The 54,073-nt window shown below is 51.1% G+C and overlaps 2 protein-coding genes across 2 annotated transcripts; both read left to right on the forward strand.

The window, feature by feature from the left end:
• Positions 1 to 5,694: 5,694 nt before the first annotated feature.
• On the forward strand, positions 5,695 to 21,303 carry BPIFB6 (BPI fold containing family B member 6). The gene is made up of 15 exons (XM_055543216.1): positions 5,695 to 5,791; positions 8,090 to 8,189; positions 9,261 to 9,365; positions 9,818 to 9,967; positions 10,115 to 10,178; positions 10,572 to 10,632; positions 11,439 to 11,530; positions 12,448 to 12,624; positions 13,750 to 13,803; positions 14,160 to 14,333; positions 15,080 to 15,147; positions 18,673 to 18,718; positions 19,310 to 19,373; positions 19,768 to 19,844; positions 21,112 to 21,303. The coding sequence occupies exons 1-15, from the start codon at positions 5,695 to 5,697 to the stop codon at positions 21,142 to 21,144; spliced, it is 1,362 nt and encodes a 453-aa protein (XP_055399191.1). The 3' UTR covers positions 21,145 to 21,303.
• An 8,826-nt stretch (positions 21,304 to 30,129) lies between these two features.
• BPIFB3 (BPI fold containing family B member 3) lies at positions 30,130 to 45,314 on the forward strand. Its single transcript, XM_055543217.1, has 15 exons — positions 30,130 to 30,241; positions 30,992 to 31,148; positions 31,588 to 31,692; positions 32,129 to 32,269; positions 33,704 to 33,767; positions 35,794 to 35,854; positions 36,633 to 36,724; positions 36,860 to 37,039; positions 38,393 to 38,446; positions 40,041 to 40,211; positions 41,057 to 41,124; positions 42,770 to 42,812; positions 43,598 to 43,661; positions 44,266 to 44,342; positions 45,150 to 45,314. Exons 1-15 carry the CDS (start codon positions 30,130 to 30,132, stop codon positions 45,177 to 45,179), a joined length of 1,419 nt encoding a protein of 472 aa, XP_055399192.1. The 3' UTR covers positions 45,180 to 45,314.
• Positions 45,315 to 54,073: the final 8,759 nt, after the last annotated feature.

The following is a 54,073-nucleotide window of genomic DNA, read 5'->3' on the forward strand; positions in this document are numbered from 1 at the left end:
CCACACACAGAGCAGCTGCCTGAGGGACTGCGGGCACTGTCATGGGCCAGTGGCTTTCAGAGTGAGTGGACAGCGGGAGGGTCCGGGTTTGGGGAGGGCCTTGGCTTATTTGGAAAGGGCTGCAGAAAAGCTGCCCCCAGGCTGAGCCAGAGGGGTCGAGTCTGGGCGGGTGGCTGAGACAAGCTTTGCTGGATGGTCTCCTCCCCACACGGCTCACCTCGACCCAACCGGAAATCACAGGAAGCCCCTTCCTCTCTCATGCCTCCCCGCCATGCGTCCTCTGGTTAGCTTCATGCTAAAGGAGACGTGCTGAAAAGAATTCAGAATTGAGTCCTGTATACAGACCCATACTGAAGGGTGCGTTCTCAGGTCTGGCTCCTTCACGAACCTTCTCGAGGCCCACCTTTCACCTCGACCCTGCACCTTGCGCACTTTCCCTCTAGGCCTCGGGCTCTGTGCTCTGCCTGGGCCACCTTAACCTGCCCTGGTTCACCCTGCCCATCAGCTCACAGGCGGTCTCCCTGGCCATGTGCAAACCCCTGTGCCCTGGTGACTCTGATGCCCTTCAGTTTCTGACGACTGTGGCTAGTGTCTGCGGCTTCTCTCCTCACCACCCCTCTCTGACCTTTCCAGAGCCCTGCATACAGCAAGTGCGTAATAAGCATGTGGTGAGTGAGATGCTTGTACTCTGTATATGCCGGAGCTCTGGCCCAGGCTTACCCAGCTCTGAGCTTGGGAAGCCGTGTGGAGTCCAGTCTCTGTAGGCTGGGTGTCTGAACTGGGAGTCACCCTTGCTAATCTTCAGGATTGGCCTGGTCTCCAGTATCTGAGGGGTGTGGGTGGGGGGGAGGTGGCAGAGGAAGTTTCCCTGGAGGAAGAAGCTGCAGCTGGTCCTGGAAGGATGGCAGGATTTGGAGCTTTGGTAGGGACCAGGCAGGGTGATGCTGGGGCATGGGGCAGGGAAAGGAGATCGGCAGGTAGGCAGTGCGCCCTTGGGTATGCCTTAGCATGTCTGGCCTGGGCTCTGGAGCTCCTGGCTCTGCCATCACTTGCTGTAACTTGGGCAAGTGGCTTGATCTCTCTGAGCTTCTGTTTCTGTCTGTAAAATGGAAAAAATTGTCAGAGTGCCCACCTCATAGGGTGGTCCTCAGGATTAAATGGACTGCTGCTGCTGCTAAGTCGCTTCAGTCATGTCCGACTCTGTGCAACCCCATAGACGGCAGCCCACCGGGCTCCCCGATCCCTGGGGTTCTCCAGGCAAGAACACTGGAGTGGGTTGCCATTTCCTTCTCCAATGCATGAAAGTGGAAAGTGAAAGTGAAGTCGCTCAGTCGTGTCTGACTCTCAGCGACCCCATGGACTGCAGCCTACCGGGCTCCTCCACCCCTGGGATTTTCCAGGCTAGAGTACTGGAGTGGGGGGCCACTGCCTTAAGTGGACTGGTGCAATCAAACACTGGGCACACTGCCTGGCACAGGTCAGGGGCACAGTGAAGGGGCCCTCTTGTTGCTATTACTACCACCGTCGTCAGAGCTGAGTCGGAGGTGCTTCCAGAGGCTCTAGCCACAGGCTGGCTGAACCAGGCTTCCCCGGGGACCCTGAAGCCATGGGATGACCCAGGGCCCCAGGAAAGATTCAGTGTGTCCCTAAAGGAACTTATTTTTAGGGATATTGCCTCCTCTCTGGCCACTTTGAACTTAGAGAAAGAGAGGATGGCATGACTGTCCTTTTCCCTCTGAGCAATGCTTTCGTTATTTATGCCCCCACATTATAAAGAGGATAAACCTGTGGCCTATGGAGGCTGAGGGTGCTACCCAAGGACACACAACTTGTGAGCGCAGAGGCTGGGACTGAGGCCCAGATCCCCAAACCCATGCAAAGGGGTTTCTTCAGCCTCCCCCACCCCAACCATCCCATGTCTTTCCTGCCTCTGCCTTCCCCCCAGTACCCAGGACCACCCTGGGGGAGGCAGGGAGGGCGGGGTGATCAGAGGCACACCCCGGTGGATTTACATGCAAGGAGGAGGCGGAGCCTGCTGGCGCCTCTGTCTGTAGAGGGTGGATCTGCAGGGATAAAGTGATGCTATCTGTAGTTTGGCTCCTCCAGCGCAGGGCCCACATCAGGATGGAGACTGGCTATGCGGACCTGGGTCCTTCTCTCCCTCACTCCAATCTGGTTTGGCCCGCGGACTTCAGGCAGGCCTTCACCCCTCTCTGGCCTCAGCAGCCCCCTGTGCACAATGGGCACAGAAGCTTCCTTGATCTTCCACACCTGTGAGCTCCCTTTAGGTTGGAGGACGAAAACCCCATTTCTCCAGCAGCCCCCTGGGACTCTTCATCACCTTCAAGATGCCCCCAGTCATGCCCCTCAAGGGTCTCGCCAGGAGCAGAGCAGAGGCTGGGCACCCTGAGGCCCCAGGTCTAACTCCAGCTCTGTGGCCAGCTAGTCTTGTGGCCCTGGGGTCAACTTGCCTTCATTGCCTTCCAGATTTGGAGAAAGCCTTCATGCCAGCATTCACCACCTCCTGGCATCCCCTCCAAGAGGGTCTCCCTTGAAGACACACCACTGGGCCATAGCTCTTTGCCCCCTGTGAGTGTCAGGGGGCCCAGTCGTGATGATCTAGCCCACATGTCCCAGGCCTTTGCACCCACTGATTCCTTGCCTGAAACACCTTCCCCTGCCTTGCAGCCCTGGCTCTGCTTGCCCCTCAGGTATCAGCTCCGACACCCTCTGCTTCAGGGCTCTTCTGTTGTGGAATAACCCCCTCTTTTCTCCCTGCCCCACCCACCAGTTCACTGGCTTCCACCACCCTCAGCTCCCCAGGACTGACCTGGCTCTGTGCTGTCCACTTGCAGATGGCCTGTCCCCCTGGGCTCCAGGAGCCCCCTTAGGATAGGAAACGCAGCTCCTTTGCTTGGTGTGGCATCTCTTGCCCCCGCACAGGCCTGGCACACAGTGGGTCCTAGGTAAACATGAATGGAATGAGTGCCAACAGTGTGTCCAGCCTTGTGGGAGGCACTGAGTCTCGGGGAGGGGAAGTGTGAGCCCCGATGGCCTCTTTGGCGACCGCATCTCCTCCCCAGTGCCCGCCCTGGGGCAGCCATCCATGTCCTCTGTGCTATTTATGTTGGAACAGGCTGAATCGTCACGTGAGCATTGGGGCTCCTGTTCTCTGGGCCTCTAGATAATTATCTGGGCCTTATTAAACCCTTAATTATCCAAGCAGCTAATCAGGCTCCCAAATATAAGGGCTTCCTCATCCCAGGGTGGGGAGCCAGGGGCCAGTCATCAGCAGGACATCCCCAGGCTCGGCAAGGTAAGGACAGGCTCTACCTGTGGGCCTCTCCCCAGACAGTATCTTTTTCAGCCCTGTCATTTTACAGATGAAAACACTGAGGCTCAGGGAGGGCAAGAGACTTGCCTGAGGTCACACAGTAACTGGGTGGCAGGACCAGGGCTTGGATCTGTGTCCTGACTCCTACCCAGTGCTCTGAACCTGACAGGAAGCCACCAGACATTCACAAACCTCAGTTGCTGTAGGACCTGGGCAAGATCAAGGAGACAGCAGATCTGGGGTGCCTCTTTGGGCTCCATCTGAGGCCAGTGGGAGACAAGGGAGGCTCTGCTTTGCAGGAGCTCAGAGCTGAGCTGAGGCAGCAGGGGGTGGGGGGACGGTGATGGCAGGGGGCACCTGGGAGCATTTGGCAAGTAGAAAGCGAGGAAGGACTCCAGACGGAGGAAATAGTGTGAGTAGAAGATGGGGCTGGGCAGCAGGAAACACTCATCTTGGGGGGATAGATCGGATACATACATGCTCAGGTTCCAACTACAGTCTTCAAGACCGGAGGGAGTTGGATGTTGGGGGAGGCTTCCTGGTGGAGGAGGCAGGGGCTGAAATTAGGACTTGAGGGATAAGCAAGGAGGAGGCAGGTGTTGTTTGAGGGAGGGACGGCTTAGGCAAAAGCACAACACAGCCAGAAACAAAACCCTGGCATTGACCCTTTGTCCCAGAAACACACTGTGTTCCTCAGTGAGTGATAGTCGCTCAGTCGTGTCCAACTCTGTGTGACCCCATGGACTGTAGCCCACCAGGCTCCTCTGTCATGGAATTCTCCAGGCAAGAATACTGGAGGGGGTGCTCCTCAAGCCACTTACTATTCTCAGAGGGCAAAAATCCCTGTTCTGAGCGGCCTTGACACCTGACATCAGTTCTGGTCTGGGAATGGGGGGACTGGGGTGGGGCTCAGTCTTGGGGCTCAGTCTCCCCACCTTGGGGGTAGGGCAGGGCTAGAGAAGACCTTCACCCAGCCCCTTCAAGCTCGGCTGCTGGGTGCTGAACTCGTCACCCACAGGATGAACTGCAGTGATCTGGCACGAGGCTTGTTCACAGGGGTAGAAGAAACACCATGATTGATCATTTTCAAGCTCAGATACATATCTAAAAATTGAATGTGACGAGAGACAAATAGAACACGGTTTCACTTAGCAAATGTTGATTGTAGGCTCGATGGTCTCCTTGTTTTTTTTTTTTATGTACTGGCATCCTTTAGGCCTTAGCCTAAACATCTCCTCCTTAGAGAGTCCTTTCCTGATGCCCACCCCCACTCCCTAATCCCTCATACACATTGTATCCCATTCGATTGCTTCTCTCTAAGATTCAGGACAAGCAGGACTGTCTCTGCTGTGTGTACCCTGTAGCCCGGCCTGCTTGACACATAGTGGGGACTCAGTAAATGTGAGTTGAACGAATGAATACACACAGGCAGGCATGGGCTCGACTAGAAAGAGGGCTCCCAGTAGGTGCCCGATTCTGTTTATGGGTCAGTGGCTGAGCCGGCTGTCCCATAAAGGCTCATAAAGGCTGGAACTCTTCCTCTTTGGTGACACAGGCCAGCCTCGGTAGCTGCCCCACCTTGATTCTTTTCAGCCACAGCTCAAACCTGAAATAAATACTCTGCCTCTGGTTGGAAGAATTTCAGGTCTTGGTAAGTAGTCTACAGGAAGAAAGGTTGTCTGGGAGCCCAGAGATGGAAAGGGGGTTTCCTGGGAGTTTTGAAGGATCTGAGGTCAGAGGTCATCATTTGATTCTCTACTCACTGACTGTGAGACCTTGGCGCTGGTTCAAACTATGCCTTGATTTCCCTATTGGTGAGGCATTGTCTCCAGGGGCCTTAAGCAGCTGTGAACTGAGATTCCTGGAAGGGAGGCTGAGCTGGGGGAGGTGGGGGATGCCCCGGGCTGTCGGAGGGCTAGAGAAGCAGAGGGTTCCCCCATTCCCCTGCTGCACTGCATGGGGAGTTCCTGGATCAGGACCAGGAGGGAATTCCTTCTGTGGCCCCAGCACTGCTCTCTGAGCCACACCTGAACATTGAAAAATTGCAGCTAAACCTCCCACCAACCCCATGAGGTGGGCTGATCAGAATGCATCAGGCCCACAGATGAGGAAGCTGAGGCTTAGAGAGGGAAGTGACCTGCTCGGGGTGACTCCAGAAGGCCTGGTGTTTCATCCGGACACCCTTGGGCCCTTTGGGAGGAGGCAGGCATGAGGTTCTCTGAACTGGCTGGAGTCCAAAGGCTCCTAGACTTCCGAGATCACCCAGGGGGCTCCAACTGCTCTGGAGCATGAGAGGCTCCCGGGAGAACCAGGGCTTGTTGAGCTGCACCCAATTCAGGCCCTACGGCACAGGCGGGGCCATGCTGTGGATCCTGTGTCTGGCGCTCTGCAGCCTGCTGACTCCCACGCGAGCGGACCCTGGGGCACTGCTGCAGCTGGGCATGGACATCCTGAATCGCGGTGAGCTGGCGCTGGGTGTTGGCAGGGGGTGTGGGAGGTGTGTGACTGGGGTTAGGTAGCGACTGCCCGTGTTTACATAGACTTGAGTGCTCTGTGATCCTCAAAGTAAACTTATAAGCAATGTGTTATTCTTCCATTTTACAGAGAGGAGAGGAAACTGAGACCCAGAGAAAATAGGGTGACCTTCCCAAGGTCCCCCAACAAGTTGAAGGCAGAGCTTTAAATTCTACCTCCTGTAGCCTCTCCTTGGCCCTGATGGCAGGGGTTGGTGTCCACAAGTGGGTCATCGGGGTGACAGACATGAGCCAATCCCAGCTCTGCCAACAATTTACTCTGTGACCTCAAGCAAGTCAATCACCTTCTCTGTGTTGCCCGTGTGCTCATCAGTGAATGTAAAATGTAAAGAAATGTAAATTAGTGGGACTTCCCTGGTGGTCCAGAGGCCACTCCGAACTCCCAGTGCAGGCAGCCTGGGTTCCATCCCTGGTCAGGGACCTAGATCCCACATGCTACAACTTAGGGTTTGCCTGCTGTAACTAAATATCCTGCACACTAAGAGTCAGTGCAGCCAAATAAATAAAAAATATATTTAAAAAAATGTAAAATGGTAAACTGTCCTTTTGGGGCAGGATCAAATGAAATTGTGATACAAACTCCCCGTGGCTCAGATGGTAAAGAATCTGCCTACAGTCCATGGGGTCGCAGAGAGTTGGACACGACTCAGAAACTAACACACGTCAGATGAAATTGAGATGAAAAGGCTCTGAGGGTTCTTTACTCAGAGGTATTTTCCACCCCTAGCTCTGTGACCTTCAGGGAAGTCACATCCAGGCCCAAAGAGCTAACGATTTCGTCAGCTCAGGATTTGTCCCCTCTCTGGGAACTAGCCTGTGACTATTATAGGGTGTTTCTAGCACAGTATCATTTGGGGTGGGGGCCCCCAGGCCTGGGGAATCAGAACGTCTTGGCTTCAGGCACAGTATCTCGACTTTAACAAGCTCCAAGTTGAATTCCCTAACCACCCCGGTTTGAGAGTGTCTGGGCTACAGCATAAAGTCGGCCCTCTCACTCGAGGTTCAAGGCCTCCATGATGTGCCCTGGAAACTGCTCCAGAGTCCAGTCCTGCCCTCCCCACTCCAGCCACCCCGTGTTCCTCTCTCCTCCCTCGTCACGCCACCTCCTTCCCCTCTCCGCACCTCTGCCCTTGGTGCATCTCTGCCCTGAGCCGCCTCCTTTTACCCCTTTGTTTCCTGGTGAAAATCCTATTCTTCCTTTAAGGACCAATTGATAGCTCACCTCCTCCTGGAAACCTTCCCCGGCTCTTTCTTTCCCGGCCCAAACCTGTCATGTGGTTCCTCTAGCTGCATGTACTTTTTATGGCTCTCATCACTATTATTTACAATATATTTCTTTCTTGCTTTTTTAAAAAACATTTTGACTGCACTCCACGGCATGTGGGGCTTTAGTTCCCTGACCAAGGATTGAATCTGCGCTCCCTGCAATGTGGAGTCGTAACCACAGTACTGGAAGTGCTGACTCTCATCACCTTTTCTTCTTTTAATGATGAATTTTTATGTGGCACTCAAAAATACAGCTATTTTACAATGTCTAATTCCAAAATACACATTTTGTTGAACACAAGCATGTTTCTGTTGGGTATGTAATTAGTAGAGGAATTTCACAGTTAGAGAATATGTATGTCTTCAGCTTTCATAGATTCTGCCAAAATATTTTCCAGTAGAATTCACTGTATTGTTTATTGTATTTTTAATTGGAGTATGCAATGTTATGCTAGTTTCTACTGTACAACAATGTGAATCAGCTATGAGTATACCTATATGCCCCCCCACCCTTGGACCTCTCTCCTACGCCCTCTCCCCATCCCACCCGCCTAAGTCATCTCAGAGCATGCAGCTGAGCTCCCAGTGTTATACAGCAGCTTCCCACTGAAAAAAGTGAAAGTTAGTCGCACAGACATGTCCAGCTCTTTGCGACCCCATGGACTGTGGCCTGCCAGGCTCCTCTGTCCATGGCATTCTCCGGGGGAGAGTTCCCACTAGCTCTCTGTTTTACCATAGTAGCATCTGTATGTCAATGCTGCTCTCCCAATTTGTCCCACCCTCTCCTTCCTCTCATCACTCTTTACTGTTATTGTTGGTGACTCTGTCTCCCCCGTGAGGCTGGAAGAGGGCAGGGTCTGCACACGACTTGTTTCTGGGATGCCTGAGAGAATGGTCAGGGAAGGAAGCAGTGAAGAGCCCAGGCGAGGATCTATCTGACTCTTCTCCTTTCCAGAGGTCCAGAATGCCATGGATGAGAGTCATATCCTGGAGAAGATGGCAGCTGAGGCGGGTCAAAATCGCCCAGGGATGAAGCCTATCAAGGGCATCACTGAGTGAGCAGGGGAGGAGCTTCATGGACTGGGGGAAGGGGCTGGTGGTTAGGGCAGAGGGTGGTGGGTAATGCTATGCCCAGTACCTGAGTGAAAGAGCTAATACAGGACATGGGGCCTCTTTCTGGCTTTGCTGCTGGCTTGCTGTGTGACCTTGGGCAGGTCACTGCTCTTGCCTGGACCTCAGTCCCCTCAGTCACCCACTAGGGACAATTCTAGTCCTGTTGTGAGCAGGGCCATTGGGAGGAGGAAGTGAAGTTGAAAAGTCAAACTCCAGCAGTAGCTTGCTGAATGTAGGTGAAATTGACTGAAAAATCCTCCAGTGGCTGAATGGAAACGATCATCTAAGGACAGGCGCAAACTAATTTCGTTGCTTGCATCATATGGGATTGATTAGTAGGGGCTGTCTGGAATGATGTACTGGGGAGGGTTCTGAGACACTTTCTGGACTTAGCAAGAAATAGCAGTGTGATTGATTAGCAATGTCTGCCAAGGGCTCTGGGTGGGCAGGGGAAGTAAATGTGCCACAACTTTGTTATCCCGGATCTTACCTGGTGGTTCTCAGCCAGGAGTGATTTTGCCTCCAGGGGACATCTGGCTATGTCTGGAGACATTTTTGATTGTCCCAACTTGTAGAGTGGGGGAGGGGGGTGCATCTAGTCCCTTTAGTGAGCAGAAGCCAAGATTTCTATGAAACATCCTACAATGCACAGGACAGCCCACAGCACAGGATGGTCTTGCCCCAAATGTCCATAGCATCAGTGATGAGAAACTCAGATCTAAGCAAACCTCCTCTTTTTGTCAGTGGGGAAACCGAGGCCTACATCAGGGAAGGGAGCAGTCCAGGGTCACAAATTAAGCCACATGTCATCTCACCCACAAGGAGAGCTTTCTGTGTACAGACTGGTTCATGTTCAGCCTTTTGTTTGCGTTTCATGACAGCCCCAGAGATAGGTTTATCCCTATGACATGGGACGGGGGATTTACCCAAGGCCTTCCAGCAAAGTGGTGGAGGAGTGCATTGAGGGGTCTCACCTGTCCAGTTCTCACTGCTCAAATGTGTGCCCCTCCCAGTCTAAAAGTGAAGGATGTGCTGGTGCCTGTCATCACAATGAACTTCATGCCCGGGGTGGGCGTCTTCCAGTGTGTGTCCACGGGCATGACCATCACTGGCAAGAGGTGAGTATGGCAGGGAGGTGAGAGGGAAAGGACAATGGCCTCTTTGTCTCACTCTTATATGCCCATTGATTGAGTACCTACTGTGTACAATGCTGTGGTCTGAGATAATGCAAAGTTGGTTCCTACCTTTGATGGGAACCAGACCTGAGCACAGATGATCACAGATTGATAGATTGGCCTGGGACAGAAGAAATATTGACAGGGTGTAGGGGCTGGGGATTAGAAAAGGCTTTGGGGTGATGATGACAGCTGAGCAGAGCAGAGTTTTGAAGGATGTGTAGGAGTTCACCAAAGCAAGAGAGGAGAGGAAAGCCTGGTTGTGTGAACTTGGGCAGGTCCCATCCCTCTTTCTGTCCCATGGCATGGTCTCCCACCCTTTCCCCCTCTCAGAGAGGCTGAGATTCTGGCCACAGTGGCAGCGGTGCCCTGATGCCTGCCTGCCCCCCCTCCAGCTTCATGGGTGGGTACATGGAGATCATCGTGGTCCTGAACATCACAGCCACCAACCGGCTTCTGCAGGACGAGGAGACGGGCCTCCCCATGTTCAAGAGCGAGGGCTGCGAGGTCATCCTGGTCAGCGTGAAGACAAACCTGCCTAGCAAGTGAGGTTCTCTGTGGCTGGGGAGGAAGGCTCGGTCCACCTTGCCAGCCCGACCCAGCATCCCACTTCCTGAGCCACTGAACTCCTTAGCCATGTCCTGTGTCTAACTTCCTGACATCTATGCCTCTGCCCCATCCTCTGTGTCCAGCATGCTGCCCAAAATGGTCAACAAGTTCCTGGACAGCACCCTACACAAAGTTCTTCCTGGTCTGGTGAGTGCCCAGAGTGAGCCTCCACCCCTCATCCCCGGCACTGCTTAGACCAGGGCTGGCAAGCGCGTTTCATCTCGGCTGCTGTTGGCGGCTGAGGAGGCTCCTGAGGCTGAGACTGGCTCAGTGGGAGGAAGTACCGTGATCAGCTAGTGATGTCTGCCATAAGCAGAGGAGGAGGAAACTGCAGCTGGTACCACACAGCTTGCCAACCCTGCTGAGTGTACCAGTCCCTGGGGCTCTGCCATTGACTTTCTGTATGACTTGTGGCTTTGGTTCCCCTCCAGTCTCTATCCCACCAGGGCCCTTGAGACTCCCCATGGAGTAACATTCAGCTGTGAGAATGGGGCCCTCCACTCAGGGCCCCCTTCAGCCCAGCGCTTTCTCTTCTTCCAGATGTGCCCTGCCATTGATGCAGTCCTGGTGTATGTGAACAAGAAGTGGGCCAGCCTGAATGGTATGTAGCCCTAGCCATGCCTTGCTCCCACATGGGGTCAGCAGGATGGCTAGAATTTTTGGATGTCCCACTCCCCATTCAAGTGCCTGCTCCTGGCCCGGCCTTGGGACTACAGGAGGTCTGAGGTCATGGAGTCCACTCCTCCCCGCAATGCCCAGATGGGGAGCCTTAGGCCCTGAGGGGCTCTGGGGTCCTTACCTCTCAGCCCTCCACCCAGTGTTCCATCTATTACCCTCCCAGACTCCAAGGACAGCAGCCTTTGTTCACAGCAGCTCATCCACAAACCTTGTACCAAAAAGAGCAATTCCAGTAGTAACCCCACCCTTCCCTTTGCTAAGGGAAAACAGCCACCTTTATCACTGTGGGGTCCACAGGGCTCCCCAAGACCAGGAGGAGAAACCCCAATGGCTGAGACTGAGGAAAACTGGTTCATGTGCCCAGCAGAGTGCCCTGGGACATTATTTCACTCCTCCAATTCTCAGTCTGTGCATCTGTAAAATAGAACCAATAATCCTGACCCCACCAATCTGTTGTGAGAACTGAGCTGGACAACACTTGGTAAATGCTCAAGCTCTGTATCTGCAGGGTGATGTGAGGTGGCATGATTTTCTAGATCAGGCACCATTGCCTCCATTCTGCAGATGAAACTACTGAGGCCCAGAGATGCTAAGCAGTTTGCCTTGTGTCACAGAGAGGGCTGGGGTCCTGGCATCCAGGCCAGGTTCAGGTGGCAGCTGGCTGGTGCTGGCTTCTCCAGGCTGTTCCTGGGCTGGGGTCTCTCTGAGTGAACCTTCATCTTTGCACAGCCCCCATGCCTGTGGGCCAGATGGGCACTGTCCAATATGTCCTGACGTCCGTACCGACCACTACACCCAGCTACATTCAAGTGGACTTCAGTGTAAGCACCAAAGGGCATCAGTCGGCAGAGGTCTCACTGGCTTCAGTGGCGGGGGCTGCTTCTGCCAGGGCTGTTGGATGGGCTGGGGTTGCGGAGGGTGGGAAGGGCCTCTTTCTCTTTCTGCTCTCAGTACGAACCCCAAATCCTGAGCTAATTTCTGGATGGCCAACTCCACACCCACACCCCTGAGGCTCCCTGCTTCTCCCACTGAGTGGCTTGCCCACTGTCGTTGTATAGAAGAGAGCACCCAGCTTAGCAGGCAGGCAGGATTTGGCTAGGGCCTCACCCAGGACTCCAGAACCCTGGTGACCAGGTGACTGCATCTCCCAGGAATGGAAAGAAGAATCCCAAGTGGTCATCTCCCTGTGAAGTCTTCCTCCAGTGGGACTCTTACAGGCTGCATGTTGCCTTCCGTTTACCTCTTTCTCTTGAGGTTAAAATAGTGAACGAGGGCTCTAATCAGTTAGAATCCGATTAACTGAGGTTACTTACACAATCCTATGTGGAGCTGCCAGTGGTTCAGTGATTGACTCCATTATCCTTGTGGGCCTCAGTCTACCCTTCTGTACGCTGGGAGAGTTGAGCCACTGCACACTGCTCTGGCTCAACCATCTTATGACTTGCTGACTTGGGCACCACAGAATTCCCTGGTGGCTCAGATGGTAAAGAGTCTGCCTGCAGTGCAGGAGACCTGGGTTCGATCCCTGGGTCAGGAAGATCCCCTGGAGAAGGAAACCCACTCCAGTATTCTTGCCTGGAAAATCCCATGGATAGAGGAGCTTGTTGGGCTACAGTCCATGGGGTCACAAAGAGTCAAATGACTAATTAACACTAGGCTGGTTTGAGCACCATTCGTTTGGAGGACTGAGACTGGCCCATGGTCAAGGCTGATTGTCTCTCCCGTGGCTGTCCCGCAGCCTGTGGTGCAGAAGCAAAAGGGCAACACCATCCAGCTTGTGGATAATGCCGGAGGGGCTGAGTTCCCTGAGGACTATGCTGAAGGCTCCTCACAGCTGCTGCTCTCAGCCGCCTTCCTCACAGCAGAGCTTGCTCTTCTGCAGAAGTCCTTTGATGTAAAAGTCAAGGATACGATGGTGAGCTGCCCAGTGGCCACACCCCCCGATATCTGCATCTGCCCCCTGTAATGACAGTCCCTGCCCAGACTGAGAATTATCCTGGGGTTGTGAGTAATGCTAGGACCGGGAGGGGCCAGGACAGATTTCTATCATCATTTCACCCCACCATCCGCCATCTCTCTGTCCATGTAGCCACTATGTATTCATCTATCCATTCAACTGTCCATACACCAGGTATTTATCCACCAACCTACAACTCTTCTGCATTGTCCATCCATCCACCTTCTTTTTTTCCAGTCTGTCTTGTTACTACGTAGTCATGTCCTAGACTCTATCCTTTTAGCTAGAATCCACCCAACCCTCCATGCCATCCATACCTAGAACAGGGGCTGATATTACTGAATGAATGAATCTATGTATCTGCTGTTTACCGCCTAAACACCCAGATACCCACCCATCTACTCATCCAGTTCTCCATTATCCATTTTCCTACTCATTTACTGATCCAGCCAGCCAGCCATCAATCCATCCATTCATTCATTCATCCCCACTGATCCCTTTATTCATCCTTGCATCCATGCACCCTGCATCCATTTGTGGATCTTTCTATTCATCCCTCCACCCGTCAATCCATTCATCATCCATTCTCCCATCCATTTATCAGATGATTCCACCATTTTCCCACCCACCCATCCTCCCTTCTCCATTATTCCTTTCATGCCTCCATGCAGCCATCCACCTGCTATCTATTATTCATTCTCCTACACAAACACCTATCCATCAATCCACCCATCCATTCCCCCACTTATCTGTTTATACTTTTTCTCCATCTACCTATCCATCTATGAATCCCTTCACCCACATCCTCTGATCCATTGCATCTACCCATTCTCCCATCTCTCTGTCTACTTTTTCATCAAACAAAATTTTCTTAGTGCATGATCTTGTACTCAGAGCTATGGGCGTTGGAATGCATGAGCCACAGTCTGGGCTCTCCAGGCGCTCATTATCGACTTAATCAAAGAGTGATAACTATTTTGATGAAGGACCTCAGAGGGCATGCCTTTTTAAGTCAGAGGAGAGGTTTGTTAGGACGACTCAGGGAAGCCTTCAGTAATCCTAACCTTGACTATTATTTTGTAGATCGGTGAGCTGCCCCCCCAAACCACTGTGACACTGGCTGGCTTCATCCCTAAAGTAAGTGCCCCAGCTATCCATAATCACCACAATCATCTGCCCTGTTCTCCATCCAGGCAAATGGATTTTCAATACCGTGTCTCCCTTGTCCAGTGTGGAATCATCCCAACTTCTCCGTAAAGTAGTCTTTGGGCCCCCACAGGAATGCCCAGGTTTTGTGCATTGTACTTTCTATGTCCAATATAGAAATAGCCAGATTTTCTGTTTTGTTTCCTTTATTTCCTGTTAGACATATTCCAGCCTTTGCATATAGTACTTCCAAGGCAGAAATCACCTATTTCATGTCAGACTCCTAGTTTCAACGGAAACCACCAGTCTGAGGATTGGCCCTGAGGGGAGTTTCCTGGTTTCTGTAGGTGGCTGAAGCCTATCCCAAGCCGAAACCCCTGGTGACCCAGATCAGGATAAACAAGCCCCCCAAGGTCACCATGAAGACAGGCAAGAGCCTGCTGCAACTTCACGGCACCCTGGAGATGTTTGCTGCTCGGCGGCGGGGCAAGCCGCCTGTATCCCTCTTTGTCCTGGAAACTGTGAGTGGACTTTTACCCAGCTAAGCCCAACTCATGGATATTTGAAGCTGGAGGGTGGGCTTTTAGCTCATAGTCAAGTAATGGACTGAAGGGTTCTTAGTTACTCTTGATTATTTGGTCATAACCTGGGCACTGTCACCTACTGTCTGATTTTGGGCTCTGCAATGGAACCTCCAAATGACTAGAAAAATAATTTCTTTCTCTTCCCTCGTTCTTGCCCTCTTTCCTGTTCAACTTCCCACCCTCCGACATTCATTAGCATATATAAGGGCAGTGAAAGTCTCACTCAGGGAATTATAGGAACCTAGAGAGATTGCAAATCTATTTTGAGGAAATCACAGAGGACTTCCTAGAGGAGGTGATGCCTGAGCTATGTTTTGAAAGTTGAGCAGGATCTAGCCAGGGAAAGGGTTGAGGTTGGGGAGGTTGGTGATGGAGGGTACTCCAGACAGAGTAACAGGATGTGGCCTGGAGCAATAACATGGTGTGTTCAGGCACCCACAAACATGCCGGGATTTCTGATAATGCTGTCATGGGCTGGGTACAGGGAGGATGAGGATCCTGGGCTAGGGGAATGGGGAGACTGCTGGGTTCAGTTCCTGAGGGTGGGGTCGGCAGAGAGGAAGACTCTTGCTCTGTCTTGGCAGTGGTGGTGGTTCTGGGAAGGTCGTAGAGCCCCTAGTTTTACCAGCCCTGATGGGAAACCCACTGCCTTCTTCCTGCTTCCCCCCCCCACTCTGTGTCAGCACTTCAACCTGAAAATCCAGTACTCAGCTCATGAGGACCGGCTGCAGATGACCACCTCTCTGGACAGGTAGGAGTCTGCTGCCCAGGTTGGCATCCCTGTACCCTTACCTAGGCACCACCAAGACCACTTGGTTTCCTGCTCCAGGGCCTTCCTCTGACCCAGCCAGCACAGCCCACACTGCCAGGCTTCTCTGGTCTCTATGCCTGCTAGAACCCTCAATGGCTCCCCATTGTGTGCATGATCTTTTGTCAAGTCTTAGCCTGGCACTCAAGGTCCTTCTCAAATTCTCCAGCCACCGCTCCCAGTATTCCACTAGGCTCTTGCACAGTGAGTCTGATCATGTGATCATGTTCCCTTTTTCATGAACAGGCTTTTACCCATGCCATCCAAATGCCACCTGCTAGTCAGTGCCCACCTCAAATATGACCTTCTCTAGGAACACTTTCTTTATACTGATAACAGTCAACAATTATAGAGCTCTGTCTATGTGTTAGGTCTAGTTTTGTATTCAATTGCTGAATAATTTTTGTATTTGTCATAATTTCTTGTCTGATGTGTTGGGTGCCAAGATTCTATTGGTTGTAAGAGACAATTCTGACTTTAACTCGCTTAAGCCCAAAAGGGACTTTTGAGTCATATAATTAAAATCTCTAGCAGTAGTTCTCCCCTTTCAGGCATGGCTGGATCTAGGTGCACAAAAATTCTCAAAGTTTATCCCTCTCTTCCCTTGGTTTTTGCTGTCTACTTTGTTGGACATTCTCAGGCAGCCGCTCCCCAAAATTGGAGGCAAAGTGACCCCAATAAGAAGAGAGACCTCTTATTTAACAGTTCTAACAAAATCTCAAAGGCTGTTTTCATTGGTCTAGTGTGGATCACATGACCAACTCTAAGCTAATCACTATGACTCTTTATTGCAAAATTCAGACTGAAATTGAAGAAAGTAGGGAAAACCACTAGACCATTTAGGTATGACCTAAATCAAATCTATTATGATTATACAGTGGAAGTGAGAAATAGATTCAAGGGACTAGATCTGATAGACAAAGTGCCTGAAAAACTACGGACTGAGGTTCATGACATTGTACAGCAGACAGTGATCAAGATCATCCCCAAGAAAAGGAAATGCAAAAAGGCAAAATGGTTGTCTGAGGAGGCCTTACAAATTGCTGAGAAAAGAAGAGAAGTGAAAGGCAAAGGAGAAAAGGAAAGATATGCCCACCTGAATGCAGAGTTCCAAAGAATAGCAAGGAGAGATAAGAAAGCCTTTCTCAGTGATCAATGAAAAGAAATAGAGGAAAACAATAGAATGGGAAAGACTAGAGATCTCATCAAGAAAATAAGAGATACCAAGGGAATATTTCATGCAAAGATGGGCTCAGTAAAGGAACAGAAATGGTATGGACCTAACAGAAGCAGAAGATATTAAGAAGAGGTGGCAAGAATACACAGAAGAACTGTACAAAAAAGATCTTCATGACCCAGATAACCATGATGGTGTGATCACTCACCTAGAGCAAGACATCCTGAAATGTGAAGTCAAGTGGGCCTCAGGAAGCATCACTATGAACAAAGCTAGTGGAGGTGATGGAATTCCAGCTGAGGTATTTCAAATCCTAAAAGATGATGCTGTGAAAGTGCTCCACTTAATATGCCAGCAAATTTGGAAAACTCAGCAGTGGCCATAAGACTGGAAAAGGTCAGTTTTCATTCCAATCCCAAAGAAAGGCAATGCCAAAGAATGTTCAAACTACTGCACAATTGCACTCATCTCACATGCTAGCAAAATAATGGTCAAAATTCTCCAAGCCAGGCTTCAACAGTACATGAACTGTGAACTTCCAGATGTTCAAGCTGGTTTTAGAAAAGGCAGAGGAACCAGAGATCAAATTGCCAACATCCATTGGATCATTCAAAAGGCAAGAGAGTTCCAGAAAAACATCTACTTCTGCTATATTGACTAAGCCTTTGACTGTGTGATCACAACAAACTATGGAAAATTCTTAAAGAGACAGTAATACCAGACCACCTGACCTGCTTCTTGAGAAATCTGCATGCAGGTCAAGAAGCAACAATTAGAACTGGACATGGAACAACAGACTGCTTCCAAATTGGGAGCAGAGTACATCAAGGCTGTATATTGTCACCCTACTTATTTAACTTATATGCAGAGTACATCATGTGAAATGCTGGGCTGGATGAAGCACAAGCTGGAATCAAGATTTCCAGGAGAAATTTCAATAACCTCCTGGCAGATGACACCACCCTTATGGCAGAAAGTGAAGAACTAAAGAGCCTCTTGATGAAAGTGAAAGAAAGGAGAGTTAAAAGTTGGCTTAAAACTCAACATTCAAAAAACTAAGATCATGGCACCTGGTCCCATCCCTTCATGGCAAATAGATGGGGAAACAATGGAAACAGTGTGAGAATTAATTTTCTTGGGCTCCAAAATCACTGCAAATGGTGACTGTAGCCATGAAATTAAAAGAAGCTTGCTCCTTGGAAGAAAAGCTATGACCAACCTACACAGCATATTAAAAAGCAGAGACATTACTTTGTCAATAAAGGTCCATCTGGTCAAAGCTATGGTTTTTCCAGTAGTCATGTATGAATGTGAGTGTTGGACTATAAAGAAAGCTGAGCACTGAAGAATTGATGCCTTTGAACTGTGGTGTTGGAGAAGACTCTTGAGAGTCCTGTGGACTGCAAGGAGATCCAACCAATCAATCCTAAAGGAAATTAGTCCTGAATATTCATTGGAAGGACTGATGCTGAAGCTGAAGCTCCAATACTTTGGCCACCTGATGCGAAGAACTGACTCATTGGAAAAGACCTGATGCTGGGAAAGATTGAAGGTGGGAGGAGAAGGGGATGGCAGAGGATGAGATGGTTGGATGGCATCACTGACTCAATGGACATGAGTTTAAGCAAGCTCCGGGAGTTGGTGAAGGACAGGGAAGCCTTGTGTGCTTCAGTCCATGGGGTCGCAAAGAGTCAGACATGACTGAGCAACTGAACTGAACTGAACTGATGACTCTAGAGAGGGAATGCTCTGATTGACCAGGTCTGGGTGATGTGCTCACCCCACTGTAATGCCTTGGATAGAGAGGCTCAGGAAATGGAAACTCTGTTACTGGAGTAAAGAATAGATGCTGGGAAGATAGAACCAGCAGATGATGGTCATATGGCCTGTTCTGGTGCCAAGGTGCATTAGTACCACCAGAGACTGTGCAGAGGAGGGACACTGTGAAGGACCCCAGATCTGTGTGCTGCAGAAGTCTGGAACGGGTTAACTGAGCTGCAAACCTCTGCATATCTGGCCTTGGGCAGGTGCAATAGACAGAGCTTGGGTCCCAAAGAGAGGAGTCAGGACCAATGAGAGAAGTCAGTGGTTTGAGCTGTGGGAAACAACATGGGCTGTAAGGAAAAGTGGTAAGTGCCCCATCACAGGTAGCCTGTAAACAGACTTAGGAGCGCCTAGTGTGAAGGCTATAAGGGGACTTCCCCATCAGAGAGGAGCTGGGGGTGTTTGAGATGCCTTTTCTCCAGTGCTCTGACTGCTCTTCCTCCTCCCTGGTTCCCTCTCTTCTGCAGATTACTGAGCATGTCCCGGAAGTCCTCATCGATTGGCCCCTTCAAGGTAAGTATCCCAAGTACTTCTGCCTGGTCTGGCTTAAAAGCAAAAAACTGGGCCTATTCACCTTGGGATTTCAGGGTAGAGCTCTGAAATGGAGGCAGAGTCAATAGAGTAGGTCATTGTGGGGTTTGGGGCTCCTGACTGACCGTGTGACCTTGGGAAAATTGCTTTGCTTCTCTGAGTCTTTGTTCTCTTTTCTGGATAGAATCTGGACATCTCCCTAGATTGATTTTAAAAGCATTGTTGTGTATTGCAGCAACCTGAGCTTGTTTGCCCAGCCCAGGTGCTATTTTTATTAGTTTCTGTAGCCTCAGGGCCCAACACAGAACCTGATGTAGTTAGGAGTAGTGTGTGCTCAGTCGCTCAGTCGTTATCTGACTCTTTGCGACCCCATGGACTGAACAGGAGCTAAGCAGAAATGAAGGGCATCAGTCTACAGTGTAACAGTCAGACGCAGTTTTGATGTGATTTGATGTCTCTAAAATTCGTTCCTGTGGTCCTTGGACTCAGCTGGACTAAGAGCTGAAAAAAAAATCTGTTGAATTAATGGAATGATGGGATGAGGGTATCTTCTCTTTCTCTCTCTCTCACCAGGAGAAGAAATTGACTGGCTTCATCACTGATTTTCTCCAAGAAGCCTACATCCCAGTCATCAATGGTGAGGGTTTTGCTGGTGTCAAGAAGCACTCTGAGCAGGAAGGGATGTCACAAGGGTGGTCTCAAAGGCCCTCCACTGGCCCCAAATGAGGAAACCTAAAAGGGAGTAGATAGTCAATACTGAATCTATGAGGCTAAAGTCATGTTACTATCACTTGCCTGGGGACAAGGGCCCCTTCAACAACTTGGACTCTGACCTTTGACCTGATACTGGAAGTCAGATCTTAACTCCGCCCTGGGACGCAAGTTGGTGGTGATCCAGCTGATGGTGTCTAGGCCTGTGCAGCTGGCAGACATCATGAATCAATCACTGCACTATTTCGCACTATGCTGCTCCAGGCAGCCACTTACTTGCAGAGCAGGTAAGCTGAAATAACTCTTCCTATATTTCTCAGATGTACTCCAAGTCGGGTTCCCACTTCCTGACCTTCTGGACATGAACTACAACCTGGCAGAGCTGGACATAACTGAGGTGAGGAAAGGAGGTGGGAAAGGCTAGTTCAGCCAATGTTTCTGGCCAATGAGCAAGAGCCTGCCATTCTCAACTTGGAGGGCATTGGACTAAGGAGGGCAGCGGCCAGCAGTACAGTCTTGCCAATCCCCTGAGCAAGACCCTGCCCCTCAGAATCTGGAGGCTGCCCTTAGCCAGGGATCCCCTGAAGGAAACATGAATTCTGCTACTGTCCTTCTCTGCCACCTTGGACGAATTGCTTCCTCTTTCTCGGTGCTTCTATTTTTCTGTCATCTCAAATAGAGAGAATAATATAGTATCCACTCTGGAGAGCTGTTGTGATGATTTATGGAGATAATTCACTTAAAGGCATACAGTAAGTGCTCCATAAATATTAGCTTTGCCTTGCACACCAAGCACTGCACTTGGAGCATTAAATGGACCTTTTTCTCATTTGATCTCTCTACTCTGGGAGGTAGGGGTGCTTCTCCTCACTTGATTGTTGAGAAACTCAAGGTTCAGAGAGGTGAAGGGTCTTAAGGCCAGTCTTCCTTTTTAAAACATTGCTATATTTATTTTTGGCTGTGCTGGGTCTTCATTGCTGCACAGGTTTTTCTCTAATTGTGGCGAGCAGAGGCTACTCTCTAATTGCAGTGCACAGGCTTCTCACTGAAGTGTCTTCTCTGGTTGCAGAGCACAGCCTCTAGAGTACACAAGCTTCAGTAGTTATGTCTCCTGGGCTCTAGAGCAAAGGCTCAGTAGTTGTGGCACATGGGCTTAGCTTCCTTGTGGCATGTGGGATCTACCTGGACCAGAGATTGAACCTGTGTCTCCTGTATTGACAGGCAGATTTTTTTTTTTAAGCACTGAGCCACCAGGGGTGTCCCATCCTTCGTTTTTTTTTTTTTTTTTTAAATTAGAGGCTAATTACTTTACAATATTGTATTGGTTTTGCCATACATCAACATGAATCCGCCACGGGTGCACACGTGTTCCCAATCTTGAACCCTTCTCCCACCTCCCTCCCCATACCATCCCTCTGGGTCATCCCAGTGCACCAGATCCAAGTATCCTGTATCCTGTATCAAACCTGGACTGGCGATTCGTTTCTTATATGATATTATACATGTTTCAGTGACATTCTCCCAAATCACCTCCCCACCCCCGCAACAGAGTCCATCCTTCATTCTTAAACACCAAGCTGATTTCATTCCTGACCATGCCCCTGTCCATCCCAGTCTGTGTCTGGGTTCCCCACACCTGCTCCTGGCCCTTTTTCTCCTGCCAGAATGCCCTAGTGCTGAACTTGAAGCTGGACTGACTGGGACAGGATTTGCCTGCCAGCTGCCTGCACATCGTCCACTTTGGTTACACCCAGCAGAGGAGCCTGATTGGAAATGGGTGGGCCCGGCCCCCTACCACTGGGGCTGATGAGGAGTGAGGAGGGCAGGACGGGGCTGGGGACTTGGCAATAAACAGGAGAAAGACCCTAACGAACACTTGATGTTTTGACCTCTTTATTTGTAGAAAATTGATGTGTGTTTTTTCTTCCTCTTCAATGGGTTTTGGGATCTAAGAGCAGCTTGGGTCTGAGGGGCAGGCTTGAGCATATATTGAGTACCTGCTGAATGCCATGCTCAGAGCTTTACTTGTACCATCTCATTTAATCTATGCAGTAACCCTATAAGGGGAGGGTGACCATCCCCACTGTGTGTGTGTGTGTGTATGTGCTCAATCACTCAGTCATGTCTGGCTCTTTGTGATCCCATGGACTATAGCCCACCAAGCTCCTCTGTTCATGGGATTTCCCAGACAAAAATACTGAAGTGGGCTGCCATTCCCTTCTCCAGGGGATCTTCCTGACCAGGGATTGAACCTGGGTCTCCTGCATTGCAGGCAATTTCTTTACTATCTGGGCCACCTACTGATGCTGTTCTTCAAACTGACCCTTCTTTAAAGTGAATGTATTTTTATATATAACAAAGTTAAAAACACAATCTAAAATAAATGCATTCTAAGTGGATTCTCAAAAATCAGTATCATTTACTAGAATGTGAAAAAAAAAAAAAAAAAAACAACAACCCAAAACCTGTAACTTTGAAAAAAAAAAAAAGGTACTTCAGAGCCCCTCTGATTGGCTGTTGCTCCAGCCCTGGGAATTATTGAGATGGTGGTCCTACGTACATGTCCATGGCCCATGTGTTGCTGTTTGCATCTGTCAGAAGGTCTCTGTCTCCATGGGTGGGTCTGTGTACCAGCCTGGCCCAGAGCCATGTCACAGAGGAAGGAGGGCCCCTCCCTTGCCTTGGCCTGGGTGCCTGGGCTGTCCCCTTTTCCCTCAGAGTCGACCTTAATCTCAACACTCATCATCTCCTCGCCCTGGGACAATGGTGGCCTTGAGACTGGCTGGCACATACAGGCGCCTGGGTAATCTGTGGGTGGCTGATGCCTGATCCTAGGCGTGCCTAGGCTCCTCCACTCCCCTAATCCTGTCCTTAGATGTTCACACAGTACACTCACTGCTCCCCTCCCCAGCCCAGTGCACAGATGGAGAAACCAAGGCAGAAAGGCTGAGTCAGGAGGACCAGGTTCTTGCCTTGGCACAACCAGGGGCACACTATGTGGCCTTGGACAAACCATAGCTCCTCTCCGGACCTCAGTTTTCCCATCTGGGAAATAGGAAAGGGGTTGAGTACTTTGACCTCTAATCTCATTGCGACATTCTTTGAATGATCAGTTACCCTGGATTTACTCTGGGCAGAAAATGAGGGCTGGGCTGGCAAGAGGAGCCCTGTGCTGTGACCCCAGCTTCTAGAGAGGCAATGATGGGGGTTTTCTGCCCATGGGCACTGCTCAACTTCCAAGACTCCCAACCCCGGATGAGGAAGTGGAGGCTCAGAGAGATGAAGCCAGAGCCCAAGGGCACACTTACATGTGGGGATGGCCTTGAACCCTGTCTGCCTGAGTCCAAGTCTCGTTGCTTCTTCACACCACGTTCAGCAGCAAGATGCATCACCATTCTTTAAAGAACTGGGGCCCAGAGAGGGTATGTGGTCAGCTCAAGATCACAGAGCAAGGAGGGAGGAGAGCCAGGTCTTTGATCCTGGACTCATGATTATCGACCCCCAAAGCCTGCCACGCAGCCCCCTGGGGGAACTGAAGACCACCCACCAATGCCCCAGATTTGTGTCCATACCAGTCACCACCCAGCCTGCCTTCTCCCTTCCCAGCCCACTCTCAGTTGCAGTAACTTCAAGAAGGCCTCCCAGGGATCTTGCCATCATCTGAATTTCTCAGGCACCTTTGGCAGCCTTTCATTAATGCTCTAAGGCCTACTTCCTGGACACCTGTACCCATAGCCAGACCAGTCAGGTGAGAGTGGACAATTTTAATTAACATCAGCCCTTTTGCAGGTTGGGGAAACTATGGCTCTGAGATGGTAATGATCAGAGTCAGGAATTGGACCCAGGAATTCTGGCTCCAGGGGCTTCTCTCTAGGTCCTAATGCCCAGGGGTACTCTTTGCCATTCAGCCCGTCCCCTGCTCTAGTGCCTTCCACAGCTCCACATCACCCAGGGTTCTCCAAAGAGCTACACGTCAGATTGAAGTTAAACATGCCAGTTCCTGAGCCCTCCACCCCAGACCTATTGAGGCAGGGCTGCAGTGTCAGGCCTGGAGATATGCATTTTCATTAATCTTTACCATCGACAGGCGTGATCCCTGACTGGCTCTTGGTGCTTGAGGTGGCTTGCAGGTGCCTAGGGAGCTGGGTGGGGGTGGGGGGAGGTTGTAGGGGTCTCCACTGGAGTGGGATCTGGAAGGAATTGGGGAAGATAAGGCAGACCAGAAAGTAGGTAGCCTTTTCTTCCCTTGAGAAGGGCTGGCCTGGGCCGTGGTTAAGAGGATGAATGTCACTAACACAACACCGTAACTCTACTGTGCTAAAATTAAAGGGGGGGGATGGTGAGTGTCAGAGTCGGACAGGTCGGCTGGACTCGTGTGTGACCTTGCGCCAGTGGCTTCTCCTTGGAGACAGAGCCCTGGGTCCTTGAGGGTAAGACAGGAGCTATGATATGTTGACCTTCCTGGTCATCATGATGACTGGACCGATTTGTACACATCAGTGCCTTGCAGACAATAACTGCTCAATGAAAGCTAGGTGCTAGCTTTCCCTCCTCCTCCCTCTAATGGAGTCTTAAGAATACTGGCAGTACCCAGTGTGCAAGAATATGAGCAGTAGCACTGGGAGAGCCCTGTGAAAAAACCTAAGAAAATTCACTGTGGACATGTGCTACTTCATTTTGTTGCTGCTTAGTCACTGAGTCGGGTCCGACTCTTTCGCGACCCCATGGACTGTAGCCCCACAGGCTCCGCTGTCCGTGGGATTTCCCAGGCAAGAATACTGAAGTGGGTTGCCACTTCCTTCCCCAGGGAATCTTCCCAATCCAGGGATCAAATCTGCATCTCCTGCATTGGTAGATGGATTCTTTACCACCGAGCCACCAGGGAAGCCCCACAGATACTACTAGGACCCAGCAATCCCTCTCCTAGTTGGCCACGCAAGAGAAATGAACAATAAATGCACGTCCACAAAAGACTTAACAAGAATGCTCAGAGCAGCTTTCGACCCGAAGGCCTGGGTGCCTCTAGACAGGAGTATGGATAAGCAATCTGGGTGTGGTCACATAATGAAATAGCATAGGGCAAAGAAGAACAAATCATTGCCTCTCACAACATGACTGGACTGCATAGACACAAGGTGTGAAGGAGCTATACACAAAAGAGCACACATGCGCAATCCCATTTATAGTACCCTCAAGAGCAGACTGAGCTCATCATTGTGTTAGCGGTCAGGACTGAGGGACAAAACAGGGCTTCTGAAATAAAAGAATTTTGTAAAAGTTCATCAAGCTGTACACTTAGGGTTTGGACTTTATATTTCAAGAAACGATTTATTTATTTATTTAAAAGTGGTGTGGTTGGGTAACCTGGCTCAGTGTCTAAAGTCATAGGATGAATATTGTATGGCTAGGGGTTCAGGGGTTATGAGGTGAATCAGGCCACACTGAGTCTCAGGGCCCCATGCAAGAGACAGACCCACGAGTACCCAGAAACATGGTTACAACCCTGCATGTCACAGATTCTGACAGAGGAGATCCCAGGAGGCTGTGGGGTCACAGCCAGCTTGGGAGTCAGGAGGGCTTCCTAGAGGAGGGAATGCCTGAGCCTGGACCCGCTGAAGAACTGCAAACAAAAGCCAAAGTCTGTAAGTCTGTACAGTAACCTGCAGGGCCGCGTCACCTGATTGACCCCGTGGCCCCCACACCCCTCCAACTGCACAGCCCTCTTTGTGTTCTTAGAACATACCACCTCAGGCCTTTGAACTTGCCCTTCCCTTCATCCATGGGGTTCTTCCCTCCATCCAAGAGGAGAGTTTAAAAACTGGCTTAAAACTCAACATTCAGAAAACTAAGATCATGGCGTCCAGTCCCATCACCTCATGGCAAACAGATGGGGAAACAATGGAAACAGTGTGAGACTTTATTTTTTGGGATTCCAAAATCATTATAGATGGTGACTGCAGCCATGAAATTAAAAGACACTTGCTCCTTGGAAGAAAAGCTATGACCAACCTAGAAAGCATGTTAAAAAGCAGAGACATTACTTTGCCAACAAAGGTCCATCTGGTCAAAGCTATGGTTTTTCCAGTAGTCATGTATGGATGTGAGAGTTGGACTATAAAGAAAGCCGAATGCCAAAGAATTGATGCTTTTCAACTGTGGTGTTGCAGAAGACTCTTGACAGTCCCTTGGACTGCAAGGAGATCCAACCAGTCAATCCTAAAGGAAATCAGTCCTGAATATTCATTGGAAGAACTGAGGCTGAAGCTGAAACTCCAATACTTTGACCACCTGATGTGAAGAACTGACTCATTGGAAAAGACCCTGATGCTGGGAAAGATTGAAGGCAGGAGGAGAAGGGATGAGTTGGTTGGATGGCATCACTGACTCTATGGACATGAGTTTGAGCAAGCTCCAGGAGTTGGGTGGCGTACAGGGAAACCTGGCGTTCTGCAGTCCGTGGAGGTCACAAACAGTTGGACACAATTGAATGACTGAACTGAACTTCCTTCCGTCTGGTGGGCTCTTCCGCAGGTAACCACCTGGCCCACTCCTTCTCCTCCTGCAGGTCAAAAGTCACACTTGTTCAAATATGAAAAGTGAAAGTGAAGTCACTCAGTCATGTCCGACTCTGCGACCCTGTGGATGGTACCTGCCAGGCACCTCCATCCATGGGATTTTCCAGGCAAGATTACAGGAGTGGGTTGCTATTTCCTTCTCCAGGGGGTCTTCCCAACACAGGAATCAAACCTGGGTCTCCTGCATTGCAGGCAGACTCTACCATCTGAGCCACAAGGGAAGCTCTTGGGGATCTTCCCAATCCAGGGATCAAACCCAGGTCTCCTGCACTGTAGGTGGATTCTTTACCAGCTGAGTCACACATGAGGCCTCCCTGACCACCATACTGAAACTGGACCCCCTTCCCTTTTTTATTTTTGCCATCAGCCTCTGACTTACTTCATCGTGTGCTTATCTGTTCTCCCCAGAGGTATGCTGATCAGTACAATGGCCAACAGCCAACAGCTGTACAAGGAGATTGATTGAACACTTGAAAGGTGGCGAATCCAAATTTGGTGTGCAGACTTAGTATGGGAAAACAAGTATAGGGTGTCTATTAAGAATTTTATATTGATTGAATGTTAAATGATAATATTTTGGACATATTGGGTTAAATAAGCTATACAAATTTTTAAGTTATTTTTTCCATTTTGGGTTTTGAAAGTTTTCAAATCTACAGAGGAGGGAATTCCCTGTTGGCTTAGATGGTAAATTGTCTGCCTACAAGGGGGGAGACCCAGGTTCAATCCCTGGGTTGGAAAGATCTCTTGGAGAAGGAAACGGCAACCCACTCCAGTATTCTTGCCTGGAGAATCCCATGGACGAAGGAGCCTGGTAGGCTACAGTCCATGGGGTCACAAAGAGTTGGACATGACTGAGTGACTTCACTCATGTACTCACAGAGGAGCTGAAAGTATAGCAATAGTAAATAGCCATATATGCTTCATGGACAACTTAAACTATATTATTAAAATTCACTTAAAAAAATGTGGCTATTGGAAGCTAGAACATGGAAGCAACCTGGATGTCCATCGACAGATGAATGGATAAAGAAGTTTTGGTACATATACACAATGGACTATTAGCCATAAAAAGGAATGCATTTGAGTTAGTTCTAATGAGGTGGATGAACCCAGAACCTATTATACAGAGTGAACAAGGCAGAAAGAGAAAGAAAAATTTCGTATTCTAATGCATACATACTGAATCTATAAAAATGGTACTGAAGAATTTATTTACAGGGCAGCAAAAGGAGAAACAGACATAGAGAATAGACATATGGACGTGGGGAGAACGGAGAAGAGGGTGAGATATATGGAAAGAATAACATGGAAACTTACATTACCATATGTAAAATAGATAGCCAATGGGAATTTGTTGTATGGCTCAGGAAACTCAAACAAGGGCTCTGTATCAACCTAGAGGGGTGAGATGGGGAGGGAGATGGGAGGGAGGTTCACAAAGGAGGGGATATAGGTATACCTATGGCTGATTCATGTTGAGGTTTGACAGAAAACAACAGAATTCTATAAAGCAATTATCCTTCAATAAAAAATAAAAAAATGTGGCTACTGGAAAAAATTTTCATTGCACTATATTTCTATTGGTCATCAGGGGAGGTGGTTTGTTTCTTTTGTTTACAGGTCTTATCCCCAGCACCCAGCAGACAGTAGGTGCTGCAGAAGTGCCTGCACAAGAAATAATGGATGGATGGATGGATGGATGGATGAATTTCTCTCTACCGTCACCTGCACCAGACTTAGGAGGGGAACACTGCTCTGGAACCCCAGCGGACACTGGGTCTTGGCAGATGGGGGTGGGGTTAGTGGCCCTCCCCAGGACTATACAGAGTTCCTCTCTCCAGGGCCCATGGCTATCTCCATGCCAGACCTGGGGTCGGGGTGGGCAGAGGGACAGAAGACCCTGCAACTTTAAGCTCCTTCCTTCTCTCCCTGGGCCTCAGGTGGGGTAGGTGGGGAGGCAGGGTGGATTCTGTGCCATCGGGGCGCATGTGGTCATTAGGGAACCCTGAAGGGAGATCCCATAGGTGGGCTGAATGCCCTACTCCACCCCCAGGTCTAGGACGAGATGGCTGCCTTTGCAGCCCCCAGGCTTTCATTCCCTCCCCTGGGCACTGACTCCAGTCCTCCCCTTTCACTCTACCCCCAGAAGGAAGGCTTAGCCCAGGCCCGCAGGGAAAACCACAATTTGCTTCTGACATGACACATTGACAGGTTTCTGGCGGCTGCGCCCCCTTTGTGTCCCCAGAGGCACTGTGGGCCTATAAGGGCGGCCCCCGGGCCTGAGTGGGTGGAGGAGCTAACAGGAGGCCAGGAGCCCCCATCTACTCCTAGTGGAGCTGCAGGAGAGGGTAAGACAGCCTGCAGAGCCCCAACTTTATCCAGATCCCCAGTTGTTGGCCCTGTAACCATCCTGCTGTCCCGTCTGAATAATGGGCCCAGAAAGAATTCTCCCTAGGAGAACACTGCGGGTACCTGGAAGGTGATGGGAGAAAAAATCCATTTTGCAGATGGGAAAACAGGGACTTAGTGAGGGGGAAAAGGCAGGGATTCATGGGCTGAGGGCAAAATTTTCCTAGGCTCAAGAGGTGCCCATTTTTTTCTGAACCACTAATCCTGACTGATTTCCCATTGTGGGAATATTTCCTTCTATGAGAGAGTCAAAGTTACAGGGAGCCACTCTGGGACCAGTCCTGCTGATACCAGCTGGTTCCTACAGAGCCCTTATGCACCTCTGTGCAAGAGGAAAAGGTGTCCTCTTGGGGAGACGGAGCCTGCGCCAGAGCAAAGAGTTGGCGAATACAGTTGGGCTGGATTTCCATCTACTCTTGGCCCCTCAGCCAGCATCTGCTCCAATACACAATTATGCACTGAGACTCTAAAAACAGTCCCTGCCCCCAGGGAACTCACAGAAATGGCACATGAGAACACAAACACGATGCATGGTCGCAAACTGCCTTGAAGTATATATTCTGGGTGGTGTTTGGTGACAGACAGGCTTCTTTAGACAAAGTGAAGGAGGGCAGCCTCTCCAAGTAGGTGACATTTATTCAGAACCTGAAAAGTGAGGAGTCAGTCCAGAGAAAGAACATCCCTAACAGAAAGAATAGCATGTGCAAAGGCCCTGAGGTGGAAGGAGCTTGTCAAGGTTAAGACAGAGAAGGTAAAGAGGCAGGTAGAGTCCTTGTGAGTACAGTAAGGAGCCTGGGTTTTATATCCAGGGCAGTGGGGGACCACTGAAGAGTTTAAGCAGGGGTGATGATGGGTATGTAATTGGGCTGGCAGGTATTGAACTTCATACAGAAAAATCCCAACCTATGAAACTAACGTTAGCTATGCTGTCACTTCCTATCTTGTTCCTTTCAACATCAGTCCAGGATAGACGCAGGGTTTACTGTTACCGTTCAGTTGCTAAATCGTGTCCGACTCTGTGACCCCAACGACTGCAGCATGTCAGGCTCCTCTGTCCTTCGCTATCTCCTGGAGTTTACTCAAACTCATGTTCATTGAGTCAGTGATGCCCTCAACCATTTATCTCCCCCTTCTCCTCCTGCCCTCATTCTTTCCCTTCATCAGAGTCTTTTACAGTGAGTCAGCTTTTCACATCAGGTGGCCAAAATATTGAAGCTTCAGTAACAGTCCTTCCAATGAATATTCAAGGTTGATTTCCTTTAGGATTGATTGGTTTGATTTCCTTGCAGTCCAAGAGGTAAGGGAGGCAGGAGAGAAACGGGACTTGTCAAATCTATCTGCTGAATGTCTCCAATCAGCCACACCTTCTGAAATGGCCCCCTGAGCCAATGGGAAAGTGGTCCAGGAAACGGAGATCCTGTCCTGCTGTTCTGGAAAGGAAGGCCCTCTACGGCTTTCTCTCAGAGCCAGGTCCAGGCTCCCTGGGACCACAGATGCCTAAGACTTTAAATTCAGATGTGTTATCTGCTGCTCAAATTGGAGGGAGAGGGCTTTCCTGGGAGTGAAACTGGACTTGAGCTGTGCCAGGCCGGTGGGAGGGCCCCAGGCTGGTGAAGAGGCACAGGGAAGAGAAGCCCTGGGCACAAGGATGGCCCCAGGTTTCTGCTTCCATTCTTGGTAGGTGTGACACCAACAATGTTGGGCATGTGGTCCCCGCTTCTCCTCTGGGGTCTGGTGACTCCGTGCCAGGGGCTGCTTGAGACAGTGGGCACCCTCGCTAGGATCGACAAGGATGAACTCGGCAAAGGTGAGCCCAAGGTGGGCAGGGTGTGAGGGTCCAGCCGCAGTGTAAACTGTCTCATAGATAGACTTACATGCTTGTGCTTCGGGGGGTAGACGAGAACAGGGTTTGATTCCCAACTGTGTAGAGTTCAGGGGCTTAATGGCTGGTGTGCAGGCTCCAATGAGTAGTTCACTCTCTTCTGAGAGGGGAACTGGACTGGATGAGCAAGTCGAGTTTGAGTCTCCCTCAGGCATGGGGGTGGGCAGGGTTGAGGAGGTCTGGCGGTGAGTGCTGGCTGAGCCAGCATCTCTGCTCCCCCATTTCTGGGGTAGCGGAATTCTACTAAGCATTTGGGGCCTCAGGGGCTCAACGGCCCAGAGTGACCATGGCTGTGAAGAGCAAATGCTTCCCGGAAGCTCCCCTCATTGTCCCAACCTCCACGAGGCGGTGCTTTCCATCTTGCCCTTCTCACAATCCACATAGAGTCAGGCCAGTCGTGCCCAGGAGGGGTTGCCTCCTCCCTTTTGCTCAAGCTCTGGTGGCTGGGTGCTCCCTCCTTTACTTTTGTTCCCCCCTTTCAATGCTACTGGGTGGTCCAGTGTCCAGGAGTCCTAGTCATACTGTTGGCCCCAAACCCGATTTGCTGTGTGCCTTTGCCCCTCTCTGGGCCCTAGTTTTCTCATCTGTAATATGAAACTTCCTTCCCCCTCCCCTCCCCTCGGCTCTCCACCACTTCCGCCTCCCCCCCACCCCGCCCACCTGCCCTCTTTGCAGCCATCCAGAACTCGCTGGTCGGTGGGCCCATTCTACAGAACGTGCTGGGAACCTTCACGTCTGTGAACCAGGGCCTCCTGGGCTCCGGGGGCCTGCTCGGAGGAGGTGGCTTGCTGAGCTATGGAGGGGTTTTTGGCGTTGTTGAGGAGCTTTCTGGGTGAGTCTCACAATGTGGCCGCGTGACTGTCTACCTCCTGCGTGCTGTTCAGGTAGCCTGGTCTTTTCTTTGCTTCAGGGAATAGAGAAGAGTTTGACTTTTTTAATTTGTTGGAAGGCAGTGGGAATATCATGGGGAGCCTTAGAGAGGGAGTCCTAGAAACTGAGTCAGAAGATAAGGGGTCTACTGAATGTCAGGCAGCACGTCCCTGTGGTTGAGGGTTCCAGCTGTGGGATCAGTTTCAATAACTGTGTGAGTGTGTGATCTGGGGCAAGTTTCTCAGTCTCTCTAGGCTAATCCAAGTATCTTCAGGGCTCCCTCCTTCCTCCTCTTCAAGTGTCTGCTCCAAAGACCTCTGTCCTGACCAGCCTGGTCTGGGTGGGTCCAGGCACTAAGGGACCGGTGCGGGGGGATGTCAGTGGCCCTGTCCTCCCCGCAGGCTGAAGGTGGAGGAAGTCACACTGCCAAAGGTGTCTGTGAAGCTGCTGCCAGGGTTTGGGGTGCAGCTGAACCTGCACACCAAGGTGGGCCTGCACGGCTCTGGGTGAGTGTGCCCCTGGGCCTCTTACCCTACGGCTCCCCACCCCACCCCACTGGGGACCCCCTACCCTATTGTCTCCGTAGGCTCACCCCCTCAACCTCTATTTCCTCCCAACCTACTTCCTTCCCAGGGACTCCTGCTTTCCTATTCTCTCCCTGGATCCTACCTCACTACTCCTCTCCAGGGATCTCCATCCCACGGACGTCCAGGGACTTCCGTCTCTCTCCCTGAGAGAGGTCACTGGTTGGGGTGAGGGAGGGGGCGCAAGGGCGTGAGAAGGGACAGGGAGGCTGGAGAGAGAGGAGGGGTGGGGATTAGACCCCTCGGAAGGCTACCCCATCCGCTGCCCATCAGAGCCCTGGTCTGCTGCCCCGGGGATGGGCGCGGCTGAGGCGGGGCCTTGGCTGCCTTGTCACGCCCCCAGTTTCTGGTGTCGCAGCCCCCTCGGGAGCGTCCTGCAGCTAGCCGCTGAGGTGAACGTGTCGTCGCGGGTGGCGCTGGGCGTGAGCGCACGGGGTACGCCCATCCTTATCCTCAAGCGCTGCAGCACGCTCCTGGGACACATCAGCCTGCTTACGGGGTGAGTCCGCGGGCTGGAGCCCTAGTTGGGCGGGTCCCGGTGTCCAGACCTGATGGGACTCCTCGGGGTCTCCTTGACCAGCTGGGCGGGGCTTGAGTTCACCCTGCCGCCCCCTCTCACCGCATCAGCCCATTGCACAGACTTGTAGACTGAGGCCCACCACGGACAAGGACTCTGGTCCAGCCCCCAGCTTGCAACTCCCGCTCCTGAGCGTCCCACTTCTCCAGCCCCGGAGAGCCTGCCTCCCTTCTTCCAGATAGAACAAGGGCCAATGGGGATCCCTCCATCTGCGGGGAACTGAGTCTCTGCTTGTAGCATGTCAGAGACCCAGCTCAGCCTCTGACTTGCTGTGTGACCCCAGGGATCCCCGTCCCTTGTCTGGGCTTCCGTGTCCCTATCTGTATAACGAGCACCTAAATTTAATGATCCCAAAGTCTCTGGCACCGTTATATCCATCTCTTACTCCAGGTGTTTAGGACACAGTGACCCTTCCACCCACGGGGCAACTGAAGCCCAGAGGGCTAGGGATTTGCCCAAGGTCACACACCCACATTGCAGCAAGTGTGGAGATAAACTGGTCTCTGGACTCAGGTCCGAGGTTTTCTTGCAGCACTCTGCACCTGCCCCTACTGTTGTCTGCTGTCTGCCCCCACCCTTTCCAACTTTTGAGTCAGCCCCTGTTAGTCTCTCCATTCCAGACCAAATCTCACACCCACATCCCACCTTTGCGGGGTGGCCCCTGTGCAGTGATGGGTGATCAGATAGCTCTGTGTTAGTTTCCAAGAATAGGGTGAACCAGGGTTGGTTCTGTCTGCAGAAGAGCCTTAAAAAGGGGCTTCCAGGCAGGCTCTTGGGCTCCTTAAATCCCAGTGGCTCCATCCTGCTCCTCTGGGCTAGAGGTGGCATGGAGGGGGTGGAGCTCAGGAGGGTGCTGGTGTCCTGTGGTTGCGGTTCTGTGGTTGTCACCCTACCTCTGTACCCCCATAGTCTCCAAACAGACCTAAGTCTGTCTGCATGCACATCCTCAGGCCACCCCCTCAGACATTCATTCATTCATTCCACAAATACTTACTGAACCCTCAGCCTAAGCCAGGTGCTGTTGTTGACCCAAATGTCACTTGTCTATACTTATTGGGAGAGATGAAGGGAACAGACTTTTATTGAGCACTAGACACGTGTATGCTCCCATTTGATCTCAGTGGCAGCAGCTGTCTCTAAAGCAGGCACTGTATGGATGGGGAAACTGAAATCCCTCTCTGGGCCCCATGGTGAGGCAGAGCCAAGATTTAAGCCCAGATCCCTAAGTCCCAGTCAAGCCCACCAGGAGAGGAGATGGGTGATGTCCTGAGTCCCAAGTGCCCACGCTGCCCCGTCATCCGAGTTGGCGCTGTCCCTGTGTGGTAGCCACACCTTCACACATCTCATTCTGCCCAGGTTGCTACCTGCACCACTCTTTGGGGTCGTGGAACAGACACTCTTCAAGGTGCTGCCAGAATTGGTGAGTGTGGGGCCACAGACCAGGCACTCCCCCTCCCCTGGGCTGTGCCCCTCCTCCCCGGCTTTGAGTTAATCTGGGCGCCAGGCAGGATTAGCCTGGTCTTTCCTTCCACGCCCATCAGGTAATCCCATCCTGGCCTGCCCATGGGCGTCCCAGGTGCTGCCTGCCAGTCTGTAGGTGGGCTGGCACAGTCTGTCCCCAGACCTCTGAACCCTAAATTTACAGCTTCCGGTGACCTGTTCTCCAATCCAAGTCTCTTTCTTACCCCCTGTTTTGTCTTTGCCACCTGTTTTGTTATTGACTTTATATTTTCCTGTAAACTAGATTTGAATTAAAATTGGGTCACTCAATGATTTTAAAAAAAGCCCTGTGCTTAGCAAACACGTCTAAGAAGATCACATATATGTATATTAAGACGTGTGTGTATGTGTGTGTGTGTGTGTGCTCAGTCATTCAGTCAGGTCCGACTCTTTGTGATTCCATGGACTATAGCCTGCCAGGCTCCTATGTCCATGGGATTTTCCAGGCAAGAATGCTGGAGTGGGTTGCCGTTTCCTCCTCCAGGGGATCTTCCCGCTCCAGGGATTGAACCCACATCTCCTGCATTGCAGGAAGATTCTTTACTGCTGAGCCACCAGGAAAGCCCATATATTAAGACATCATGTGACTTATGATGAAACTTCTCCAGGATGCTCCTGCCTGCCCCTGCCATCCCTTGAACCACACTTAAGCTGGTCTGGCAAAAGCTCCATTTTGTTAAGGATGGAGAGGGAAGCGGCTTGCTGACAGCCAGCAAAGAGTAGTCAGGCTTTCTGGTTGCCAATCCTGGCTGGACCTCTCTTGTGAGTCCTTGTTAAGAACACCCGTGGAGGTGGCAAGGGTATCGGAGACTGACGTTGACAAAACTGCTCTGGGCTTCAAGAATCCAATCAGAAAAGCAGCTCAGGGGGAGAAGAGAAGCTCCCAGAAGCCCAGGCCCATCTCAAGTTGATTTCAACAAGGGGAGTGGCTACATTTAAGTCACAGCCAGTAACTGGGGTCTCTGGACAATTGGCTGCAAGACAGGATTTATGTGACTCAAAGAGTTTTTAAAAATAAGAGTTAATTACTGGCACTTAGAGACTGGAGGCTTCTCTCAGCAATCTGATTTCTGGCTTCTCTTGTGCCGTCAGCCATCCTGGCTGCCCGTACCTCCTTCCTGCAGGTGGCACACAGCTGGTCTCCAAGGGGCTGCTCACCCTCTCCCATCACAGTCCGTCTGGTCTCCTCTCCTTTCTGTGATGTGCCTGACCCCAGAAGCCCTGGAGTTAGGGATTCCATGTTTAAATGAAAAGACAGCCTTCTCTTGTCTTTCTGAGAACAGCTGTGATCTTGGACAGGTCACCTGTCTCCTCTGGCCCCAGCTGTAGAATGAAGGGGCTGAGTGAGAGAAGGGGCTGGGCTGGGCCACCTTTGGGGTACTTGCTGCGGTGGACTCAGATTCCGTGATAAGATTCTGGAATCCAAACTGCTTGCTCCCTGTTGTCACAGCCCAGGGGTTTTCCGGGAAACCCAGGGTGGTGTTATAGTCGACACCCCGGGCCAGGCTTGACTGCGTGGAGGGTAGGAGGTGCCGTTCTGTGGGATCCGGATTGTAGGTCTCCGGGCGTCCACCTGGATGGCAGGAGGGGCCTGAGACCTTGGAGAAAATAGTCATTTGTTTCCTCTGGGGAAGGCCTTGTCCCCACGCCCCAGCGAGCCTCTAGAATGTGTCCCCATGTCCCCCCAGCATCCTCCAAGGTGTTCTGAGGGGGCCCATGTAGCTGGCCCTCTGCACCACCCATTGACACCTCTGCCCTCTGACACTTCAAGCTCCAGCCCATCCATGCCTCCCACCTGTGTGCCCCCCTATCCATCTCCATTGTCTGCCCTGTTTGGGGTCCCTGGGACCCCAAAGCAAATACTTTAAAGAAAATGCAGTCATTCCCTGCACCAGGCTGGGGCCCACTCTCATGCTCCTGTTAACCCCCATCTCCTCTGGACACAGCTGTGCCCCGTGGTGGACAGTGTGCTGGGCGTGGTGAATGAGCTCCTGGGGGCCGTGCTGGGTAAGTCGGGGTCCACCCTGCTCCTCCTCTGCACCTGCTCTTACCTCTCCACCCCATTACCCCAATGGGTGGGGTACCAGCGAAGAGGACGGGGGAGAATTCTGGGCCCTTTCACGTCTTCCTCAGACTGATGAGGCCGCCATGATGAGGAGGCCTAATGGTGGAGTTCTGGGCTGAGGCCGGTTCAATGGGGTGAGGAGACGCAGAACCATCCAGGTCTCCATCTATCGGGGCTTCAGGCCTCTCGCTGATCACCAGTGGGGTGTCTGGCACTGTCAGAGTGTGAGGCAGATATTATTATTATCTGGACAGACAAGATGACTGAGGTTCAGAGCTTACATAAGGAACCCAGGGCCCCTCAGCCACAGTGGCCCCCAGCCTCTCTGAGCCTTATGGAGACATGGATGCCTTTTGTATTCACAAATGGGCCTTGAAAAAAGTATAAAAATGCTTAACTAGGATTAGAATAGAAAACCTGGGGGCAGATGTATCTCTGTATGTGGTGTTATATGAGAGAGGCAGGGCAATGATGTGGTTAGTGGCACCAGCGCTGGAAAACAGGAACCTTGGCTTTGCTACTCTGTGGCTTATGTAGCTTGGGGCTAGTGACTTCCTCTGTTAAAGCCTCAGTTTCCATATCTGTAAAATGGGGATGACAGTAGCACCCAGATGAACACTCAGTAGAGTGCTAGGCATTCAGCAGGTGCTCAGTAAATAGAAATAGGGCCTGGGCTCATGGGGGCTTCCTTCATTTTTCCTTCCTCCCCTCCTCATCCAGGCCTGGTGCCCCTTGGGGCTCTTGGGTCCGTGGAATTCACTCTGGCCACACTGCCTCTCATCTCCAACCAGTACATAGAGCTGGACGTCAACGTAAGTGCCCACCAAGGCCCTGCCCACCACTGGGGGTGGGTGAGGTCCCAGTGGAGGCCAGGAAGGGGATGCTGACTCAGAGCCAGGTGAGTGAGCTGCCCTGAGATCCTGCCACACTGTCTCTCACCTCTGCAGCCCATCGTGAAGAGCGTAGCTGGTGACGTCATTGACTTCCCCAAGCCCCGCAACCCCGTCAAGGTGCCGCCCAAGGAGGACCACACATCCCAGGTGACTGTGCCTCTGTTCCTCTTTAACACCGTGTTTGGGCTCCTTCAGACCAGCGGTGCCCTTGACCTGGACATCACTTCCGAGCTGGTAAGTGTGGCAACCTGGCCTGCTGGGTCTTAGCGATGCTAGTTGTAACCTAGCTGAACCTCATCACTGTTCAGCCCTGATGAGCCTTCTTCTTATAATCAGAGAGACTTGGACAGTTTTATAGCAGGTACATGTCCATGCTTGTCCTTGTAGACAAGTATGACATTACTTGTCTACAAGACTTTACTAATTGATAATGGCCTCTACTTGGCTAAACCTGAATGGGACTTCTGAGTCTTTCTCAACATGACACTCAGGAAGTTACTTTGAATTGGTCAAAATTGGTGTGTGAAATGTAGCCAGTTTTCTATCCCTGCACCAGATGAGCTCTTGTAGAGTCAATGCTCAATTTTTACTAAAGTGTGAATGGCTAACATTCCTACTACTTTCTCAAGAGCATATTTGAATTGAAGAGAAGAAAACTCAGTTTGGACTATACCAAAGGTATATAGAGCCCGAACACTGTTAAAGAGGTACAGAGGCGCAGTCACCTGGGATGTGTGGTCCTCCTTGGGTGGCACCCTGATGGAGTTTTGGGGCTTGGGGAAGTCAATGATGTCACCGACTATGCTCTTCACGACATTTGGACATTGGACATTTATTCTGAAGTTTCAGAGATGTCTGTTTCCCTTCTGGCCCCTCTCACACCCTCACAGATGTCTGAAAGCCCCAGCCCAGAAGCCTTACCCAGTGGCATTTTCTTGGTATCAGCCCTGTCCAAAGGCAGTAAACTCTGAGCCACCTGGGCCCCTCATCTGTGGCTCAGCCCAAGGGAGCAGGGGTTGATCATTCACTTCCTATATGTGGGGTCCAAAGAGCATGCTGAAGGCCTGTGGGGTGGTTGGAATAGGGCCTTGAACTGGAAGCCAGATGTGACCAGATTTTCCAATTTTTTAAGTTAGAAACTGCAAATTTATATGAAATGTCCTAATTTGTAAATGATAGAAACAAATTTATAGTATTTGGGAATATTTTGGGGTAAAAAGCAAAAATATGTGGGGTCAGATTCCTGGGCCTTCAAATTGGGAGGGAAGTTTAAAAGGTCAAAGCCTGGTGCCACCGTTTACCAGCTTATGAGCCTGGACAGGAAACTCTGGTTTGTCATCTGTAAAATGGGAGTAATCATAGCACCTACTTCCTGGAGCAGTTATAAAGGTGGAATGAGTGAAGGCTCAGAAAGCCCTTAGCATGAGTCTGGCATGTAGTAAGCACTCATCATTGGTTACTAGAAGGAACATGAGTGTCTGTGGAGATGCATGTATGTAGTTGGGTGGGAGGAAGCTACTCTTTGTGCTGAGGGATCCCTATCTCGGCTCTGTGTTTATCCCCCTTCCCATTTGGTCTCCGGTCCAGGTTCCCAGCAATGTCCCACTGACAAGTACAGATCTGGCAGCCTTGGTCCCTGAGGTGAGTGACCCTCTCATGAACTTTATTCATGGTAGGTCTTTCCTGATGACCTTGAATGGACTCCAGAATCTTTCTCAATACAGCTCTACAGACAGTCATAATTGAATGTTGAGTTCAAATTCACACTGAAGTGTGATTGACTAACACCATATCCTTTCCTAATAGTAGATTTTGCTTAGAGAGGAAAGGACCAGGGTTTAACTGCACCAGAAGTCAACTGGGCATTTGTCCTCGGCCTGTTGCTCCTCTGTCAAGCAGAGGACAGGAGTTTCTTTCCAAATGACTGTAGCCCCCTCCCTCCAACTGCCTTCAGTTCAGTTCAGTTGCTCAGTTGTGTCCAGCTCTTTGCGACCTCATGAACTGCAGCACGCCAGGCCTCCCTGTCCATTACCAACTCCCGGAGTCCACCCAAACCTATGGCCATTGTGTCAGTGATGCCATCCAACCATCTCATCCTCTGTCGTCCCCTTCTCCCGCCTTCAATCTTTCCCAGCATTAGGGTCTTTTCAAATGAGTCAGTTCTCTTCATCAGGTGGCCAAAGTATTGGAGTTTCAGCTTCAGCATCAGTTCCTCCAATGAACACCCAGCACTGATCTCCTTTAGGATGGACTGGTTGGATCTCCTTGTACTCCAGGGGACTCTCAAGAGTCTTCTCCAACACCACAGTTCAAAAGCATCAATTCTTCGGCCAACTGCCTTACTTCATCTTAGTCTCAGTGTTCTTGTCCCCAGAGAGAAGACTCAGGGCAGTGACCTTGGAAAAGTAAGAGAAAGGAGAAGATTCAGGGAGATTTGGCTAGTGGGCATCAGTCAGTACGTGGCTACAGGGCCTGGCCCTCAGCTTTACCATTCCTCCAACTGGGGCTGAACAGCTTCTTTCCAGCTGTGGGAATCTGAATTATTTAGCAGCCCTGTGCCAGGTGCTGGGCATGTGGAAGGGGCAGACAGTGAAAAGTAGATAAAAGTCTCTGTGTTCCAGGAGCTGCCATTGTGATGGGAGGGACAGACATTGAACAAATGAATAAGCAGAATATATACAATGTCAGAAGGTGGAGGAGGGTACCTCGCAAAGGCCTCACTGGGGAGGTGATATGTGAGCTGAAGGCTGAAAGAGGGGAGGGAGGGAACGGTGAAGGTGTCTGGAGAAGACATTTCTGGCAGAGGGAACAGCGAGTGCAAAGGCCCTGAGGTAGGAGTGTGCCTGGCAGCTTGGAGGAACAGCAAAGTGGTCAGTGAGTCTAAGAGAGAAGAGAATAGGGGCCAGTGGTGGGAGGCTAGATAGGAGGGCAGAAGATGGATCATGTAGGGACTATGGGCATAGGAAGGTTTTTTGTTTTCTTTTCTTTTTTTACGTTGTGTAATAAAGTGTGTCCTAGGGGCGATTTTGACTCTAATTGGGCTGTTCCATAATGTCAGCCTCAAGGGGGCCGAGACCAGACCTATCTGGTTCAGGCTGTTACCACAGCTCCCAGCTCAGTACTGGTACCCACTAGGTGCTCAGTGAGTGTTTGTTGACCAACTGACCGGCTGATTCTATTAGTGGGGCATCTAAGATGCCCCCATGCCCCCTGCTCTGCCCTTGCTTCTCTCCAGGCCCTGCGGAAGCTGCCCCCAGGCCAGCAGCTCCTGCTCTCCTTGCGGGTGAAGGAAGCGCCCACAGTCACGCTTCAGAACCACAAGGCCATGGTCTCCATCTCAACTACCATCCATGTGCTGTCCTACTTCCCTCAGGGGGCCCATGAAGCCTTATTCCAGCTGAATGGGGTGAGCGGCTGAGGGGTGGGAGCCGGCACTGGGGTTCTGAGTAGGGCTGACCCGCTCCAGGCTGTGGATCTCGGGGTGGGGATCCCATGGGGCACCGTGCAGGAAGCCCTCACCCACTGTCAACCTGACTGTTCGGACTCCTGCCTGCTCCCTCATCACACATGTCCCGGGTGCTTCTGCAGGATCTCAGGAATTGTCCCCGCCCCCCAGCCACCCTGTGCTCAGATATCTCTTGGATGACCCTCCAGCTCTCCCCAGCCCCCCACCTCCATTCTGCTCCCCTCCACCCCACCTCTGCTAGTTTCCCCAACCATACATCTGGGCAGAGGCAGTCCCTACCCTGCTCACTCTGCCCTGGCCCCACACAGCCAGATACCATTCCTTGCCACGTCCCCCACCCCCAGCCTCACTCTCCTGCTTTCCCAGCCTTATGCCCTAAGCCAGTTACTCAGGGCTGCCAGGTTCCCCCACCTTGCCCTTGCTTGTGCAGAGACCACCACATTTCTCCCCTTCCTTTGGCTAACTCCTTGTCTTCCAGGATTCAGCACAGGGGTCACCTTGTGGGTGATGCCTTCCCTCACCCACTGCAGGTGGGATTGAGGGTCTGTCCAAGCTCCTGCCACCCCAGGACTCCCTCACATCCAACACTGACAGCCCTTAGTACCCTGGTTTCTGAGCACCAGAACCTTCACATGACTTCCTCGTAGCCCAGCATGGACACTCACACATCAGCAAGGGGTAGTGGAGGAAACGAATGGTGGGAAGTCACCTGTTGGCCAAGGCAGACCTGTCTTCAAGCTCCTTTTTCCAAATTGGTATAATTTCTGCCTGCTGTTCTCATGTAGGTGATGACTTTAAATGCCCAGCTGGCTCCCTCGGCTACCAAGCTGCACATCTCGCTATCCCTGGAACGGTAACGTGGGATCCTGGGTGTTGTCTTTATGAACAAGAATTAGGGGGACTTCACTAGTGGTCCAGTGGTTAAGACTTCCCCTTCCAATGCAGGGGATGTGGGTTCGATCCCTGTTTGAGTCACTAAGATCCCACATGCCTCACGGCCCAAAAGCCAGAATGTAAAACAGAAGCAGTGTTGTAACAAATTCAATAAAGACTTAAAAAAAGAATTAGGGACTAGCAGAAACCCCATTATTTATTGAGAGGCAACTGAATTGCAGGTGTTTGTTTTGCCAAAGTCTTCCTTCCTCTGGAACCTGCTGGCAAGGGGTGGTCTTGGCCCATTTTACAGATGAGGCAACTAGGGCTCAGAGAATCGCCTCCAGAATGGGCATCTTCCATAGCACCTGCTCAAAACCTGGCCCTGGAGATAAACCTGCTGCAGAGGAGTCCAGACTTCTGAGTTATCAGCCCTAGAGGCAGGCCATGGAGATACCTGTCTTTGAATGTGGTCAGATGCTTTGCAATTCATGTGGATTAGCTATATGGACGGAGGAGCCTGGTGGGCTGCAGTCCATGGGGTTGCTAAGAGTCGGACACGACTGAGCGACTTCACTTTCACTTTTCACTTTCATGCATTGGAGAAGGAAATGGCAACCCATTCCAGTGTTCTTGCCTGGACAATCCCAGGGACAGGGGAGCCTGGTGAGCTGCCGTCTATGGGGTCGCACAGAGTCGGACACGACTGAAGTGACTTAGCAGCAGCAGCAGCAGCAGCAGCAGCAGCAGCTATTTCTCTAGTTTCTACCCCCCTCTGGTAACTAGGCCTCATGATAATCATACTAACCGAGATAGTGAGGTTGATGACAATCTTTCCTCATGCATGCACAGCACTTTACAGTTTGCAAAGCCCAGCCTCCAAAAGTGCATTGTCCCTGGAAGCAAGTCCTCTGTCTAGGCCTCCGTTCTCCAGGCCCAGTGCTCTCACCTTGGCCTGGGGCCTGGGGCCTCTCTGTCCCACCCCTGGATGCAGGATGCAGGAGTATTCCCAGGGGACTCTGAGATCTGCCTGCCCTGGGCCATAGGCACCCGGTGCTCACCTGATCCCTGCCGGCCCCTCAGGCTGCAGCTGCCCCCCCCGACTCCCCCTCCTCACAAGGCTCCACCGACACTCCATTTCTATACTTGACAAAGACCTCACCCACTGCCAGGGTTCACCTCCTCTTCCTGGTGGCTGGTGAAGCCTCAGCTCTGCAGGAGAAGAGATGTGTGTCCGGGCTCTGGCCCTGGACCTTTATGTGGGCCAGCTGTGATCCACTGATGGTTTATTGCTGTTTGTGAACAGCTGTGGGGTACAGAGCACCCTGTATCCAGGGCTCAGTCTATGGGAGGGCTACTCCTCAGAGAGCATCAGTCAAACAAGTGGGAGTCAGATCAAGGTTCCAGGGCCATGGAGTTGGAGGTGGCAGTCATGACATTTCAGAAGGAGGTTAGCTCCCTCCAAGCCCATTTTACAGGTGGGTAAACTGAGACCCCAAATCTAGGCTGAGTGGAGGCAGAGTTGGGCCTGTAACCCTGTTTCCTGATCCTGGTGAGCTAGGGATGGGGCAGGCTGGGATGTGGTGGGTGCTGGAGCCACTCAACATCTCTCTTCTCTCTGCCAGGCTCAGCGTCCAGCTGGCGTCCTCCTCTGCCCACACCTTTGATGTAAGTTCCTGGGAGGCTGGGCAGTTTGGCGGTGGTGAGGGTCTACAGGCAGGGTGGAAAGGAAGCAGGATGAGTCAGGCTGTATGACTGAGCTGGCCCCAGTCTGGGCTCTGCCCCCAAAAGACGGAGTGGACAAACATCCCGGCTGGTGTGTCTCTGTGTGTGCCTGCACACACGTGCACTCACTTGTCAAACAGTCATTGTCTTAGGAAAGTGAATCTCACGGTCTTTCAGTCTTGGAACCTTACAAAGTTGTAAATGTGTAGAACCTCACAAGGGCTCAAAATTCTGGAACTTCACACAAGTAATAAGGTCCTTGAACTCAGAAGGTTCTAACATTTCAGAGACTCACAGAGCCCTTAGTTTCCTGCTTCTTACAAAGTCCCGAGGTTCTAGAATTTCATGATGGTTTCAGATTCTAGATCATTCTAAGTGTTTCTCAACTCCCAGGAATCTAAGGTCAGACCACACAGAATTACTGGAGCTGGGCTCATTTCCTCCCTCTTTCTCAGACACAGGCCCCCACAAGGACCCCCAGATCCTTCCTCCAGGAGAGCAGCCCTTCCAAGCTCACGGGGCCCAGAGTGAAGCCTGCCTAAATCAGAGTCCCCTTGGGGTCACTCTTGGACTGCCCACCCCAGCAGTTCCTGTGCCCACTAGGAGCTATGTCATCAGGCTTGTGGGGAGGCTGGGGCAGCTGGACCACTGGAGTTTTCTTCCCGGGAAGGGTGGTACTGCTCCCTGCAAAGCCACCCCTTCCAGCCTCTCTGCATGCTCTGTTGCAGGCATCCCGTTTAGAAGAATGGCTCAGCAGTGTGGTCCGGCTAGCTTATGTGCCAAAGCTCAATGGTAAGCGAAGCCTTAAGTGTCTTCTTGGACACAGAATGTCTGAACTCAGGATTGCCAAATCCATTGCCTCTCTCCATTGCTCTTTTGTTAAAAAATTGAAGTATAGTTAATTTATAATGTTGTGTTAGTTTCAAGTGTACAGCAAAGTGGTTTGATCATTCTCTACTGTTCTTAATAGACACTGAGATTGGAGAGGGCTTGATCCCCCTTTCTAAGATACAGAAACTAGGATTGTTTCCAATCAAACAATATGGATTGCTCCTGCATCATGCTCAACTCTGGGTGTCAAGAGCTATCTGACGTGGATCGTGTCTTCAGGCTCACAATCCAGATGGAAATAGTTGTATAAACAAATGAATAGAATATAAATGACCCAGACTGTGCAAGAGACTGAGAGAACCTCAAGGAGGCTCTGCTGAGGGAACCCCTTAAGACAATAGAGAAAAGGGGCATTTTTGTTTGGGTTTAGTAGGATGAGTAGGAGTCTCACTGGAACCTGAGTCTCCAAGAAGAGAATTGGCTATCTCAAAGTGGTGGAATAGGGTCATCAGGTCCTACCTTGGCCCCTCACATATCTTTGCTTTCAACCACATCCTTTTCACAGTGAACCTAGATGTCGGGATCCCCCTGCCTAAGGTTCTCAATGTCAATTTTGCCAATGCGGCCCTGGCAATCATAGAGGTGAGTTTCCCATGGTGGGAAGGGTAAGCCTTGATGGGCCTCAAGCTTGTCTCTGGAGAGGGGACTGCTCTGCCTCTGACAAGGTCTGTTGCTGCACCATTTTCTAGGTTGCTCAGGGATTATAAACTACCTAACTTGGGAATGGCAAATATATGACATACATTCTAGCGCTCCTTCCTTACTTGCCCAAGGCGGATTTTGGCAAGCAGTCACAGAGCTCTTTCTTGTTGAATTCAGACACAGGACTGGCCTGTGGGATGGGATCTCAGGTTTCCTCACAGAATCACAGTTCCCCTGGTCCAGGGGTAGCAAGTACACTTTCTGTTTCTCCCCTGCGCTGTGCCTGTGGCAGCCTTCTCTAATAGATCAGGGCATTTTTTCCTGCTGAGTATGGGCATGGTCTCACAATCCTCTTTAGTCCAGTATGCCTTTGAGTCTTGGAACAGCTCTGGGAGGTGGGCAGATCAGGGAATGCTGGACCTACTTCTCAGATAAGGACCAAGGCGTCGGAGGCCCCGTTTCTGTTCCAAGGTCACACAATAAATTCACAGGAAAAATGACACTTGAACTGAAGTCCCTAAAATCAGGGACCTCTCCCACACTGAAGGTCACTTATTCATCGCTCATTCATTTGTTCACTCATTCACTTAGTAAATGCAAGCTGTGTTCCCAGTATAGCGCTCACCCCAGGGCACGGGGTTGGTGTTGTGGGTGGGGAACACAGAGTGGCTGCAGGGGTTGGGAGTGTAGCGGGGTGTTGGGCACAAGGGCTCAGAGGACCTAACCAAGAGCCATTGCTCTTTGCAGAATGCCGTGGTGCTGACCGTGCCATCCTGAGGCTGACAGAGGGCTGCCATCCCTCTGTGTTGACTGCCAGAATCCTGCCCACCTGCCCATCTGCCTCAGTTTCCCTCCCAGGCTCTAGCCTGTGTCTGTGACAGTATAAGTGTCCCTTATCCACCCAGGGCCCCCCGGGTGCTCCGGCCCTGCAGCTCTGCCCCCAGTCTGGAGTGGGGACTGCAGGGCTAGCCACAAGACTACGCTTTGGAGAAAGACCTAGGGCCTCCTTGGCAAGTCCTGAGCTTTCAATAAATGACTCGTCTCAGCACCTCCTGGCTGGTTTGTTCTCCAGTCATACTGGGGCTGTCTTGGCCTCTGCGTCTGGCGCCCTCCCCAGCTCCAGGCAGGGCTCCTGGGAGGTGAGGGGACCTGGGGCCTAGTCACTGTAGCTTCATGTCCCAAACATAGCTGGTTGACCTTGGCAACCTCTGTGTCTTGTCCTGCCTTCCTCCGCCTCTGTGTGGTGCTCTCTGTGTCCCCCTCCCCACTTCCTTCCCCTCTATTTCTTTTCTTTTCTTCTTATTTTTTTTATTGGCCATGCCACGCATGGCATGTGGAATCTTAGTTCCCTGATCAGGGATCGAACTCATGCCCCCTCCCTGTATTGGGAGCATGGAGTCTTATCCATTGGACCACCAGGAAGTCCCGTCCTCTCTGTATTTTTCTAAACGCCTCCATCTTTCACCCTGTCTCTCTGAGTCTGTTTGAGTTTGTGTCTGTCTGTTTCGGTCTCTCTGATTTTGGGACACTTCTCAGAAGCGATGTCAGAGTTGAATTTTGAAGGCTGAGTAAGAGTTTTCCAGGGAGTACTCCAGGAGGCAGGGATGGGTGAGACTCCTGGAAGGTGTTGCCCTGGAGGGGTCACTTAACAGCTGCACACCTGCCATTAACACACCTCAGGACAGACTTCAGGACAAAGTACGCTGAATGCTCATAGTGCGGGTGGAGAAACTGATGCCAGAGAGGAGCCTGGCTGGCCAAGGCTGCACAGGAGCAGAGCTGGGATGGGAAACTGGGGATCCTGACTCTCTTGCCGGGACTCCTCTCCACTGCTCAAGATGGGCCTCCTTGGTTCTGGAGAATGGCCCCAAGTTGGTACAAATGGGTGGACCTGAGTGAAAAGGTGCCAGTTAAGTTTTGGGAACTGGATTAGAGGATCTGGGGGGTGCAGTGGGGAACCAAAGAGAGTTGGAACCCGTCTAGAGGTTTGTGCACCAATGGGAATGACCATCCTCTCATCCATCTACCCATCCATCCATCTATTCATCCACCGACCCATTCACCCTTCCATCTATATTTATCCAACACTCACCCATCCATCCACCCACCACCCACCCATCTACCCACCCATCCATTCACACATCTATTCATCCTCCAATCCGTCCATCTGTCCACTGTTCTACCCTTTCTCCCTCCCGGTTCCCTTCTTTTCTCTTTACCTCCCCTCCACCCACCTGCAGTTATTGGTTTGTATTACGTGCTGGACCCAGTGCTGAGTGACATGTGGGATTTATGCTTGTCTCCTTTCTCACCTCCAGTGTCTCCTGACTCCCATCCAGGACAATACAGTGATTTTATGAGTAGCTTGAATTTTTGCTGCCTGTGTTCAAATGCCAGGGCTTCCCAGGTGGTGCTAGTGGTAAAGAACCCATATGCCAATGCAGGAGACATAAGAGACATGGGTTCCATCTCTGGGTCGAGCAGATACCCTGGAAGAGGGCGTGTCAACCCACTCCAGTATTCTTGCCTGGAGAATCCCATGGAATGAGGAGCCTGGTGGTCTATAGTCCACAGAGTCACAAAGAGTCGGACATGACTGAGGTGACTTAGCACACACGCACACAGGTTCACATCCCATCCCAGCTGCCATGTGGCCTCAGGCAAGTCATTGACTCTCTCTGACTCTCAACTTCTTCATCAGTAACTTGGGGATGATGGTTAATTTGGTTTTGAGTGTTAACTAGCACTCAGGATGTTGACTCACCCATCAGTTCCTGTTAGCTCATGTTACTGCCACATTATTCTACCTTCTCATCCTGCCTTCATCTGCTCCTGCCTCTCCACCCAGACCCCAGCACACCTTCCTCCTCTCTCACGGGGACTGCACCTCCTGTCCTGTTCTTCACACTCTCCTCTCTTCCATCTTGTCCTCCTTCAGCCCTTCTTTGACCTCGTCTGACCATCTCTCACCTCCGCTGACAGACTTTCCATGGCTGGGTTTTCTGGGCCAGCAGAAAACCATCCAGGCTCCCAGGTTTGGCGTCACGGCTGCCTGTGGCCTCAGCCGATCCTCCTGGAGCATGAAGAGGAAGCAGAGCTGGTTCTGTGCCTTGGGCTCCTCATCTGTGAAATGGGAATCATGTCTGTAGGACTCACTCATGGGTCGTTTGAGGATGAAATGAGATAGTCCTCCCAGAATACAGAGAAGAGTGCCTCCAGCCTCACAGACCCTAGGCAGGCTCTGTTATTGTATTCGCCGTCCTGGATTGTCCCTGCCTCACCTTGTTCTCCCACTTGACCAAGAGCTCCCCAAGGTCAAGGTGAGGGAGGGTCTTTGTTCACCCTGGTGAGTCCCGTGGTTGCACAGAGTAGCAATGAAAACAGCTAACCTATACCGAACGCTTACTGTATACCAGCCTCTGTGTTAAATGCTGAGTACCCTTTGCTCAGTTAGGTTTCATAGTGACCCTAATCAATGGGTGTTATCGCCCTATTTTAAAAATGAGCAAACAGGCTCAGAGAAATGGAACCGGACAGCTCCTAAGTTGCAGAGCCAGGGTTTGAACCAGATCCTTCTTCCCCTTAATCCAAAGCCTGGGCTTTTCATGACTGTGCTATAAAAATAATACTTGCTGTGTTTATTGTATGCCTCCTAACTGCAGACACTGTCTTAAGGACTTTTGATACTTTTGTCATCATCTCCTTGAATCAACCCTTCTTTCTCAGAACTGTTTTTACCTTCACTCTAGAGTTGTCATCCTGTTTATTAACTTCCATGCAGAGCACATCATGAGAAACGCTGGGCTGGAGGAAGCACAAGCTGGAATCAAGATTGCGGGGAGAAATATCAATAACCTCAGATATGCAGATGACACCACCCTTATGGCAGAAAGTGAAGAGGAACTCAAAAGCCTCTTGGTGAAAGTGAAAGTGGAAAGTGAAAAAGTTGGCTTAAAGCTCAACATTTAGAAGACGAAGATCATGGCATCCGGTCCCATCACTTCATGGGAAATAGATGGGGAAACAGTGGAAACAGTGTCAGACTTTATTTTTCTGGGCTCCAAAATCACTGCAGATGGTGACTGCAGCCATGAAATTAAAAGACGCTTACTCCTTGGAAGGAAAGTTATGACCAACCTAGATAGCATATTCAGAAGCAGAGACATTACTTTGCCAACAAAGGTCCATCTAGTCAAGGCTATGGTTTTTCCTGTGGTCATGTATGGATGTGAGAGTTGGACTGTGAAGAAGGCTGAGCGCCGAAGAATTGATGCTTTTGAACTGTGGTGTTGGAGAAGACTCTTGAGAGTCCCTTGGACTGCAAGGAGATCCAACCAGTCCATTCTGAAGGAGATCAGCCCTGGGATTTCTTTGGAAGGAACGATGCTAAAGCTGAAACTCCAGTACTTTGGCCACCTCATGCGAAGAGCTGACTCATTGGAAAAGACTCTGATGCTGGGAGGGATTGGGGGCAGGAGGAGAAGGGGACGACAGAGGATGAGATGGCTGGATGGCATCACTGACTCGACGGACGTGAGTCTGAGTGAACTCCGGGAGTTGGTGATGGACAGGGAGGCCTGGCGTGCTGGGATTCATGGGGTCGCAAAGAGTCGGACATGACTGAGCGACTGATCTGATCTGATCTGATCCAGAGTTGAGGAAACTGAGGCCCAGAGAAGTTAAGAGACTTGCCCAAGGCCACACAGCTAGGAAGTGATGAGGGTAAGCACTTGAGCCCAGGCCCCTGACTCCAGAGCCCAGGTTCTGAACTGCCGCATTTAGGGTGGGCAATGAAACCAGCCAGACGTGCAGGAAGTCCCTCGGTCAGCAGCGAACCGACAGTTCATGAGGGGGACAAGGGTTGAGTTGAAGGGATTGGTAGTGAGACTGGGTCTGTTTCCTGGTCCCAACTGCCCACTTCATGAAGCCCCCACAAGGCCCCCTGCAGGCTGAGTCACCTTCAGGATGAATCGCCTCCCAGGGCCTGGTCCCACCAGCTCCAGACAAAGGTGCCCTTTGGCTGCTAAGCCCAGGTGATCTCCTGGGCGCCAGAGCTACACTAATCCTCTCGGGGCCCCGGGGGGAAGGCTGGCCTCATGAGCACCAGGACCTGGCTGGTCTCGGGGCTGAAGAGAGCACTGGCCTCCATGTGTGCACCGCCCTCTACAGTTCACAGCAGGCGTTGATCCTTGCTCTCTGGCGGGAGCGAAGGGCAGGTGGAGAAAGGCGCGGTTGCCCTCTTTGCCCCACAAAGCTCCAGGCGTGTTCCAGACATTTCCTCCGCAATCCTGGAAACCCTGCTGAAGAAGTGTAGTATTCTGCCCATTTCTCAGATGCCCAAACTGGGGGCCCAGAGAAGAAGGGATTGTCCGGAGCTGAGAGGCCAAGTGGGATGTGGAAACACAGGCGTGTGTGGTTCTTGGGGTCCCTGCCCTGGAACCCTCCTAGCCCTTACAGGTGATCAGTTGGTCCAGGGCCTGGGTTCAGGCACCTGCTCACACCCCTGTGGGTTTTACCAACTTTCTGCCTTGTGGCGCCAACAGGGACCCAGGATGATGAGAGTAAAAATACCACCTACTGAGCACCTACTGGGTGCTGGGCCTTGTTCTCACCACTTTGCAAGATTAAACTCGACCTTTACGACATTCTTTGGAGGCCAAGTCACTCTGGTCACCATCTTGACACCAAAGAAACAGGCTTGGAGAAAACGGACAGCAGAATTCAAACCGAGCCTCTGGCTCCAAAGTCTGTTTTCCACTAAAGCACCCGCTGCAGATGGGAAACTGAGTCCCAGAGAGGCGCTGGCTCAGGCTCCAGTACTCACACTGGCGAGGTCGGCAGGACGCCTGCCTTCAGAGGCCCCACAGCCCTCAGAGAGCAGGGAGGAAGCGCCTCCCTGCAGAGTTCAGGGGAACGCCTGTTTATGCTCAGCCTGGCTTGAGAGCAGGCCTCGGTGGGGGAGATAAATGCCCCCTCACCCAAGAGAGCTCCTCAGGTGGGCTTCATGGGGAAGGAGGAGATGTCATCAATTAAGCACTGAGGTAGGGGGTCTTCCCTGGTGGTCCAGTGGTTAAGACTCCGCACTTTGAATGCAGGGGCATGGGTTCGACCCCTGGTCAGACAACTAAGACCCCATGTGCCATGGGGTGTGGCCAGTACGTAAAAAAAGAAACATGAATGTAGGACCTAGGCCTGGGCAGGGGGTGGGAAGCAAGGAGGACTCAGATTGCTCCCCAGGTTATGTGCAGCGATCGAGAGCATTCGTTCATTCATTCATTCATTTGCTACACTGGCATCTGTGCCTGTGCTGGGCTGGGAGTGGGGCACAAGCCTGGTTTGCCCAGAGCAAGGCCATCTCAGCGGGGTGGCAGAGGGCCTTGGGCGTCCAGAGGGAGCATCCGAGTTGGGGGTTGTCACAGTGCTCTACAGCAGCTGGCGTTTCTGCACTGGTGTGACTAGCAGAATCTGGGGAGGGGTGTTCTTTGGCAGAGAGGGCACGTGCAGAGGCCGGGAGACAGGGAGGCTGGGGGCACTGGTGGTGAGAGGAATGGGCGCCACTCGGGGCGGAAGGCAGATCCACCTTCAGTGCCGAGGAAGAGGTCTGGTCTGTGTTCTAGCAGGTCTTGGAGTGGGCAGTGGCTGCCTCTGAGGGGTGGGAGCAGGCGCTGACTGAGAAGGAACAGGAGGGAAAATTCTGGGGTGATGAAAATATGTTAAGATAGGGGTGCAAGCTACATACTGTATAACATTGTCACTATTTAAATAAACACTTAATATTTATGAATTTCTCTGTATGTAAATTCTACATCTAAAGAAGAGGATCGTTATGGCATGCATGTTAAAGTGTTTAGAGGAAAATATATTAACTGCAACTTTCTTTGAAATACATTTTTAAAATATTTATTTATTTTTACTTATTTGGCTGCACTGGGTCTTAGTCGTGGCATGCGGGATCTTTAGACGTGGCATGCGAACTCTTAGCTGTGGCATGTGGGATCCAGTTTCCTGACCAGGGATTGAACCCAGGGCCCCTGCATTGGGAGTGCAGAGTCTTGGCCACTGGACCACCAGAGAAATCCTTGAAATACGTTTTTTTTTTTTTTTTAAGATGGATTAATGGATAAATAGATACATAGTAAAGTAAGTATGCTATGCTAAGTCGCTTCAGTCATGTCTGACTCTGTGCGAACCCATAGACAGCAACCCACCAGGCTCCCCCGTCCCTGGGATTCTCCAGGCAAGAACACTGGAGTGGGTTGCCATTTCCTTCGCCAAGGCATGAAAGTGAAAAGTGAAAGTGAAGTCGCTCAGTCGTGTCCGACTCTTAGAGACTCCATGGACTGCAACCCACCATGCTCCTCCGTCCATGGGATTTTCCAGGCAAGAGTACAAGAAAATACTAATAGTCAATGTAGCTGGTGGGTAGAATATGACAAGTATATGGGTGCTCACTGTACAGTTTTTTCAACTTCACTGGATGTGTGGACATTTCATAATGAAATGTTGGGAGAAAAACTTCTGCAGATCAACAGAAGCCAGTCTGCTTGTTCTCTTCACACTTGCCCCAAGTTTGAAGAGTCAGGTCCAAGTTCATTTCCCCAAATCCTCAAATCAGTCCTGTGAGGCAGGTATTCTACCTACTTAACAGATGGAAATATGTGATGAGAGGCAGAGAACAGGGGAATGGCTGACCTAAGGTCACACAGCGAGTTCTGGGTCGAGTGAAGCTGAACCAAGGTCAGCTTGATGCTGAGTCTGGGTACGGTTCTCTGCCCTGGCCAGCTGGAGTGGGCAGTGCCTGCTTTCGAGCTGAAAACTAGATGCCTTTGGGGGTGCTTCCACTTCCCCCATCTGGGGTCCTTGCTAGGGTCTCTAGGAATGTGCCCAGACCAGGGGCCGATAAACCCTAGCTCATGTGACACCATCCGGAGTTGCAAGTTCTCAGAATTAGCCACAAACCGGAAACCTTTGTGGTTTTGAGTCTCAGTGCCCAATGTGAGGAGCAAATCTAGATTCCGGTCTCTCATAATTACATGGTGTTTCCCTCCCTGGGTCAGGGATCAGACACTAGCTGCTATATAAGGCCAGCCTGTGACCAGATTCAGCCGAAGCAGAGGGCCCAGTGAACAGGACCTCTCAAGACCGAGCTGCAGGGACCTCCCGGGGGGTAAGGAGGTGCCCCCTTCCCTCTTTGGAGCCTGGGCAGGGGGAGCCCGAGGTCTGGGGAGGCAATGAAGTGTGTCCCAGACTGGATACCTGCCTGGGTGACCCTTTTCTGAACCTCAGTGATCTTGTCTGCAACATGGGCATAGTCAGGAGACCTCTCAGGGATCAACAGAAGGGCCTGAGTCCCTTGAATGACATGGGTGAGCAGAGCTGCACTCATATTCCCCAGGAATGTTGGGGTTGGGTACCTGGGACCTTTGCTACCTCCCTGATACTCGTTAGCAGTTTGCTGATGCCAGAAATCCCTCCTTTGATGCCCATCTTTTTAACTGAAGGTGGTGATCCCTCTTTGAACAGAGAATTCTCTGGGCAGTGGGGTTAGGATGAGGTGAGGAAGCCAGGGGGAAAAATTCTTGAATATATGATACCATAATATTCTACTATGAATGAGTTCCCATGAAATTCTTCCTAGGGGAGCAGGGAAAGAATGGAGGGGCTGTGTGAACTTCAGAGGATGTAGGAGGCAGGAGAAAGGGAAGAGGGTGCATATGTGGAGGGGGTTGAGGCCAACAATTTCATAGTTTGGCCTGGAAGGAACCATGTCCTGCTCTGATTCTCTGAGGCTGGCGAATGAGTAAGAGAAGTTTATTAGACATGAAGGCAGCAAAATAAAATTTCCTAGGGGTTGACCTGCTCATCCCCAAATGCATGCTTCACCCCTCCAATCTCATAATACTTCACATCCACTTCTTAGGGGTGTGAAATAATAGTCCCCCCAAAATAGCTACTGTTAATTGAGTGTCTGCTATGTACCAGATATGATGTTCTGGTGACTGCATGTATATGAGTGCTAAGTCACTTCAGTTGTCTCTTTGCGACCCTATGGACTGCAGCCCATCAGGCTCCTCTGTCCATGGGATTCTCCAGGCAAGAATACTGGAGTGGGTTGCCATGCCCTCCTCCAGGGGATCTTTCCAACCCATGGGTTGAAGCCACATCTCTTATATATACCGCATTGGCAGGTGGGTTCTTTAGCCCTGGCACCACCTGGGAAGCCATGATGGTGACTAGGAAGCTGTAATTCAAAAGGTCAAATCTCTTTTCTAAGGATTAGAATCCAGAGAGGTCTGATCCAGAGCCCTTCATCTTAATGACATGATGATAGAACAGTCTCCTCCAAAGAGATGGGAAGGAGTATTTGCTAGCTGGCTGGATGCATGCAAGTGTGGCTAGGTGAATGTGTTGACAGGTGGATGGACTGATGGAAGGATGTATGGGTGATGGATGTATGAAAGGAAGGAAGGAAGAAAGGATAGGTGGATGGATATAAGATCAGCTTGCTGGTTGGTTGGGTCATGTATAGATGATGGATAGATGGGAAGAAGGATGGATAGATGGATGGATGGATGAATAAGAGAGGGAATGGATGGTTGATGAGTGGGTGAATGGATGGGTGGATGGGGGAATGGAAGGATGGATGGATGGGTGGTTGGGTGAACAGATGA

This window comes from Bubalus kerabau, chromosome 13 (genome assembly GCF_029407905.1).
Source record: "Bubalus kerabau isolate K-KA32 ecotype Philippines breed swamp buffalo chromosome 13, PCC_UOA_SB_1v2, whole genome shotgun sequence".
Lineage (NCBI taxonomy): Eukaryota > Metazoa > Chordata > Mammalia > Artiodactyla > Bovidae > Bubalus > Bubalus kerabau.

Coding starts and splice junctions, on each gene's coding strand:
- BPIFB6 (XM_055543216.1), top strand. CDS start 5,695: ATGCTGTGGATCCTGTGTCTGGCGCTCTGCAGCCTGCTGACTCCCACG. Junction 18,719..19,309: donor CATCGATTGGCCCCTTCAAG/GTAAGTATCCCA, acceptor CTCTCTCACCAG/GAGAAGAAATTGACTGGCTT. Junction 19,845..21,111: donor CAGAGCTGGACATAACTGAG/GTGAGGAAAGGA, acceptor TTCTCCTGCCAG/AATGCCCTAGTGCTGAACTT.
- BPIFB3 (XM_055543217.1), top strand. CDS start 30,130: ATGTTGGGCATGTGGTCCCCGCTTCTCCTCTGGGGTCTGGTGACTCCG. Junction 37,040..38,392: donor TGGACATCACTTCCGAGCTG/GTAAGTGTGGCA, acceptor TCTCCGGTCCAG/GTTCCCAGCAATGTCCCACT. Junction 41,125..42,769: donor ATCTCGCTATCCCTGGAACG/GTAACGTGGGAT, acceptor TCTCTCTGCCAG/GCTCAGCGTCCAGCTGGCGT.